Source organism: Salvelinus alpinus, chromosome 16 (genome assembly GCF_045679555.1).
Source record: "Salvelinus alpinus chromosome 16, SLU_Salpinus.1, whole genome shotgun sequence".
In the NCBI taxonomy this organism is placed as follows: domain Eukaryota; kingdom Metazoa; phylum Chordata; class Actinopteri; order Salmoniformes; family Salmonidae; genus Salvelinus; species Salvelinus alpinus.
Window position 1 is genome coordinate 258,831 of NC_092101.1, and position 72,089 is coordinate 330,919.

Genomic DNA, 72,089 nt, shown 5'->3' on the forward strand with positions numbered 1-72,089 from the left:
CACCCGCCTTCCCCTGGATGTCAGTAACCAATGAGAAGTGGAATGGAGTTTCTACGTAGTTCTCAAACCTTATAAAAGGCCAAGGAACGAAGGGAGCTCTCTTTTCGACATTCGTCATTACGCAAAGCAAGACCTCAGGATGGCATTTTGAAACGCTCAGTTATCAGCCTTAGATATATCCGTCTGTAATATAATTCGATATAGGTGTTAGAAACATCATAACGAAGTTATTTTAAACCGAGTTATATCAGTTTATGCGAGTATATTGCTATTTTCTGAATTTCCTTAGTACTGCGTTTTGAGGATTTGGGCATGTTGTGGCCACATAGCTATTGTTAGCTGCTAATTCCGAAGTTGAAGACGACGTTTTACAACCAAGCAACGATTCTTTTGGACAAAGGACACCTTGCCCAAGATTCTGATGGAAGCTCGTCCAAAAGTAAGAGCTATTTATGATGTTATTCCGTATTTATGTGGAAAAATGTAAACGCATTTGTCCGCCATTATTGCGGCACTAGTCTGGCTGTAACGCACACTGTATGTCTAGTAACGTTAATTTTAAAAATCTAACTCAGCGGTTGCATTAATAACTAATGCATCTTTCATTTGCTGTCCAACCTGTATTTTTTAGTCAAGTTTACGATTATTTATTGATTAGATTAGGTGCCTTTCCAAGATGGCGCAGGCCAGAATGCATGACCTGTTGCCACTGATCACATTGTATAACCACGATTTGTGCTCCTAAATATGCACATTTTCGAACAAAACCTATATACATTGTGTAATATGATGTTACAGGACTGTCATCTGATGAAGTATATCAAGGTTAGTCCAAAATTATATATCTTTTACTGTATTGTTACGATCGCTAACCTGTGCTGCTGGTAAATTGCTTGTGTTTCTGGATATTGTGCTAAGCTAATATAATGCTATATTGTGTTTTCGCTGTAAAACACTTAAATAATCTGACATATTGGCTGGATTCACAAGATGTTGGGCTTTCATTTGCTGGGGATAGAGATCTAAGACCAGGCTTAACAGGGAAGCAATGCATGAAGGTCTTTCAGATACACCCCAGGGAGAAGCTTCATGGCTTGGATCACGACGTGGAGATTCTAGTTTTCATCTATTGGCTTGCCTGTGAAACATTGTACAGGTTGGTGTCAGAGGTGTTCCCTATGCCACTTATGACAGTCTTTCAGTGTGTGCATACTGTGGCAGGGAAACTCATGCTGGTGCTGCAATGAGTAATTACCTTCCCACAGCAGGGGGCCCTTGAAGAAGTGGGAGAAGGTTTCCATCAGTTGGCAGACCATGTGGCATTCAGGTGAACTGTGGGAGCCATCAATGGATGCCTTGTCAGGATCAAGCCTCCGGGTGAGCCTGAGAGCCAGTCGTACATCAACAGAAAGCTGTTCCCCTCGATACAGCTGCAGGCCATCTGTGACTCCAAGGGAAGGTTCCTGGATCCAGGATCTTCCCACAACTCTTGCATCCTAAAGAACAGCTTGTACCCACCCAGAGGGTACTTCTTGGTGGGAGATGGTAGATACCCATGTATAGAAGAGTCCATCTACCTCATAACACCTTATCGGGAAACTGTGAAAGGGAGAGTACAGAAGAAGTTCAACAACTACCATAATGGGCCTCGCAACATCATTGAGTGTACCTTCGGGATGACGAAGACAAGGTGGAGGTGTGTCTTCTATTCATCCCTGGAGGTGCACACTTCATTTGCACCACAAGTGACAGAGACTGGCAGCCACGCTTTGCCTTGATGACAGCTTTACACACTCTGGCATTCTCTCAACCAGTTTCATGAGGTAGTCACCTGGAATGCTTTACCAAAAGACTATGCTGAGTACTCTTTGACTGCTTTTCCTTCACTCTGCGGACCAACTCATCCCAAACCATCTCAGTTGGTTTGAGGTTGGGTGATTGTGGAGACCAGGTCATCTGATGCAGCACTCCATCAATCATCTTCTTGGTCAAATAGTCCTTACACTGCCTGGAGGTGTGTTTTGGGTCATGATAGTCCCACTCAGCGCAAACCAGTTGGGATGACATATCGCTGCAAAATGCTGTGGCAGACATGCTGGTTGTATGCCTTGAATTCTAAATAAATCACAGACTGTGTCACCAGCACCCCTACACCATCGCACCTCCTCCTCCATGCTTCACAGTGGGAACCACACATGCGGAGATCGTTCATTCACCTACTCTGTGTCTCACAAACACACGGTGGTTGAAACCAAAAATCTAAAATTTGGACTCATCAGACCAAAGGAGACATTTCCACCAATCTAATGTCCATTGCTCGTGTTTCTTGGCCCAAGCAAGTCTCTTTTTCTTATGTGTCCTTTAGTAGTGGTTTCTTTGCAGCAATTTGACCATTAAGGCCTAATTCACCCAGTCTCCTCTGAACAGTTGACGTTGAGATGTTTCTGTTACTGTCAGCGATTAGGTGAATGGATAAGGCGGAGTCAGGCGCAGGACACAGGTATGAGTAATAATCAGAGAATTTACTCAAAAATTACTACTGGCGCAGTGGTCTAGGGCACTGCATCGCAGTGCTAGCTGCGCCACCAGAGTCTCTGGGTTCGCGCCCAGGCTGGGCTGGGTTCGCGCCCAGGCTCTGTCGCAGCCGGCCGCAACCGGGAGATCCGTGGGGCGACGCACAATTGGCATAGCGTCGTCCGGGTTAGGGAGGGTTTGGCCGGTAGGGATATCCTTGTCTCAGTATGTAAAAATGTAATAAAATGTATGCACTCTACTGTAAGTCGCTCTGGATAAGAGCGTCTGCTCTTGGCCGGTAGGGATATCCTTGTCTCAGTATGTAAAAATGTAATAAAATGTATGCACTTTACTGTAAGTCGCTCTGGATAAGAGCGTCTGCTAAATGACTAAAATGTAAATGTAAATGTAAAAATGTAAGGAAATAACACAAATATCCAGAGCACAAAATAACGAAACCACATGACAACGACAATCACGCACAAAACAGAGAGGGAAGCCAGAGGGTTAAATAAGGAACATTGATTATGAAATGGAAACCAGGTGTGTATAATGAAGACAAAACAAAACGAAAATGAATCATGGATCGGTGGTGACTAGAAAGCCGGTGACGTCGACCGCCGAATGCTGCACGAACAAGGAGAGGGACCAACTTCGGCGGAAGTCGTGACAGTTACTTGAACTCTGTGAAGCATTTATTTGGGCTGCTATCTGAGGTGCAGTTAATTTCCGATTTCTGAGGCTGGTAACTCTAATGAACTTATCATCCGCAGCAGAGTTAACTCTGGGTCTTCTCTGGGTCTAGCGCTTGATGGTTTTTGCAACTGCGCTTGAAGAAACTTTCAAAGTTCTTGAAATTTTCCACATTGACTGACCTTCATGTCTTAAGTAAAATGATGGACTGTCATTTCTCTTTGCTTATTTGAGCTGTTCTTGCCATAATATGGACTTGGTCTTTTACCAAATAGGGCTATCTTCTGTAAACCAACCCTACCTTGCCACAGCACAACTGATTGGCTCAAACGCTTCAAGAAGGACAGAAATTCCACAAATGAACTTTTAAGAAGCACACCTGTTAATTGAAATGCATTCTAGGTGACTAACTTATGAAGCTGGTTATGAGAATGCCAAGAGTTTGCAAAGCAAAGGGTGGCTACTTTTAAAATTCTCAAATATAATGTATTTTGATTTGTTTAACACTTTTTTGGTTACTATGTAATTCCATATGTGTCATTTCATAGTTTTGATGTCTTCACTATTATTCTACAATGTAGAAAATAGTAACACTAATGAAAAACCCTGGAATAAGTAACTGTGTCCAATCTTTTGACTGGTACTGTGTATTTAGGAAACAGGGTGCCATTTGGCTTGTTGATGAATTAGGGTCCCTTTGAAAATGGACATTATTTTCAGTCAGAATCTAAAGCATAACGTAAAATAGGCCTACAGCGTCTGTATAGGTAGCCTGCTGCTTTGTTCATCTAATGTGTAGTTCATTAGTTACATGGTTATGAACGTTGGCAAATCGTATTTGGCTGGCTTTCGTAGTTGGCTTTTTGTAGGCCTATGGGGAGAGCGAGGGTACAGATAATGATATTTTTTTGATTGTCCTCCCTCTCAAAGTGCATAATATCTGTTTAGTATTCATCATCATTGTGTCTGCTGCATCACAGGGCTTAGCAATCCCTGTTCATTTCCATCCTGATGGCCCAGTGTGATCTGCAGAATCATATTTATTATGCAGCATCAATAAATAAAATGTATTACTGCAATGGTGTTGGTGCAGGTTTCTTCTTCATCTTTCAATTTTTTTGCCAATTGGAGAAAGACTCCCTCCCTCTCATGCACTAGATAGGCTAGACAACTGAATGAACCACCATATCTGTGAAGCAAGTCCCTTGCTGGACTGCTTGATTCTCCTGCCCAACATCACATCATTGGTACTAAAACAAATTCCTATAACCCTTAATTACCAAAGTATGAATATATGCAATTTCTAACCGTATCATAACTTCACATATCTTAATACGGTGTACCTATGTTACTACAAGAAGGATACCAAACATATTTTCAAATAAATACATTTGTTTTTATCTGGTAGCTTTTCAATTATGGCAGAGAATACTGCCAGTAAGACTGGTTCCTTACAGCTGCAGCAGCCTCCCTAGCAGCTTCCCTCTCCTCTGCCAACTCGCTCAGTTCTGCCTTCTCCTCAGAAACACTTTCTCTCACTCTCTCTCGCTCACTCTCCTCTCTTCCTTCTTCCCTCTCTGCCTGATCCTTTAAAAACTTGAGGGTGTTACTGCTCTTCCTCTGACCCTGGCTTGTTGCCTGAGTTAGAGGACTTGAAGAGCACTGCTGAGCCATCCCCGGAGGAGGCAACCAGGACAGGATGCATCATATAATTCCTTTGCCCCAGAACCTCATCCATAAGTCCATACCACTGTCCTCTTCCCCTCTGTCATTGACCCCATTGGCGCTTCCTTCACTTCCTATCAACAGAGCACATGGGTAGAGCTAATGATAAGCAATTACCAATTATCTTAGGTTTGGTTGATAAATGATGTCCACCTACTACTCTAAGACAACTATATTTCGAGCCCCATTTGGCCACCAAAAATACAAAACATGTGAACTATTAACCATAAGGACAGTACCTTGTACTTAGTCTTGAGGTTCTCCCTTTTTTTGGGCCTGGGGGCCGGTGATATCCCCCCCAGCCACAAGTCCTTTCAGAACATCCTGTCAATGGATACACAGTAGGACAAGGAAATATAAATAATTTACACATGAATATGATCACAAACATAAAATGCACACACATTTATACTGACTCCGCACACACACACACACACACACACACACACACACACACACACACACACACACACACACACACACACACACACACACACACACACACACACACACACACACACACACACACACACTCACAATCTAAATTCACGCTGCTGCTACTCTGTTTATCTTACATCCTGATGCCTAGTCACGTAAGCTCTATATATATATCTACCTCTATCATTCTAGTATCACTGCACATTGTAAATATGGTATTGGAACCGACCTTGTATATAGATTCTTAGTGTAGAGATTAAGAGCGTTGGGCCAGTTACCAATAGGTTGCTGGTTCAAATCCCAGAGCTGGCATGTTAGAAAAATCTGCTGTTCTGCCCTTAAGCAAAGCAGTTAACCAACAACTTCTCCCTGGGCAGCCACCCGCACCTCTCTAATTCAGAAGGGTTGGGTTAAATGTGTAAGGCACATTTTGGTTGAATGCATTCAGTTGTACAACTGACTAGGTATCTACTTTCTCATGTGTTTTTGTTCTACCTTATGTCATTTTTAGTACTACATTATTAATGCATTGTTGGGTTTTTGAGCTCGCAAAGGCATTTCACTGTAATTGAAAGAGATTAACATGATGCTGATAAAACGTAAAACTAGCTATCTACATTGAAGCTTCACTGTAACGTTACTCACGACCAGGCAGACTTAGCTGCATTTCTCTTCCCAGTGAACAGCGTCTCATTCTGCCCTCTCCACCGAATGAGGCTTTTAATGTCCTGCTCGGTCCTTGAAACAAGCAATGTTGAAGTTAGTAAAGACACATTTCCCTTCCCATCTGTGTAGATACTGTAACCTTAGCTTCGATTTTAGCTGTCAGGAAGAAATGCCCAGTAAAAGTTGGATCTGCAGCCACTCGTTTTATTTACTGTTACCAAACAAAGACTTCTGTCCGATTCCCCAAGCTTGTTCAAAGCGAATCCTTCATCCCTATCCCTATAGATGGAAGGCTGGTGAAGAGTTGATTATCTCAGACAAATCCATATTCCACTCTTCACATCTTCACCCATTCCTCTCCTTTTTCGTTCCTCCTTAAAATTGGTCATCAGTCATCAAAGACAGTCTTTTTTCTCTCTTCCCCATTCCAGTCTAATGACATGAAAGCTAATTTTACACCCTCCAATCGTTCCATTTAATTACTGACTGTCCAAAGTCCTTTGCTTCAATCCATAACCACCATGTTGAAATGCTAGAGACGTTTCTGGAAAAAGGTTCTTCCATGTGCACCTAATAATGTGAAGAAGACGTCACAAATCAAGGACAGGCAACAAAACAAGAAAAAACAAGTGTATGTGAATAAATACATTGGACAAGACACTGGCGGTGAAAATTAGCCTCGGTATTAACATGTCTGTATATACATTAGCTGGATTTATACTGCTTCATTCTATATCCAGGGATGTAGTGGTACAAAATGTGGGTCAACACTGATCGTCTGTTGAGATGACAGGCGAAGAGTGACATTAAAGTTAATTTAGTGGAATAGGTGTGTAAACACTATGCACCACATGAAAAAGGTGCAAAACCGATGGAGGGTTCACCAATTAATATGGGAGGGTTAAAGGGATGTTATGTTAAGGACAAATGTGGAGGGCAGGAGTTGTAGTTAGGTACTTTAGAGTTTAGGGTGATAAGATTTAAAATGAGGGTCTGCAGCAAGAGGAGGGAGACAGGATTAAGGTGACAGTTATGGAGAAGATCAATGGAAGGTGGAAGGGCAGGAAACAGCTATGGAGAAAACCAATGGAAAGTGGAGGGGAGGGTGAGAATGTGTTATAGCAAGGACCAATGGAAGGTGGTTGGTGACGAGTGATGGTGTAGCTGAGCGGCTGTGGTAGCTGTAATGGTAAGTGAGAGGTAATAAGACATAAAAGTCTACTATGCAGCACTCCATGCGCTGAACATAGCCCAGCAACAACACCGCCACATTTATCTTCATCTATTTAGCAGGTGGCACAGAAGCAGGACCAACATAACACAACTTCTCTATCTCCCTTTTCCTCCCTGGCTCCCTCTCTCTTTCTTTCTTTGTCTGTCCTTCACTTTTTACTTTCTTTTGATCCCATCCCTGCCAAGATGGCAACTGAACATGTGTATCTTGTGCGCAAGTGTTTTTTGTTGTAATCTTATCGGAGAAAGCAAACAGATATCAATTGCTCCAGTGCCATTGCTGAAAGCTTCTCCACCATGCATCTGTTAGGTTGAAAGCCTCCTCTCCTACCCAGCCTCTTGACACAAGCCTCTCCCATATGGATGTGATACCTAGGCTACTACCGTGGTGTGCTGCACTGATTGGCTCCCACCTTTCGGTCTGCTCCCGACTACCCAGGCCTTCTCCCTCCCTATCTAGTACAGGTAGCCCCGCCACTTGACCCATTCTCCCCCGGGCTTTGCTCACCACTCCAGCACACACAGCCCACGCACACACCACAGTCTCTGATCCAAATTGTATCTTTAGCTTGTGTACTTTTACTCTGGAACTTGTATCCATTTAGATTTGTATTATTTGGACTTTATAGTTATTTTATTGTAATTTAGGCATATTTGTGATTAGTATGCAACTGCATAGGCTTAATATTTTTGATCAGAGTCTTAAAAAACTTATGCTCATTTCTCATGTTGATTTATAGGCTCAAAATGAACATGTTGCTGTGGTTGCTATTGTCTACCCTTGACTCTTACACTGATGATGATGCATTTAGGGACTGATGCCCTTTAACCTCTCTAGGGTACGTGAGACGTTAGCGTCCCACCTCTTCAACAGCCAGTGAAACTGCAGGGCGCCAAATTCAAATACAGAAATACTCAATATAAAAATTCAGAAAACAAAACATATTTTACATAGGTTTAAAGATTAACTTCTTGTGAATCCAACCACGGTGTGAGATTTTAACTTCTTTGGGCTGCAAGCCCGAAGCCGGGCACAATATGACAACAGCCACTTCAAGTGCAGGGCGCGAAACTCAAAATATATTTTTTAGAAATATTTAACTTTCGCACATTAACAGTCCAATACAGCAAATGAAAGATAAACATCTTGTGAATCCAGCCAACATGTCCGATTTTTTTAATGTTTTACAGCGAAAACACCACATATATTTATGTTAGCTCACCAACAAATACAAAAAAGGACAGACAGTTTTCACAGCACAGGTAGCATGCACAAAGCCAACCTAACTAACCAAGAACAAACCAAACTAACCAAGAAACAACTTCATCAGATGACAGTCTTATAACATGTTATACAATAAATCTTTGTTTTGTTCGAAACATTTGCATATTTGAGGTATAAATCAGGTTTACATTGCAGCTACCATCACAGCTACCGTCAGAAATAGCACCGAAGCAGCCAGAGTAATTACAGACACCAACGTGAAATACCTAAATACTCATCATACAACATTTCTGAAAAATACATGGTGTACAGCAAATGAAAGACAGGCATCTTGTGATTCCAGCCAATGTTTCCAATTTCTTAAGTGTTTTACAGCGAAAACACAATATAGCATTATATTAGCTTACCACAATAGCCAGAAACACAAGCCATTTACCAGCAGCAAAAGTTAGCGATCGTAACAAACCAGCAAAAGATATATAATTTTTGACTAACCTTGATAAGCTTCATCAGATGACAGTCCTATAATATCAGGTTATACATACACTTATGTTTTGTTCGAAAATGCGCATATTTAGAGCTGAAATCAGTGGTTATACATTGTGCTAACGTAGCCTCTTTTTCCCAGAATGTGCGGATATTTTTATGACACTCAACTATTCTGACCAAATAACTATTCATAAACATGACTAAAAAATACATGTGGTATAGGAAATTATAGATACACTAGTTCTTAATGCAATCGCCGTGTTAGAATTCTAAAAATAACTTCATTACGACATCCAGCTTAGTTAAAGCGAGAGAGTGCCCAAAATCTGGGCGCAAACTACTAGTTCACATGTTCGACAGATATATGAAATAGCATCATAAAATGGGTCCTACTTTTGATGATCTTCCATCAGAATGTTGTACAAGGGGTCCTTTGTCGGGAACAATCGTTGTTTGGTTTTAGAATGTCCTCTTCTCCAGTCAATTAGCACGGAAAGCTAGCAAAGTGGCGCGAAGCTCTCCTTCCTGAACAAACGCAGACAAAGCAACACGCCTAACGTCCCGGAAAAATTTCAATAATCTAATAAAACTATATTGAAAAAACATACTTTAGGCCTCCCGGGTGGCGCAGTGGTCTAGGGCACTGCATCGCAGTGCTAGCTGCGCCACCAGAGTCTCTGGGTTCGCGCCCAGGCTCTGTCGCAGCCGGCCGCGACCGGGAGGTCCGTGGGGCGATGCACAATTGGCATAGCGTCGTCCGGGTTAGGGAGGGTTTGGCCGGTAGGGATATCCTTGTCTCATCGCGCTCCAGCGACTCCTGTGGCGGGCCGGGCGCAGTGCGCGCTAACCGAGGGGGCCAGGTGCACGGTGTTTCCTCCGACACATTGGTGCGGCTGGCTTCCGGATTGGAGGCGCGCTGTGTTAAGAAGCAGTGCGGCTTGGTTGGGTTGTGCTTCGGAGGACGCATGGCTTTCGACCTTCGTCTCTCCCGAGCCCGTACGGGAGTTGTAGCGATGAGACAAGATAGTAATTACTAGCGATTGGATACCACGAAAATTGGGGAGAAAAAGGGGATAAAAAATAATAATAAATAAATAAATAGAAAAAACATACTTTACGATGATATTGTCACATTTATCAAATAAAATCAAAGCCGGAGATATTAGTCGTCTATAACGACAGCTTTACAGAAGGCAATACCAGGTCCCTTTTCGCGCGTTCCAGAAAACAGGAAATTGGGGTCACGTCATGCCAAGAGCTTTTATTCGACCTCAGATCATGTTATACACTCCATTTCTTCTCTCACTGCCTGTTGACATCTAGTGGAAGGCGTATGAAGTGCATGTATACTAATAAATATCAAGCACATTTATAGGCAGGCCCTAGAACAGAGCATCGATTTCAGATTTTCCACTTCCTGTCAGGAAGTTTGCTGCAAAATGAGTTCTGTTTTACTCACAGATATAATTCAAACGGTTTTAGAAACTAGAGAGAGTTTTCTATCCAATAGTAATGATAATATGCATATTGTACGAGCAAGAATTGAGTACGAGGCCGTTTGAAATGGGCACCTTTTATCCAGGCTACTCAATACTGCCCCTGCAGCCCAAACAGGTTAAAAATGCTTTACAGCGAAAGCATACCTTACGATTATTTGAGAACATAGCCCAGCAGACAAATCATTACGAACAGTAACCAGCCAAGTAGAAGAGTTACACAAGTCAGAAATAGAGATAAAATTAATCCCTTACTTTTGATGATCTTCATACGGGTGCACTCAGAAGACATTCATTTACTCAATAAATGTTCCTTTTGTTCGATAAATTCTCTTTATATCCAAAAAACTCAGTTTAGTTCGCGTGGTTTCTTCAGTAATCCACAGGCTCAAACGCAGTCAAAACAGGCAGACAAAAAATCCAAATTGTATCCGTAAAGTTCATAGAAACATGTCGAACGATGTTTATATTCCATCCTCAGGTTGTTATTAGCCTAAATTATCGATAATATTTCAACCGGACAATAACGTTGTCAATATAAAAGGTAAACGAGAAAGGGACTCTCTCTGGTCGCGAGCATGATAAATCTCTGTGAAACGGCAGGTCCACTCATTCAGACTACTCTTATTCCCAAATTTTTCAGAATACAAGCCTGAAATAATTTCTAAAGACTGTTGACATATAGTGGAAGGCATGGGAACTGCAATTTGAGTCCTAAGTCAATGGATACTGTAATGGCATTGAATAGAAAACTACAAAACCAACAAAAAAAACGACTTCCTGATTGGATTTTTCTCAGGTTTTCGCCTGCCAAATCAGTTCTGTTATACTCAAAGACACTACTTTAACAGTTTTGGAAACGTTAGAGAGTTTTCTATCCAAATCTACCATGGTTTCTGAAACCTGGCTCAAATAATCTATCACTGACAAAGATATTGGCATTGATGGTTACAATGTTATTTTTTTCAGTCAGATTGCAAAATGTAAGGGTGGTGGTGTTGCTATATACCTAAAAGACACATTTGTAGAGACCCTTCTGACTTCTGTTACCAAAACCTCATCTGGAATAGCTGGCTCTCTGGATTGTATTTTTTAATATGCATATCATAGTAGCAGGCAGTTTAATTTGGGCATGCTTTTCATCCAAAATTCCGAATGCTGCCCCCTACCCTAGAGAAGTTAAATGCAGAAAATGTTGAGTGTTTTTCCAATGTTGCATCCTGGGAGAAACACTCCGCTTGCTCCACTATTGCACTTGAGAACTCTGCACATTTTCCCATTCGGCATGGGAGAAACCTTGCGCTTGCGCTTACATGTCTGGGTTGTTCTTTCAGTACTTAACCATGTCTCTTGAATGTACGCACCTTTTGAAATATGTTGTGTTAAAGATTCTGGTTCCTCTGGACTACGGTTATAGTGCTGTCTGTCAATCCAAATGTTGTTAAATCTTGACATGCCATTATTTTGCTGCTTTTACTATCAGGAAATGTGCTATCTAATCCAGGTCCTCACATTTCTACCGCATTTGAATTAAAAAATCAGAATGGTCTTCTGAAACTTGATTTTGTCAATATTTTGATAAAAAACGCAGAACGAGATGTATTTATGGTTTCTGAAACCTGGCTCAAATAATCTATCACTGACAAAGATATTGGCATTGATGGTTACAATGTTATTTTTTTCAGTCAGATTGCAAAATGTAAGGGTGGTGGTGTTGCTATATACCTAAAAGACACATTTGTAGAGACCCTTCTGACTTCTGTTACCAAAACCTCATCTGGAATAGCTGGCTCTCTGGATTGTATTTTTTAATTATTAGCCTTTTCTTACTTCCATAAAGCATTCCAGGATTGTACGATAAAAACAAGCCCCTTTCAAACAATACAGAATTAAGGGTAGAGACAACCCTTGGTCCTCAGATGAACTAGCTGAGATCATAAGAAAACGGCATGCTTTGTGGGCTAAAGCAAGAAGGTCTGATACCACTGATGATTGGATGGCTTTTAAATGCCTTTGGAATTAAGCTGTCGCTTTGACTCGAAAGCTGAAACAGACATAAATCTACTACTGGTAATCGGAATAATCCTTTCAAATTTTGGCAAGAGGTGAAAGGTTTCAAGTGTAAAAAAAGATGCACAGCTCCCTAAACAACTGCTGGTTGACTCACAGTTGGAAACTGAAAGAACCTTCATTCTGAACCCTTTTAATCAATATTATATTGATGCAGGTGGATTTTTTAATTGGGTTAAAGGTCAACATGAGTCATCCGTAAAATTACTTGACACTCTCGAGCACTCCTTCTCCAGGTTCTCCTTCTCGCCATTCTCTATCTCTGAGCTGCGTAGAGCCCTGAAAACAATTGAGGTAAAAAAAAATCACCTGGCCTTGGTGATCTACATGCTACAATTATCTGAAGAGATCATTACTCCCCTTTAACCTGCATCTTTAACCTCACCCTATAATGCAATGAAATCCCCAAGTTGTGGAAATCAGTAATTGTCCTACCTCTTTTGAAAGGAGGTGATAACACTCCACTGAATAACTATCTAAATATCTAAATGGTATATTCTGGCAAAGGTATTGGAGTCCCTAGTTAATAAGCAGCTTAAAGGCCTACCTCCAGGAAACCAATATTTTGAGTGGTATGTAATCAGGTTTCAAGTCTAGCCACAGCACTGTCACAGCAACTTTGAAGGTTTTGAATGACATGCACTGTGGCCTGGATAAGAAGCTGCATTGTATCTGTATTCATAGATTTATCAAAGTCCTTTTACACTGTGTGTCCTGGTGCAGAGATTGAAGTGTATTGGAATTATAGGTCATGCTCTGGAGTGGTTTGTGAACTACCTGTCAAATTGAACCCAGTGTGTTAAGGCAGATGGTTGTAAGTCGGACACCGTAGAATTGGGTTCGGTGTGCCTCAAGGATAAATTAAGTCCACTGTTGTTTATTATCTATATAAAAACATATTGAGACAACTGATGTACATTTTTATGCCGGGATGCTGGCCTTCTAGGCAGAGTTGCAAAGAAAAAGGCATATCTCAGACAGGCCAATAAAAATAAAAGATTAAGACGGGCAAAAGAACACAGACACTGGACAGAGGAGCTCTGCCTAGAAGGCCAGCATCCTGGAGTCGCCTCTTCACTGTTGACGTTGAGACTGATGTTTTGCAGGTACTACTTAAAACCTCTCCCGGATCCGGGATCCTCCTCATCAAAAAAGCTGACTAGCATAGCCTAGCCTAACGCGACAGGGATATCATATAATGTAATTTCATGAAATCACAAGTCCAATACAGCAAATGAAAGATAAACATGTTGTGAATCCAGCCAATATTTCCGATTTTTAAAATGTTTTACAGCGAAAACACAATATATATATATATTAGCTCACCACAATAGCCAAACACACAACGCCATGTTTTCACCATGTTTCCACCGCAAAGGTAGCTTTCACAAAACCCACCAATAGAGATAAAATGAATCACTAACCTTTGAACAACTTCATCAGATGATGATTTTGTTCGAAAATGTGCATATTTAGAGGTACAAATCCTGGTTTTACATTGTGAATATGTAGCCATGATACACCAAATTGTCCGGAGATATTTTGGACAGTCATCTAACCAAAGAACTCATCATTAACTTTACTAAAAAATACATGTTGTACAGCAAATGAAAGATACACTGGTTCTTAACCTGTCTAGCTCCGGGGTTCCGCCCACATTCCACTGAAAAGGCAGCGCGCAAAATTCAAAAAATATTTTTTTGAAATATTTAACTTTCACACATTTACAAGTCCAATGCAGCAAATGAAAGATAAACATCTTGTGAATCCAGCCAACGTCTCCGATTTTTTAAATATTTTACAGCGAAAACACCACGTAAATATTTATGTTAACTCACCACTAAATACAAAAAAGCACAGACATTTTTTTCACAGCACAGGTAGCTTGCACAAAACCGACCAAATAGAGATAGAATTAGTCACTAACCAAGAACCAACTTCATCAGATGACAGTCTTATAACATGTTATACAATAAATCTATGTTTTGTTTGAAAAATGTGCATATTTCAGGTATAAATCATAGTTTTACATTGCAGCTACAATCACAAATAGCACCGAAGCAGCTAGAACAATTACAGAGACCAACGTGAAATACCTAAACACTCATCATAAAACATTTAGGAAAAATACATGGTGTACAGCAAATGAAAGACAAACATCTTGTGAATCCAGCCAATATTTCAGATTTGTAAGTGTTTTACAGCGAAAACACAATATAGCATTATATTAGCTTACTACAGTAGCCAGCCACACAACCGCATTCATTCAACGCAACGGTAGCGATAGCGAAAAAAACAGCAAAAGATATACATTTATTCACTAACCTTCACAATCTTCATCAGATGACAGTCCTATAACATCATATTACACAATACATATATGGTTTGTTCGAAAATGTGCATATTTAGAGCTGAAATCCGTGGTTATACATTGTCAAAACGTAGCAACTTTTTTTCCAGAATCTCCGGATATATTTCTGACACTCACCTAATCTGACCAAATAACTCATCAAAAACTTTACTAAAAAATACATGTTGGATAGCAAATGAAAGATACACTAGTTCTCAATGCAATCGCCGTGTTAGAATTCTAAAAATAACTTTAGTACGACATACAGCTTAAGTTATAGCGAGACAGCGCCCAAAATCAGGGTGGAAAATAATACTAAACATTTGACAGAAATACGAAATAACATCATAAATGGTTCCTACTTTTGCTGAGCTTCCATCAGAATCTTGTACAAGGGGTCCTTTGTCCAGAACAATCGTTGTTTGGTTTTAGAATGTCCTTTTTTCCTGTCGAATTAGCAACCAAAGCTAGCCAAGTGGCGCGAAGCTGTCCCTCTCCACCAAACGCAGAGAACGGAACACGCCAAAACTCCCGATAATCTTTCAATAATCTGATGAAACTATATTGAAAAAACATACTTTACGATGATGTTATCACATTTATCAAATAAAATCAAAGCCGGAGATATTAGCCGTCTATAACGAAAGCTTTTCAGAAGGCAATCCAGAGTTCCTTGCTGAACAAAGGAAATTGGGGTCATGTCATTCCAAGAGCTCTCTGACCTCAGATCAAGCTATACACCCCATTTTACCTCTCACTGCCTGTTGACATCTAGTGGAAGGCGTATGAAGTGCATGCATATCCATAGATTTGAAGCAAATGAATAGGAAGGCCCTGGAACAGAGCCTCGATTTCAGATTTTTCACTTAATGACTGGAAGTTTGCTGCAAAAGGAGTTCTGTTTTACTCACAGATATAATTCAAACGGTTTTAGAAACTTGAGAGTGTTTTCTATCCAATAGTAATAATAATATGCATATTGTACGAGCAAGAATTGAGTACGAGGCAGTTTAATTTGGGAACGATTTTTTACAAAGTGAAAACAGCGCCCCCCTATCCCAAAGAAGTTAACCTGTCTAGGACACACGTTCCGCTAGCGGAACCCCCCCCAACATTCTACTGAAAAGGCAGCGCGGGAAATTCAAAAATATTTTTTTGAAATATTTAACTAACTTTCATACATTAACAAGTCCAATAAAGCAAATGAAGGATAAACATCTTGTGAATCCAGCCAACATGTCCGATTTTTTTAATGGTTTACAGCGAAAACGTTTTTTTCGTTTTTGGTTTACAGCGAAAACATAATGTGCATATATATATAAAAAAAATCTCAGTTCGACAATAAATGACTGATTTGTTCCATAAAGCCCATCATTTAGCCACTTGTTGTTAGCATGTTCAGCCCACGAATCCATTTTCATGACGCACGAGCAATCCCTCCAGACAAAAACTCAAAAAGTTCCATTACAGGTCGTAGAAACAAGTCAAATGATGTATGCAATCCATATTTAGTATGTGTTTAACATTAATCATCAATAAGGATCCAACCGGAGAATTTCATTGTCTGAAGAAAGAGCATTGGAACGAGAGCACTCACTCTCGCTCACGCGCAAAATGAGACTGAGAATTTCTGAAGACCACTCAGTAAAATAGCTCCTATGAGCCTCTCCTTTATAGTAGAATCATATAACCAAAATCTAAAGACGGTGACATCTAGTGGAAGCCCTAGGAAGTGTTTGCTTATCCATAACTATAAACGGTATCATTTGGCACAAAATCGAGTTCTCACTTCCTGTTTGGAAGTCTTCTCAGGTTTTTGTCTGCCAAATGAGTTCTGTTCTACTTACAGACATAATTCAAACAGTTTTAGAAACTTCATAGTGTTTTCTATACAATAGTAATAATAATATGCATGTATTACCTTTTGGGACAGAGTAGGAGTAAATTCTGTTTGGGCACGCAATTTGTTCAAAGTGGAAATGCTGCCCCCTGTCCCTATGAAGTTTTAAAGGCAATGCTACCAAGTACTAATTGAGTGTATGTAAACTTCTGACCCACTGGGAATGTGATGAAATAAATAATAAAAGTGGTAATCCTAATTGACCTAAAACAGGGGGTTTTTACTAGGATTAATGTAAGGAATTGTGAAGAACTGAGTTTAAATGTATTTGGCTCAGGTGTATGTAAACTTCCGACTTCAACTGTAAAATGGCTAGCTAGCTAATGGTCATTAGCTAACAATTCTTAGCTAACACTCAAGCTAAATTTAGCTAGCTACCTAGTTATGGTAGGGCAACCTATTTAACCTGAATTAAATGGTCCCGTGTGGCTCAGTTGGTAGAGCATGGCGCTTGCAACGCCAGGGTTGTGGGTACATTCCCCACGGGGGGACCAGGATGAATATGTATGAACTTTCTGATTTGTAAGTCGCTCTGGATAAGAGCGTCTGCTAAATGTAAATGTTAAATTCATAAATCGTGAAGTTTGTTACTTACAGTTTTTAGTCTGCAAATACAGCCTAAGTCTGTCAAAATAATGTTAGTCGTTTTCCACTGAGTCAATAACTCAGTCGCACTAGAAGACTTGTAAATTGCCACATCTCGACACTTGCTCACGTTCGGCTTGACTTCACACGCTGGTGGCGGAAGAATTAACCCACTGGCTGGGTCAAACATCCATAACCCCAATTTAATAACCCATCAACAACAACCCAACCTTGCTTTCTTTACAGAAAACAACCCAACTGGCCACCCTAGTGATGCAGCGGTCTAATGCACTGCTTCGCTGTGCTGAAGCACCACTACAGCCTGGGGTTCAATCCCGGCCGTGACCGGGAGCCCGACAGGGCGGCGTACAATTGGCCCAGTGCCAATCGGGTTTTGGGGACGGTTTTGGCTAGGGGACTTTCTTTGGCTCATAGCGCTCTAGTAACTTGTGGCGGACTGGGTGCCTGCAAGCTAACTTCGGTCGTCAGTCGAACTGTGTTTCCTTGGACACATTGGTGCAGCTGGCTTCCGGGTTAAGCGAGCAGTGTGTTAGAAAGCAGCCCATCTTGGCAGGTCATGTTTCGGAGGACGCATGTACCGACCTTCGCCTTTCCTGAGCCTGTTGGGGAGTTGCAGCGATGAGACAAGATCATAACTATCAATTGGGGGGGAAATGTGGTCATTTTTATAGAAAAAAATATAAGGAAACAAGTCAACTATTGACCCAATACCTGCAACCCAGCAATTGGGTCATCCAATAAACCCAGGATTTTTTACAGTGTAATTTACATCTCAAATCCATGAATGCACACATATGTCTATGTCCATACTTTGTATATTTGTCTTGCTCTGATTGCTTCTAGAAAGAGATAAGGAACAACACATGATAAAGATGAGCTAGCTACTAGTTTAAAATAAATCCTCTTAAGGATCCACCCCTTTATTTCAATTTTCACCTGAAATGACATACTCAAATCTAACTGCCTGTAGCTCAGGCCCTGAAGCAAGGATATGCATATTCTTGGTAACATTTGAAAGGAAACACTTTAAATTTTGTGGAAATGTGAAAGGAATGTAGGATAATATAACACAGTAGATCTGGTAAAAGATAATACAAAGAAAAAACCAACCGTTCTTTTGTATTTTTTATTCATCATCTTTGAAATGCAAGAGAAAGGCCATAATGTATTTTTCCAGCCGAGGTGCAATATACATTTTGGCCACTAGATGGCAGCAGTGTATGTGCAACGTTTTAGACTGATCAAATGAACCATTGCATTTCGGTTCAACATGTTGTATCAAGACTGCCCAAATATGCTTAATTTGTTTATTAATTAACCTTTTCTCAATATAGGGGGTGCTGTTTCCACTTTGGAAAATATCGTCTCCAAATTAAACTGCCTCATACTCAATTCTTGCTCGTACAATATGCATTGGATAGAAAACTACTATTGGATAGAAAACAATCTTTAGTTTCTAAAACCGTTTGAATTATGTCTGTGGGTGAACCAGAACTCTTTCTGCAGCGAAATTCATGACAGGAACTGCGAAGGTCTGAAAACGAGGCTCTGTTCTCAGATCAGTTTAAAGCTCTGTATGTATCCTATGGGTCGACATGAACTGCACCCGCCTTCCCCTGGATGTCAGTAACCAATGAGAATTGGAATGGAGTTTCTACGTAGATCTCAGACCTTATAAAAAGCCAAGGAACGAAGGGAGGTCTCTTTTCGTCGTTCGTCATTACGCAAAGCAAGACCTCAGGATGGCATTTTGAAACGCTCAGTTATCGGCCTTAGATATATCCGTCTGTAATTTAATTCGATATAGGTGTTAGAAACATCATAACGAAGTTATTTTAACCTTTTGTCAATAGGGGGTGCTGTTAGCACTATAATTTTTTTGACATTGCCAAATTAAACTGCCTAGTAGTCAATTCTTGCTCGTACAATATGCATATTATTGTTATTATTGGATAGAAAACACTCTCTAGTTTCTATAACCGTTGGAATTATGTCTCTGAGTGGAACAGAACTCTATCTACAGCACTTTTCCTGACAGGGAGTGAGATTTCAGAAATCTTGGCCTCTGGTCCCAGGTCAGTTTTAATGTCCCTGTGAATGCTATGAGGATACAAACACTGCCTACACCTTCCTCTAGATGTCAGTAAGTGGTGACAATTTGAATGGAGTCGATTGCGCAATCAGGGCCCGTATAAAACAGAAAAGACCGGAAGTAGCTTTCTTTTGGATCCTGCGCTGGACGCATGAAGGGCGTCGGACCGAACCCTTTCCAAGCCTTGGTTTAGCCAGTAATATATCGCCGGTCATGTTTTTACTTGTTATAGGTGTTAAAAACATCATAAGGTAGTTAATTTAAACCGTTTTATAGCAATTTATATCCGTTTAGTGCGATTTTGAGGCATTTATTTGTGACGCTCTTCCATGAGCTGGGCACGTTTCCTGTACATACCGAACGTTATTGGCCATTTCGACGGGACAAGAGGACATCTTTCGACCAAAAGACGATTAGACCGGAGAAAGGATACATTGGCCAAGATTCTGATGGAAGAACAGCTCATAGTAAGAACTATTTATGATGATAAATCGCTGTTCTGTTGAAAAATTTTAAACGCATATATCGCCATTTTGTTATGTGTAGCTTCGCTTTGGCGGACCCGGTATTGCACAGTAAGGATAATTTTAGAAATGTAAGTCAGCGATTGCATTAAGAACTAATTTGTCTTTCGATTCCTGTCAACCCTGTATTTTTTAGTCAAGTTTATGATTAGCTATCGATTAGACTAGATCACTCTCAAAGATAGCGCCCGACATTTTCAGGCCAGTTTTGCTACTATTCTCATTGTATAACCACGTTTTTTTGTGGCTAAATATGCACATTTTCGAACAAACTCTATATGTATGTAGTAATATGATGTTACAGGAGTGTCATCGGAAGAATTCTGAGAAGGTTAGTGAAAAAATTCATATATTTTGGTGATCATAACGTTATCGCTCCCGTTGCCTTGGATTCATGCTGGGGTAACGTTTGCACATGTGGTATGCTAATATAACGATTTATTGTGTTTTCGCTGTAAAACGCTTAGAAAATCTGAAATATTGTCTGAATTCACAAGATCTGTGTCTTTCCATTGCTATGCTTTGTCTATTTTTATGAAATGTTTTATGATGAGTAAATTGGTAATACACGTTGCTCTCTGTATTTATTCTAGTCGAGTTGTGATGGTGGGTGCAATTGTAAACTATGATTTCTACCTGAAATATGCACATTTTTCTAACAAAAACTATCCTATACAATAAATATGTTATCAGACTGTCATCTGATGAGGTTTTTTCTTGGTTAGTGGCTATCAATATCTTTATTTGGCCGAATTGGTGATAGCTACTGGTGGAGAGAAAAAATGGTGGACAAAGAAAAATGGTGTCTTTTGCTAACGTGGTTAGCTAATAGATTTACATATTGTGTCTTCCCTGTAAAACATTTTAAAAATCAGAAATGATTGCTGGATTCACAAGAAGTGGATCTTTCATCTGGTATCTTGGACTTGTGATTGAATGATATTTAGATGCTACTATTTACTTGTGACGCTATGCTAGCTATGCTATTCAGCTTTTTTACTGGTGGGGGGTGGGGGGTGCTCCCGGATCCGGGTTTCTGACTCGGTAGAAGTTAAACCGAGTTATATCAGTTTATGCGAGTATATTGCTATTTTCGGAATTTCCTTAGTATTGCGTTTTGAACATTTGGGCATGTTGTGGCCACATAGCTATTGTTAGCTGCTAATTCCGAAGTTGAAGACGACGTTTTACAACCAAGCAACGATTCTTTTGGACAAAGGACAACTTGCCCAAGATTCTGATGGAAGCTCGTCCAAAAGTAAGAGCTATTTATGATGTTATTCCGTATTTATGTGGAAAAATGTAAACGGATTTGTCCGCCATTATTGCGGCACTAGTCTGGCTGTAACGCACACTGTATGTCTAGTAACGTTAATTTTAAAAATCTAACTCAGCGGTTGCATTAATAACTAATGCATCTTTCATTTGCTGTCCAACCTGTATTTTTTAGTCAAGTTTACGATTATTTATTGATTAGATTAGGTGCCTTTCCAAGATGGCGCCGGCCAGAATGCATGAACTGTTGCCACTGATCACATTGTATAACCACGATTTGTGCTGCTAAATATGCACATTTTCGAACAAAACCTATATGCATTATGTAATATGATGTTACAGGACTGTCATCTGATGAAGTATATCAAGGTTAGTCAAAAACTACATATCTTTTGCTGGATTGTTACGATCGTTAACCTGTGCTGCTGGTAAATTGCTTGTGTTTCTGGCTATTGTGCTAAGCTAATATAATGCTATATTGTGTTTTCGCTGTAAAACACTTAAAAAATCTGACATATTGGCTGGATTCACAAGATGTTGGGCTTTCATTTGCTGTACGCTGTGTATTTTTCAGAAATGTTTTAAGATGAGTAATTAGATATTTGACGTTGGTCTCTGTAATTATTCTGGCAGCTTCGGCACTATTTCAGATTGCAGCTGCAATGTAGAACTGTGATTTATACCTGAAATATGCACATTTTTCTAAAAAAACATATGCTATACAATAAATATGTTATCAGACTGTCATCTTGTGAAGTTGTTTCTTGGTTAGTGGCTATATATATCTTTATTTGGTCGAAATTGTGATAGCTACCCATGCAGGAAAGAAATGTTGGGGGTTAAAAAGTTGTGTCTTTTGCTATCGTGGTTAGCTAATAGATTTACATATTGTGTCTTCCCTGTAAAACATTTTAAAAATCAGAAATGATCGCTGGATTCACAAGATGTGTATCTTTCATCTGGTGTCTTGGACTTGTGATTTAATGATATTTAGATGCTAGTATTTACTTGTGACGCTATGCTAGGCTGTGCTAGTCAGCTTTTTTACTGTGGGGGGTGCTCCCGGATCCGGGATGCGTAGCAAGTAGAAGTTAATAACTTTTTAGGTTTAAAATTGTGCACTCTCCTCCAACAAGAGCATGGCATTCTTTCACTGTAATAGCTAATGTAAATTGGACAGTGCAGTTAGATTAACCTCTCTTGGGTACGTGAGACGTTAGCGTCCCACCTCTTCAACAGCCAGTGAAACTGCTGGGCGCCTAATTCAAATACAGAAATACTCATTATAAAAATTCAGAAAACAAAACATATTTAACATAGGTTTAAAGATGAACTTCTTGTGAATCCAACCACGGTGCCAGATTTAAAAAATGCTTTACGTTGAAAGCATACCTTACGATTATTTGAGAACATAGCCCAGCAGACAAATCATTACAAACAGTAACCAGCCAAGTAGAACAGTTACACAAGTCAGAAATAGAGATAAAATTAATCCCTTACCGTTGATGATCTTCATATGGTTGCACTCAGCAGACATTAATTTACTCAATAAATGTTCCTTTTGTTCGATAAAGTCTCTTTATATTCAAAAACCTCAGTTTTGTTTGCGCGTTTTCTTCAGTAATCCACAGGCTCAAACACAGTCAAAACAGGAAGACAAAAAAATCCAAATTGTATCCGTAAAGTTCATAGAAATATGTCAAACGATGTTTATATTCAATCCTCAGGTTGTTTTTAGCCTAAATAATCTATAATATTTAAACCGGACAATAACGTCGTCAATTTAAAAGGTAAAGAAGAAACATACTCTCTCCGTCTCGCGCATGAAAAAGCTATGTGACACTTTACGGTCCACTCATTCAGACTGCTCTTACTTCTTCATTTCTCAGAATACAAGCCTGAAACCATTTCTAAAGACTGTTGACATCTAGTGGAAGGCATAGAAACTGCAATTTAAAGTCCTAAGTCAATGGATACTGTAATGGCATTGAATAGAAAACTACAACCCCCGCCCCAAAAAACTACCTTGCTAGCCGAAGGTCAGGCAAAAGAGCGCCAAAGGAAAATAACAGGTGCTGCGTGCACACATTCGATGCACAACAGCACACCATACAATACAAGTAAAATGATACCGAACATAATTCGGACAAAATAAAATACATACCTGCACACGAAGTCCTAGCAGTCCTAGCTCTCAGGCACCTGCGCAAGCACATGGACACTCACTCAAACACTGTCCCAAGTACTCACAAGTTACAATAGATACCCTAGTTAGCGAGCTTTATGAAACTTGTTATTAACATAAATCTTTATATTATCCACATTGTAACAAACTTATGGTAGCATAACAGTACATTGTGTAACATTATGACGGTTTTATATGAAACAATTTAGGAGCCAAGGGCAACATACCTTGCTAGCCGAAGGTCAGGCAAAAGAGAACAATACGGGGTACGGAACAATACGGAACAATACGGGGTACGGAAATACAGATAACCTGCGATGGGCCATACCAAAATATACAAAACTTTTACAATCACATGTATGTACAATATTGATATGAAAAAGTGTTTGGACACCAAAGAAAAACATTAGCTATGCTGCTGTAATTAAATAAATAAAAACACTGAATTATTATTATTATTATCAAATTATTAACATCCCCTCTTGACCTGGCCTATTTGAATTGGTCCTTGTGTGCAACTTGGTGCATAATCTAGGGGAACAACATCACACTGCTACATAAGCTTTCTGCCAATATCAGATATGTCTATATCCTGGGAAATGTTCTTGTTACTTACAACCTCATGCTAATCGCATTAGCCTATGTTAGCTCAACCGTCCCGTGGAAGGGACACCGATCCCAAAGACTAAAATATCTAATTGTTACAAAGAATGAATGTATGGGCTACATTTATGAGAATAATACATGCATTAGCTTACCTTATCAATCTTGAAGAGGATACACTCATTTTCACTCAAAAACAGTGTTATGAGTCAGTGCATCACAAACATATTTACAGGGTGTTGATGCATCCTCCTCCCAACACAGCCTCTTCCAATACCACAGGTAGGGGAAGGGTATCCATCTGCAAAAGTGATGTTTTTCTTTGATGTCAAATCTACTTGTATTGTTGCTACCTTAGCTGTTGTCTTAGCTAACATTCTACTGAACCATCACATGTGCATATTGACATGCATGTTGGTATTAAAAAACAGCAACGTATTTGCCTAAAAATATACATGTTTAGGCAAATCATTAGTTATCTACCTTTCTAGCACATTAATTGTGCAAAGATATGATAGCTAACATTAGCTAGCTAAGTAGTAGACAGTCAGTGGCACTGACAGATTGAAACAGGTGTCAACAAAATGTCTTTCACTTCATCCAATAAAACATTACTTTGCTAACCTGGCATCATTTAGCTCAGGCCTGGGCAATTATTTTCCATGGAGGGCCACATTAGAATACATTTTTGCCATTGCGGGCCAGAATTATATTATAGGATTATACATCATATGTATGAATGTGTTGACAGATATATCGAATGTAAATCATGTCTAGATTATGCTTGGGCACTTCTTATTTTACCTTTTTAACATGCACAAAAATACACCACATCCGTGTTCTCCTAGGACACACTTACTCTTTCAAGGGTTTTTCTTTATTTTTACTATTTTCTACATTTTAGACGAATAGTGAAGACATCAAAACTATGAAAAAACAGATATGGAATCATGTAGTAACCAAAAACGTTTTCAGATTCTTCAAAGAAGCCACCCTTTGCCTTGATGACAGCTTTGTGCACTCTTGGCATTCTCTCAACCAGCTTCACCTGGAATGCTTTTCCAACAGTCCTGAAGGAGTTCCCTCATATGCTGAGCAATTGTTGGCTGCCTTTCCTTCACTCTGCGGTCCAACTCATCTCAAACCATCTCAGTTGGTTTGAGGTCGGGTGATTGTGGAGGCCAGGTCATCTGATGCATCACTCCATCACTCTCCTTCTTGTTAAAATACCATTACACATTCTGGAGGTGTGTTGGGTCATTGTTTTTTTGAAAAACAAATTATAGTCTCGCTAAACGCAAACTAGATGGGATGGCGTATTGCTGCAGAATGCTGTGGTAGCCATGCTGGTTGTTTGCCTTAGATTCTAAATAAATCACTGACAGTGTCACCAGCAAAGCACCATCACATCTTCTCCTCCATGCTTCACAGTGGGAACCACACATACGGAGATCATCCATTCACCTACTTTGCGTCTCACAAAGACACGGCGGTTGAAACCAAAAATCTCCATTTTGGATTCATCAGACCAAAGAACAACTTTCCACCGGCCTAATGTCCATTGCTCATGTTTCTTGGGCCAAGCAAGTCTCTTCTTCTTATTGGTGTCCTTTAGAAGTGGTTTCTTTGCAGCAATTCGATCATGAAGGCCTGATTCACGCAGTCTCCTCTGAACAGTTGATGTTGAGATGTGTCTGTTACTTGAACTCTGTGAAGCATTTATTTGGGCTACAATTTCTGAGGCTGGTAACTCTAATGAACTTATCCTCTGCAGCAGAGGTAACTCTAGGTCATTCTTCCCTGTGGCGGTCCTCATGAGAGCCAGTTTACCAAATAGGGCTATCTTATGTATACCACCCTTACCTTGTCACAACACAACTGATTCGCTCAAACTCATTAAAAAGTGTAACGATGTGCACTGAGAGTCAGGAAGCAAGTTCAGGGAGTGAGTGTTTTAATAAATAAATGAAACAATAACCACATACCACAAACAACGCACAGACATGACCCAGGAACAGAAACAATAACACCTGGAGAAGGAACCAAGGGGAGTGAAATATATAGGGAAGGTAATCAGGGAGGTGATGGAGTCCAGGTGAGTCTGATGATGCGCAGGTGCGCGTAACGATGGTGACAGGTGTGCGCCATAACGAGCAGCCTGGTGACCTAGAGGCCGGAGAGGGAGCACAGGTGACAAAAAGGAAAGAAATTCCACCAATTAACTTTAAACAAGGCCCACCTGATAATTGAAATGCATTCCAGGTGACTACTTCATGAAGTTGGTTGAGAGAATACCAAGAGTGTGCAAAGCTGTTCTAAAGTTTGAGGCCACTTAGAATTGTCATTTTCTTTTAAACCTTTCTAGGGCAGGGTTCCGCTAGCGGAACACCGACAGCGTTCCGCTGAAAAGGGAGCGTGCGAAATAAAAAAATATTTTTTAGAAATATGTAACTTTCACACATTAACAAGTCCAATACAGCAAATGAAAGATACACATCTTGTTAATCTACCCATGGTGTCCGATTTCAAAAATGATTTACAGCGAAAGCACAACATATGATTATGTTAGGTCAGAGCCAAGTCACAAACACACAGCCATTTTTTCAGCCAAGGATAGTAGTCAAAAAAGCAGAAATATAGATAAAATTAATCACTAACCTTTGATGATCTTCATCAAATGACACTCATAGGACATCATGTTACACAATACATGTATGTTTTGTTCGATAATGTGCATATTATGTGCAAAAATCTCAGTTTACATTGGCGCGTTACGTGCAGTAATGTTTTGATTCCAAAACATCCGGTGATTTTGCAGAAATACTCATAATAAACATTGATAAAAGATGCAAGTGTTATTCACAAAATTAAAGATACATTTATCCTCTATGCAACCGCTGTGTCAGATTTCAAAATAAACTTTACGTAAAAAGAATAATCTGAGAACGGCGCTCAGAGCACAATCCAGCCAAAGAAATAGTTGCCATTTTGGCGTCAACAGAAGCTACAAAAACACTATAAATATGCACTTACCTTTGATAATCTTCATCAGAAGGAACTCCCAGGAATCCCAGTTCGACAATAAATGACTGATTTGTTCCGTAAAGTTCCATAAAGCCCATAATTTAGCCACTTGTTGTTAGCATGTTCAGCCCAGTAATCCATCTTCATGAAGCACGAGAACTTCCTCAAGACAAAAACTCAAAATGTTCCGTTACAGGTCATAGAAACAAGTCAAATGATGTATGCAATCCATATTTAGGATGTTTTTAACATTAATCATCAATAAGGTTCCAACCGGAGAATTTCATTGTCTGAAGAAAAGCATTGGAACGAGAGCATACTCTCTCGTGACCGCGCATCATGAGCTCGAGGCTCTCTGCGAGACCAATCCTAAAACCAGTATCTAAAGACTGTGACATCTATCCAATACTACTAATAATATGCATATATTAGCATCTGGGACAGAGTAGGAGGCAGTCCAGTTTGGGCACGCAATTCATCCAAAAGTGAAAATGCTGCCCCCAATCCCTAAAAAGTTAAGAAAAGCAAATGTTTTTTTGACCATTAAAATAACATCAAATTGATCAGAAATGCAGTGGAGACATTGTTAACTTCTTATGGCTGCAGGGCGGTGCCGGTACACTTATGACAACAGCCAGCTCAAGTGCAGGGCTCGAAATTCAAAATATATTTTTTAGAAATATTTAACTTTCACACATTAACAAGTCCAATACAGCATTTGAAAGATAAACATCTTGTGAATCCAGCCAACATGTCCAATTTTTTAAATGTTTTACAGCGAAAACACCACGTATATTTATGTTAGCTCACCACCAAATACAAAAAAGGACAGACATTTTTCACAGCACAGGTTGCATGCACAAAACCAACATAACTAACCAAGATACAACTTCATCAGATGACAGTCCTATAACATGTTACACAATAAATCTATGTTTTGTTCGAAAAATGTGCATATTTGAGGTATAAATCAGTTTTACATTGCAGCTACCATCACAGCTACCGTCAGAAATAGCACCGAAGCAGCCAGAGTAATTACAGACACCAACGTCAAATACCTAAATACTCATCATAAAACATTTCTGAAAAATACATGGTGTACAGCAAATGAAAGACAGGCATCTTGTGATTCCAGCTAATATTTCCGATTTCTTAAGTGTTTTACAGCGAAAACACAATATAGCATTATATTAGCTTACCACAATAGCCAGAAACACCAGCCATTTCCCAGCAGCAAAGGTTAGCGATCGTAACAAACCAGCAAAAGATATATAATTTTTGACTAACCTTGATAAGCTTCATCAGATGACAGTCCTATAACATCAGGATATACATACACTTATGTTTTGTTCGAAAATGTGCATATTTAGAGCTGAAATCAGTGGTTATACATTGTGCTAACGTAGCATCTTTTTCCCACAACGTCCGGATATTTATCTGACACTCACATATTCTGACCAAATAACTATTTATAAACATGACTAAAAAATACATGTTGTATAGGAAATGATAGATACACTAGTTCTTAATGCAATCGCAGTGTTAGAATTCTAAAAATAACTTCATTACGACATAAGGCTTACGTTATGGCGAGAGAGTGCCCAAAACCTGGGCGCAAAACTAATAGTACACAGTTCGACAGATATATGAAATAGCATCATAAAATGGGTCCTACTTTTGATGAGCTTCCATCAGAATGTTGTACAAGAGGTCCTTTGTCGGGAACAATCGTTGTTTGGTTTTAGAACGTCCTTTTTCCCTCTTGAATTAGCAAGCACACTCGCCAAGTGGCGCGACGCTCTCCTTCCTGAACAAAGGCACACAACGCAACACGCCTAACGTCCCGAATAAATTTCAATAATCTAATAAAACTATATTGAAAAAACATACTTTACGATGATATTGTCACATGTATCAAATAAAATCAAAGCCGTAGATAGTAGTCGCCTATAACGACAGCTTTTCAGAAGGCAATTCCAGGTCCATCCTCGCACTTTCAAGAAAACAGGAAATGGGTGACACGTTATTCCAAGAGCATTTATTCCACCTCAGACCACGATAAACACTCCATTTCTTAGCTCACTGCCTCTTGACATCTAGTGGAAGGTGTATGACGTGCATGTATACTAATACGTATCATGCCCATTTATAGGCAGGCCCTAGAACAGAGCATCGTTTTCAGACTTTCCACTTCCTGGTCAGGAAGTTTGCTGCCAAATGAGTTCTGTTTTACTCACAGATATAATTCAAACTGTTTTAGAAACTAGAGAGTGTTTTCTATCCAATAGTAATAATAATATGCATATTGTACGAGCAAGAATTGAGTACGAGGCCGTTTGAAATGGGCACCTTTTATCAGAGCTACTCAATACTGCCCCTGCAGCCCAAACAGGTTTTAATGTTGTAAATGACTATTGTAGCTGGAAACGGCAGATTTTTTATGGAATATCTACATAGGCGAACAGAGGCCCATTATCATCAACCATCACTCCTGTGTTCCAATGGCATGTTGTGTTAGCTAATCCAAGTTGATCATTTTAAAAGGCTAATTGATCCTTTAGAAAACCCTTTTGCAATTATGTTGGCACAGCTGAAAACTGTTGTTCTGATTTAACCTGTCTAGGATGAGAGTGGCGCTAGCGGCACTCCCCCCCCACCCCCACTGAAAAACCAGTGCTGCGAAATTCAAAAAAAATATTTTTTTTAAATATTTAACTTTCACACATTAAAGTCCAATACAGCTAATGAAAGACACAGATCTTGTGAATCCAGTCAACATGTCCGATTTTTAAAATGTTTTACAGGGAAGACACAATATGTAAAGATGTACATCTATTACCTAAAAACACATTAGCATAATCCACCATCTTTTATTTGTCCACCAACACCAGTAGCTATCACCAATTCGGCTAAACTAAGATATTTATAGCCCCTAACCAAGAAAAAAACTCATCAGATGACAGTCTGATAACATATTTATGGTATGGGATAGGTTTTGTTAGAAAAAAGTGCATATTTCAGGTAGATGGCATAGGTTACAATTGCACCCACCGTCACAAATGGAATAGAAAAACTACTTAGAGCAACGTGTTTACCTACTTACTAATCATCAAACATTTCGTAAAAATACACAGCATACACGAATCGAAAGACACAGATCCTGTGAATACAGACAATATTTCAGATTTTCTAAGTGTCTTACAGCGAAAACACAATAAATCGTTATATTAGCATAGCACATAGCACATAGCAGCCCAGCATTGATTCTAGCCAAAGTGAGCGATAAAAGTAAACATCGCCAAAATATATTAATTTTTTCACTAACCTTCTCAGAATTCTTCAGATGACACTCCTGTAACATCATATTACACAATCCATATAGAGTTTGATCGAAAATGTTTATATTTAGCCACCAAAATCATGGTTAGACAATGTGAAATGTAGCTCAGCTGGTCAGAAAAAGTCTGTGCGCCACTTAGACAGTGATCTACTCTTATACATAAATACTCATAAACGTGACTAAAAAATATAGGGTGGACAGGGATTGATAGACAATTTAATTCTTAATACAATCGCGGAATTACATTTTTTAAATTATCCTTACTTTTCAATACAGCTTGCGCCAAGCGAAGCTACGTCAAAAAACATGGCGTCCGAAGCCACTAACATTTTTCGACAGAAACACGATTTATCATAATAAAAATGTCCTACTTTGAGCTGTTCTTCCATCAGTATCTTGGGCAAAGGATCCTTTCTTGGGTCCAATCGTCTTTTGGTGGAAAGCTGTCAGAGAGATTAAAGTAGATGTGACGTGTCAAAATTTGATTGATGACCCTATGTGAACTCTATGTGAACTCTATGTGAACCCTATGTAGTGATGACGTGTGCATGTCTTCTGGTCAGGCAAGCCTGGTTAGGTGGGGGCTATGGGGTGAGTAAGGGTCCATTTGACAGGCCGTTAATGATTGATGACCCAAGCCTGATTTATGACCCTATGTAATGATTTATGACCCTATGTCATGTAGAAGGGTGCATGCCCAGGGGGTTGGTGGGGTTGAGTAAGTGACCATGTGTCAGGTCAACCTGTTACTGTTTCTCACGGTTTGGGTTGGTTAATGTCCCTTATAAAGCCGCTGAACAATTCCTGTTTAAGAGTGCACAAGATAACCCCCTGAATATTAAACAAAAATGACACCTATGCCAATTTTAGGGATGTTATGCTCGGCTTGTCATGAACCCAGTGACCAAAGCCTTGAAAAAGTTCTGTGTGAAGCTCCAGAATGTTTTAAAGGATTTTTGGGTACGAGTGAGGGCCCTATGTCTTACATATTCCACCCTGAGGATTCTACGGTAAAGATATTCACAGACAGTGGATCCAAACCCATTTATCAGGCAAAACCTGGGATTTTTTCTCCTGCTCTGGGGATGAGAGAATGGCTAAAGATCAGGCTGGCTCTCTGTAAAATTGAACAGGCTCTGAGTGGTACAAATGTGCCAGGATATGCGTTGGAAGAACAGGTCTGCGGACGCAGTGATCTGAAAGCTCTAAGAATCGCTTCAATGGACTATAGCCCTGACAACAAAGTGACAATTTTAGCCTGTGACCTTTATGATAAGTCTAATGCTACAAAGTCTGTCAATTCTCCTGTAGCTTCCAGAGCACGCAAACATGTAAACTTTTTTATTCCTGTGTTTAGTTTTAAATGGGTGGATTATCCAATTTTCATAACCCTTATGAATAAGCTGGACATTCTCTTCCAAAATGGTGAACAGTTACAGCGCTGGGCGAGGCTTTCCTTGAGACAGAGTCAAGACCAAAAGGCCCGACGTCGGATCTACCCCTGGAGTGAAAACTTACCAAGTGTTGATGTACCTAGCAAGAGAGCCTTGCCTTTTGAGGGCGAACTCGACACGGACAATGGCGGGTGGTTGCATCAGATCCCTGGATCTGTAAGAAAGGCATCGTAAAAGACCTTAATAATGTAAGGCTATAAAATGTATGTACTAAATATTTTGAATGAAATAAATGGTTTTAAAACCAGAATCTCACCACGTTATGAACTCTCGCGTTTGTTCACTCTTAGCGCAGTCTGTCCCTGAGAAAAAACTTGCGGAAAAAGCCATGTGCGCGCGTATGTGCGTGAGGGAGTTTTCTTTAGTGGCTGTGTGTGTTTCAAAAACAGAAAAAGTGGGGGGCTGGGGTGTGTGTGTTAAAAAAATACCCTTGCATCTGCGCTCAAGGCTCTCTCTCTCTCTCTCTCTCGCTCTATGCCAGGGGGGTCGTTTGAAACCAAGGTTTACACTAGCCTGCAAAACAGATGCCTACCCCCCAACAATAATATTGTGTCTTACGACTCCTAATCTTAAAGGCCTTTCATAAAACTATTTTTTAGGTGGGCTAAAAAGTCATTCATCCCAGCGATGTCGAGACCACCCCACCCCTGCATCTAGGTGCTAGCACCCCGGAGATTTTAGAAGATCCAAAAGGATCCTAATGTTTAGACACACCCAATACCATGTGTTTGAAATGTGTCAAATATACCATGGGCGGGGGTATAGCCCGAAAAAACGACAAACCCCAAATGCTATGTAAAAATCATTCAGGGGTTTTTCTCTAGGTCGTAGGGTACAAAAGCGCTAGAAACCAGGGGCAATGTTAGCAGCGTTTTAGTTCCGATGCAAACAGCACCTCCAGAAACTCCAAGAATCGTTATCGGACTGAAGCGTTAAAAAGATAATCGGGGAAAACAGTCTAATGGATCTATCGCAAGGTGAGTTCTTGAAATAAATCTTTATATTAGATTTGGTTGTTGTGGGGAATTGTTTGAAAAGCGGGGTATGTTATAGAAATATTAAACAATCATTAGGACCAGTATGCTTACCGTATAACAAGGCAATATTAGCTAAAGTGATTATAGCTTTAATATTGTCGAATGTTTTATAGATTCTGAAGCATTCACGCAGATACTCCGAGGTATAACTGAGCTCGAACCATCCAATGGGGCTCCGGAACAAAGTGCAGACAAACAAACGCCTACCCTGAATTGTAAACGTAAGTAAGCTCCAAGAATTCCATACATAAAAATATTTATACCTTAAAAACAAAAAGTGTGGGCATCTTATATTAAAAGTTATTTTATATGTTTACAGAGGACCTAAAGCCTAGAAGGTTAAACGAGGCCCTATGGAGCCTGAACGGTTTCTGCCAAGCATATGACTACGAGACAATTATCCCCTATGACCCGGATGTTTTTACACACAAGCCACGAACACAGGATTTAAACGGCAGGTCAACTCCCCTGGGACAGGACAACGTTGTCCCCCATATTTCTAAACACCAAAGGATAATTAGTGCTCAGATCCACAGTTCCGCTTCACCCGAACAATTCTACTTGGCCGATATTCACGAGACCTCGTTCCAAGGACAAGGTATGAATCAATTATATATTATTATTTATAGCGTTATTTTATTATTTTTTTATTTATATATTTTTTTTATGCCGGAATATGTTAAAACCAGGCCTTATATTGTATTTTTTTTTTTTTCAGGCTCAACATCTACCGAACCTGCAGATGCTGTAATACTGGCTGAACAAAGACATCAGCCCCTGGTTTCAGAACTTCTTCAGAACAGCCCTCGTCAAAAAAGCCGAGGTATTTAATTAATGTATTGTTAATATATAGGCTTATATCTGAAATGTATTTGGCATTTTTAACATATTTTAGGGTTAATAACCTATTTATGTATGTATTATTTTTATTTCAGACTCCTCACCGGCTTATAAAGACAACACACAAACATCGGAGGATGCCCAGACAAGCATCCCCGAGGAGGCTCCAAAGACACCAGTCAAGAAAACAGCGAAACCTGATGATTTCAAAGATTTAAATGACATTTCTGAGGTAGACGATTTGATGTTCTGTGAAGCTGCCAACCTTCTTGAATCGGCCAATTCTGTGGGGGGAACAGCAGATTCTGAAATAGACCAAGACCGTTTTTTCAAAGCGTTTACCCTGGGTTTAAAATCACGAAAGGCTCTACTCCAGAGGCGCATGTGTATTCTACTCGAGCATCAATACAATCAGGATGTGTCATTCTGGCGTAGCGAGCTACCCCGTATGTTAAAAAACATTAGGGCTAAAACAAGCAAATACCGCCGTTAAAAAACACACATGTAAACACACACACACACATCCTTAATTAGACAAATGGCGCCCCCTATAGACCTAAGTGAGACAATTGAAACCCTCTTAACCATGATCCCTACAGAGCTCCAAGATATAGTTAACCATATGAATGATTCGGGGGTAATTGACATAATGACAATAGATGAAAATCTATTATCACAGATTCCCTCCGAACTCATAGACATTATTACACGTATGAATGAGTCAGGGCCTTCCGAGGAAAACATGTTATCACAGATTCCCGAAACCATCATATCTCTAATTACCCAGCTTAACGCGAGCCCTAGGTTTAATTCGGCCCCACATACACCTCTAAGACAGCCTTTAACAACATTGTCCGAAGAGTCTGAAAGTCAATATGATGTTTTTGAACAGTTGGACAAATGTCTAGCAAATCTGGAGGGGGGCGGTCTTGAGATCAGTGTACAGAACGAGAGCCCTAGGTTTAATTCGGCACCCCAGACACCTATAAATCAGCCTTTAACACCAATGTCCGAAGAGTCTGAAACCCAATACGATGTTTTTGAACAGTTGGACAATTGCCTAGCAAATCTGGAGGGGGGAGGTCTTGATCGAAGTGTACATGTTTTGCGTCGAAATAAATTCAGCAATATTGAGGTTCGACAGTTTTTCAATTTCGCATGGGGGGGTCAGATTCGGGAATATGCTGTGTTTTACGTAATGCTTATGGACACTTTGAATGAACTGTTAGCTAGGATTAGAGATTATAGCGAACCTAGGGATCTCTTACAGTTGGAAATTTGTGGAGACAGTCTACAGAGCAAGGTATCGCTTATTTTACAGAATGGTGAAGCAGAGCTTGAACAATTTGTTAAACTGCTAGAACGCCTTGTTCAGTCAAATTTAAACGTGCTAGCAGATAGGACCCTCGAACTTGTAGTACAATTAGTACGACAACCACAAGGGGGCGGGGGTCAGAGACGAAAGCTCGAGAGTTTAATGCAGTCCGAAATCATAAGCAATAAAAGGGCCTATCTCATAAACGTTCCCAATCCAGGTAATAAGCTATGTTTTGCCATAGGTTTGGCCCACTTACTCAGCCCAGGATGTACTGATCAAGCCGCGTTACAAAAAGCTCGAGAGCTACAAACTGCGGTGGGTCTCGGTATACAGGATGCTGTGGCTTTCTCAGACATAGTCAAATTTGAAAACTTTCTGAACATCAAGATTGTGGTTTTGTACCACAGTAGGGCTAATGACGCTCTCCTCAAGTTCCAAAATATACCCGAACCACATCCTAAGACTATGTACTTTTATGTGCAAAATGAGCATTACTATGCCGTAACTAACATCACAGCCTTTTTAGGCGCTCCATATGTCTGTCCAGCCTGTCATACCGGCTACACACGCATGGGGGGGCACTCGTGCCGTTACAACTGTTCAGTATGTCTGGATAATCATTGCCCTATGCAGCCGCTAAACTTGACCCCCTGTGCGGATTGTCACCGCACATGTCGTTCGGCCTACTGTTACGAAAAACACAAAACTGAAACATGGCATCCCAAGGCATGTAAATCTGTAAGCAGTTGTGACATTAACAAGAAATGTCCAAAATGTCATTGCAATTACAACCTTAAAATAGATAGCCCTAAACCTCATGTTTGTGGAATTATACACTGCCCAATCTGTAAAGGTCCTTTGAAAAGCAGAGACGCGGAAGCGGTTCAAGAAGTAACACATGAGTGTTACATTCAGCCCTTGGCTGAAGATGAACATACAGAGAAATATGTGTTTTATGATTTTGAGACAAATCAGCAATCAGGGGTTCATTTGCCTATTTTTGTGTCAACCATGACTTTCAAGGGTGAAAAATGGTCGGCCGAGGGACCCAATTGTGCCCGGCTCTTTCTAAAACATTTTAGAAAAGCCCAGTACAGAAACTTCACGTTTATAGCTCACAATGCTAGGGCCTATGACGCCTATCTGCTTCTGAACCCTTTGATACAGCAAGGCGTGGCCCCCAGTGTCATAGCTCAAGGGAGTAAAATATTATGCTTTGTTGACCCCGCCTTCAAACAGAGATACATTGACAGCTTAAGCTTCTTACCCATGAGATTGGCTCAAATGCCAGAGGCCTTGGGTTTTGAAAACTCTGTCAAAGGCTATTTCCCTCATTTCTTCACATCTGAGGAGAATCTACATTATATAGGATCTTATCCAGCCCCCGAAATGTACGGGTGTGATCAAATGTCTCCCAAAGAGCGGGAGAGATTCTTGACATGGTACGAGACCGTAAGACATGGCACTTTTGATTTCCATAAAGAGATGGAATCATACTGTGACAATGACGTTGTTATACTTCGTGAAGGATGCCTCAGATTCAGAGAAGAGGTAATCAAAGATGCGGGCATTGACCCCTGGAGCTGTACAACTATTGCATCCGCGTGCATGAAAACCTATCGTACACACTATCTAACTCCTGAATCTATAGCTATCCCATCGCCAGACAACTACCGACGCCAATTCAAGGCCTACTCTAGTGGTTCCATTCAATGGTTGGAGTACTTGGCCCAGGATAAAGATATTTTTATCCAACATGCTTTGAATCGGGGGGAGAAGGCTTTTGGGCCTTACCATGTAGATGGATACACACAGATTGACGGGGTTGAGACAGTGTATGAGTACAACGGTTGTTTCTTCCACGGTTGTAAATTATGCTTTGTCCCCCAGGCCTTGTGTGTCCTAACCCAAAAGACTTTTGGGGAAATGTATCAAGAGTTTCAAGACAAACTGAATTCTTTAAAGGCTACTTACGGGTTAAAAGTTGTGGTTTTGTGGGAGCACGAATGGACAGCCCTCAAAAAGGCGGATCCTAGTGTTAAGGCCTTCCTTACCCATTATGACCCTCCAGAGCCCCTGGAACCGCGACAGGCCTTGTTTGGAGGCCGGACCAATGCTTTGACATTGCGTTATGTAGCTCAACCCGACGAGACAATAGGCTATGTAGATTTTACATCCCTATATCCTCATGTAATGAGTTCCTCATTCTATCCTATAGGGCATCCTGAAATTATTCACAGCGACTTTGACGAACCCCAAAATTATTTTGGTTTAATCAAAGCGACTGTCTACCCTCCTAGGGGGCTGTTTATACCTGTGTTGCCTTACAAGGGTCCTAAAGGAAAACTTTTCTTTCCCCTTTGTCGCACATGTTGTGAAAACAACAACAAGGAAAACCCCTGTGATCACTCAGATCAACAAAGAGCCCTGACAGGTGTATGGGTCACTGTAGAATTCTCTAAGGCTTTAGAGAAGGGGTATCGTGTGGCCAAAATCTTTGAAGTGTGGAACTTTTCCAGGAAATCAGACACACTTTTTAAAGAGTACATCAAAACCTTCTTGAGATGCAAGCAGATGGCTTCAGGCTATCCTGCATCGGTCACAGATCAAGAAAGTAAAGATCAGTACATTCAAGACTACCATGACAGAGAAGGCATACTTCTTGACCCTGACAGAATAGTGGTCAACAAAACCAAAAGAAATGTGTCGAAATTGTACTTGAACTCCCTTTGGGGGAAATTAGCGCAGAGATGCAATATGCTAACAACTTCGATCATTAAAGACCCCGAAGAATTTTTGGAATTTGTTTTTTCGGACCAATACGAAATTTCACATTTTTCCTTCTTGAGTCAAGACATTGCCTTGGTGCAATGGAGGCGCCACCAAAAGTGGGTTCTACCCCCGGGTAATGTAAATGTGTTTCTTGCAGCATTTACCACAGCCTATGGCCGACTTGAACTGTACACCCTCATGGAACAGCTTCAGAGGCGGGTTCTTTACCACGACACAGACTCTGTGGTCTATGTAAGCAAACCGGGGGATTGGAACCCCCCACTTAGCAACTATCTTGGGGGTTTAACCTTTACCGAACCTCAACCCCGTATCCGGGATCACCCCCCACCCCCCACACACTGATTAGCATAGATAGCATAGCTTCAGAAGTAGATAGTAGCATCTAAATATCATTAAATCACAAGTCCAAGACACCAGATGAAAGATACAGATCTTGTGAATAAAGCCACCATTTCAGATTTTTAAAATGTTTTACAGGGAAGACAAAATATGTAAATCTATTAGCTAAACACGTTAGCAAAATACACCACTATTCTAACTCCATCAGTTTCTTACTCCTTCAGGTGCTATCACCAATTCGGCTCAACTAAGATATTGATATCCACTAACCAAGAAAAAACCTCTTCAGATGACAGTCTGATAACATATTCATGGTATAGGATAGTTTTTGTTAGAAAAAAGTGCATATTTCAGGTAGAAATCACAGTTTACAATTGCACCGACCATCGCAAATCGACTAGAATTACTAGATAGAGCAACGTGTATGACCAATTTACTCATCATAAAACATTTCATAAGAATAGACAAAGCATAGCAATGGAAAGACCCAGATCTTGTGATTCCAGACAATATTTCAGATTTTCTAAGCGTTTTACAGCGAAAACACAATAAATCGATAAGTTAGCATACTACATGTGAAAACGTTACCAGAGCATCGATTCCAGCCAAAGAGCGCTATAACGTAATCACCGCCAAAAGATATTAATTTTTTCACTAACCTTCTCAGAATTCTTCCGATGACACTCCTGTAACATCATTTTACAACATACATATACAGTTTGTTCGAAAAGGTGCATATTTAGCCATACAAAACCGTGGTTACACAATAAAAATACTAGGAAATCAAGCCTCAATATGTCTGACGTCATCTATCAGAGTGATCTAGTTTAATTAAAAGCTAATCATATACTTGACTAAAAAATACAGGGTTGACAGGAATCGAAAGACAAATTAGTTCTTAATGCAACCGCTGATTTACATTTTTAAAATTATCCTTACTTTTCAATACAGGGTTGGCCAAGTGAAGCTATACCAAACAAAATGGCGATGTATGCGTTTAAAATATTTCGACAGAAACACGGTTTATCATATTAAATATTGCTTACTTTGAGCTGATCTTCCATCATATTCTTGGGCAATGTATCCTTTCTATGTTATAAACGTCTTTTGGTCGATAGATGTCCTCTGTCCTTCGAAATGTCCACTAACAACGACCGAGACCGCGAAACGTTCCCAAAGCTAGAAAGTGCACGACAAATAAATTCCTCAGAATCGCACTAAACGGATATAAATTGCTATAAAACGGTTAAAATTAACTACATTATGATGTTTTTAACAACTATAACGACTGAAAACATGACCGGAGAAATATAGCTGGTTAGAAAACGATTTGGAACGAGGCAGGTCCGATGGCCTTCACGCTTGAGGCGCACGTTGAGAAAGGGCGGTCTCTGTACATTTTGGTCATTTATAATGGCTGTGAACGTCCCATCGATTTCATTGAAAACGTGATGACGTACAGACACCCAGAGGAAGACGTAGGCAGTGTCGGTTTCTTCATAGCATTCACTGTGGCCTTATAAACAGACCCCAGATCAGAGGTAAACATTTCTGAAATCTGAACCCTGTCATGAAAAGTGCTGTAAAAATTGTTCTGTACCACTCAGAGACAAAATTTCAACTCCTATAGAAACTATAGACTGTTTTCTATCCAATAATAACAATAATATGCATATTGTACGATCAAGAATTTAGCACGAGGCAGTTTAATTTGGAGACCCAAATATGCTAATGCGGAACAGCACCCCCTATAGTTGCAAGAAGTTAACGAGTGAACTCGAAGAGGGTGACCATATTACAGAATGGTCCTCATGTGGTCCAAAAAGCTATGCTTTTAGGACTAAAGCCAATCACGTGGTGTTGAAAGCCAAAGGCGTGACTCAAAACTATGAAAATGCCCCGCGTGTAAACTTGGAATCAATCACGCGCTTGGTCGAGGGGTTCGTAAAGGACAAGAATAGTGACTTGGAGATTTTGAGCTCCTACAACAAAATAGTGAGGGATAAAAAGGGGTTCCATCTAAGAAACGCACCACTCACTAAAAGATTCAGGGTAGTCTATGACAAGAGACAGCTATTGCCTGACGGTACCACATTGCCCTTTGGCTACTGACTTATGCTACAAGCCCCAGTGTGTCTTAAAGCTTAAGATATTATGACTGCTGTCGAGGGTTTTGACCCCCGTCTACAATTGCCTTTTTCAGCATTAATTGCAGGCCCTTCAAACAGTGGTAAAACTTTTTTTGTAAAAAGTATTTTAGAGAATTCTGAACATGTGTTATCTCAAAAGCCTGACAATATTGTATGGTGTTATTCATGTTACCAACCTCTGTATGATGAATTATTGAAGACAATAAAAATCAAGTTTGTTGAAGGAATACCCGATTCTCTGTCTGATGATGAACTTCTCCCCCCACATGTAAATAATCTGCTGGTTTTGGACGATATGCTATTTGCTGGTAGCGAACACCCCGAAATTGCACGAGCTTTTACCCAATATACTCATCATAGAAACCTGTCCGTGCTTTACTTGGTCCAGAATGTGTTTCACCAAGGTAAAAATAGTCGGACCATTAGCTTGAATGCCAACTACATGGTATTGTTTAAAAATCCTAGAGACAAACTGCAAATTAGCACTCTAGCTCAGCAGATGTACCCTGGACGGAAATCATACTTTATGGAGAGCTATGAGGACGCTACCAAAGAGCCATTTTCTTATTTAATCGTGGATTTAAAAGCAAATACTCCAGAACACCTTAGGCTACGTACAGGGCTGTTTCCGGGGGAGAGGCCTGCTGCATACCTTCCTAAAAAGTAAACGTTATGTCTCTGCGTTTAAAAAGAAACCTCCCCCTCTTGAGAAGGCTAGTTGGGTCTACAGCTAAAGAACGGAAGGCCATCTTGGGTCGCTGTTCTTCAGATCTCATATTAGCCCTATGTGAGATTGCTTTGAATCTTCTCAAAGGACGCATTCCACTCACCCTGAACCAATTGAAAAAATTAAAGAGACAAAAGACCGCGATCAAACTCTTTGCCAATAAAAGGGCCAGTCTTCAAAAGAAAAGACATAGTATACAACAGTCTGGGGGTTTTCTTCTGCCTTTACTAAGTATAGCCGTGCCCTTCATCACCAGCCTTATTGCGGCCAGACGTGGGGGTTGAACACGCTGTGTGATGGCCACTAAAATGTACTTGGTGCCTCAACAAGAGTTGGATAGACTTAAAAAACAAATGCAGGGTCCTGAAAATATCAGACAAACAGCTGAAAATGATTTGGATACGGCCATGAAGGATGTCTTGAACCGAAAAGGATTGAACCCCTATGATAAGATTCAAAAATACACAAACCTAATGCAAAGGTATTTGACTCGGGTAAAACAAGGGGAGAGAGAGACTAGCCATTTAACCCTTTCCCTACCGGACCCTTTAACAGATGTCGAACCTAACGAGAGCCCGGCCCCTGTAAGGCCTGTACCGGCGATCTTACCTAGTGGAGATAATATGTCTGGTGAAGCTCAAATGCCAATTGAAGATAAAGTTATGCATGACCTACTGACACATGTGCCGTTACGTAACAGGAAGAATGTTAAATACATTATGAACAAGATAAAAGACTCAAAGGGGGTAGCTGCTTGGAACGACTCTGGAGAGTTTATCCTTCAGGGCTCTGTGGTTAGGGGGTCCCATATGCAGGACTTGCTTAAAAGTACCACGGCTGCCCACAAGGTTGCTGAGGACCGAAGGCCTCCAGGATGGCGTCAGTTTCTTAAGGCCCTGGCAATCCTCAACATTCCCCTCTCGGGTGTACCCAACCATAAGCTTCGTCAACAGATTCAAGCTTTAAAACAAAAGCCTTCAACGAGATACAGCACCCCTAAAGATGTCCCAACAACACCTCCACCCTATGAAAACGATGATGATAACTCATTTACTCCCCTGAACGTCTCAGGACCTTTTCCTAATCCCGATCTCTCGGGGTGGTTAGCCTTTTGAAAATGACTTTTGAATGACTATGATTAAATTCAATTAAAAAAAATTATTTGAAAAAATAAGCATTTTAACATTTGTGACATTCTTGAAACATATGACGTGAGCATACGCCTTGATTACGCGTTCTTAAAGGACACACATTTGAACACTTTTGATATTTTCTAACAAAACAAGCTACAAGGTTATCATTACTTCTTAAATCATCCTTATAAAGAGACATTACATCTTCAAAAGAAACTCCCCGGGCTCTTTGGCACAGGTAAAATACACAGTGGTGACCGCATGTAGTGGAAAGGTTATCTTGCACTTGTTTGATGTTGTAGTAGATCTTTGAACCGTTTAGGGTCAAAAAATCTTTAATAGATTTAGGGAAATGGGAAAAACCGGGGGGAAAGCCATAGGAATCAAAAAAAGTTGAGATTTTTCTTCCACCTTCCTGTTCTAATGTCATAGCTAGCCAATGTTCACCCGGCATGTGTTTAGGATGGGTATTGACAATAAACATTGCAGGCCTCTCAGGCCATATCTCAATAGGTAATTCATCACAAGCCAACACTCCACAAAATTGTTTTCCAATCAAGCGGCTCATGAGCCCGTCCAACTCTTGGGTATTCATGTCTTTGTTCAAAGGTCCTTAATAATAATCCACTAAGACCTGTCTTCGGGCATTCACTTCCAAGATTGAATCAGAGCATGCGTAAACAATCATGCTAACTGTACAGGCTAAAGGTGTACGGAAACGCATTTCCAGCCTGAGGTTCCCTTGGGACACCACAGACAGATTTCCTGAGGTGTCATCATCAGGGGATAAATTGAAAGCATACAACGTGTAACCCTCTGCAAAATCATTTCTGTCAATAGGTAAAGAGAGATCTTTTAGATGTCGCCCTGCAGCCAGGAATAGATTGTAAAATTCTCGCACAGATATGTTGTTATTAAATTGTGGTTGGAAAGCCTTCGCCGGAACCTGACGTCCGTCCTGACAGAGCGCTACATACTCTGCATTGAAGTGCTGAAAATTAAAGGGGTTTTTATCTAAACTGCCCGTATTAGAGGCGTGATCAACCAGACCTATAACCACATATCTAGGTAAAGGGCCTAGAAATAGGTTTTCTTGACTGCAGATTCTACTGCCCACAGGTATGCTAAAGGTTTTCATGGTAATTCTTTGGAGAGGGTAAAGGGCATTTCCTTTCATCAAAGCATGTGAGTGACCCAGGCGCACGGCCGGAGATACAGATACTTTTTTAATAAAAAGGGTTGCCCCCAACACTTTCAAACTAAAATCCCCGTCTTGGGGAGACATCAGGCAAAAATCATCCTTGGCCCTGGTTAATTTTAATCTTAAATCAACCGAATTTAAGAGTAACCGTTCTTGAAAGAAAATGTCAGAGTGTATAGGGCCTAGCAAATGAAACTCTCGAGATTCGGCGCAGTAGCGAGCTCGTGCCGCTAGTCCTTTGTTTGCACCGGTGGAAGGGTCTGTCGATTCCATAGAGGCTCCTGCAGTATCCTTGCTAAACAGCCCGGCGCTAAATTGGGTTTTGAGAGTGTCTTCGGAGTAGTTTAGTAAACACTCCATGATGGCTCTATAAGGGTATGTAGCGCTGCTTTGACTGATTAGGCGTTCACCCAAAGTCACATCAACTTGGGAGAAAATGGTGGCCAAGGGGTAATTAATGAGACTCACTTTGGCATCGCCTGCAATATTAGACCCATCTCTTTTGGTCACTTTTAGACGTAAATGCACCAGGGTGTTGTTGAGGTCCAGATAGTTGTCACCATGGCCTGGTATGAAAAATTCGATAGGCCCGTTATCGGTAATAGCAGAGAGAGGGGCTATCTCCACATAACTGGATCTATCTATTGAATGCTGCGTTAACGGTGCCGTGAAAAGATCGAGTTCTGTCTTTATAGCTTCAGAGGACATTCGATGTAAAAGAGCCATGTCACTTATTCTTTTAGAAAATACTTCCTAGTATTCTTTTAGCCTGTTTTGGTACAGACCTCCTCACTTTACCCCGTCTTTGACTTACTGAGGTTCTTTTAACAGTTAACCGCCGCTTTTTAGGTGCCGGCCTACGCCTTAAACCAGGGGGTCTCTTTTTTGGCCTTCGAGACAATATCATAAGCCCCGAGCCTTCTTGATGCTCCACCTCTGGTGACGCCCTTCGGGTCATAGCATTGGCTACAACCTCACTTACTATATTTTTAGCCGCTGATTTTAAATGTGGTTTGGCTATGCTGAAGCCTCTCTTCATAAACGGTAAAACCATCCTGAAGAGGTTACGGAATATACCTCCTATCCCCGAACTATACATTGTCGGCGCTCCATGATATCCTGGTAGTCCATTACCCACTTGATCCACATAGTATGAAACATAACGGTTAGGGTCGAGCTGATGGTGCTCCATAACTCTTTTATTTGTATTATGTTTATAAATATAATACAGCTATTATATATGTAGAGAGGTTTTGGTGGGTCTAAAGTGGAGTTTTACAATCGTTTTACCATAAGTAAATTCAATGTTTTCGTTCTGATCCGTTTTAAGCTCAACCAGAATGTTTTCAATATAGTTCTTGCTGACATGTACGTAGTGCGGCTTGTCATAATTGACAGTGACGATGTCCCCATCCTTGCCGTCTATATGAACTGTTCGCAGGAGGGGCACACAGCTGTCTCCGACCCTTTGATAGGTTATGATGTCGGTATAGACAAATATGTTGTAAAAGCCTGCATGTATATCCGCAGGGAATGGGAATAATTTATCGTTCACATACGTCCATTTATTGGGACCCATCCCCAACATGTAGGATGAATTACCGCTGGTCTTTATACCTCCGTTAGCAGGCCCTGAGATTTGTATCCTTTTATGGATTGGATTGTAGAATAGGAATATTTCCATCTTGTTCAGGGTTAGGTGTTCATTCAACTCTGAGACGATCCTGTCGACGGTTCTATAGAAACCTTTTTTAAGCTTAATAAGTTTCGCAGGTTCCGATAACCTTTTGCAATAAAAATCACGGTCCTTAGCTTTGATATTATACCAACTATGGGGGTATGTAATCTCGCTGAGACCTACTTCCCAAGCCTCTGATAACTCTATAGGCTTTGGAAAATTGGTTGTATACTTCGAACTCTGATTATTACGATATATCTGTGCCGACGCATTACTGGGGAGAGTCAGGTAGAAGCCGCTGTGTTCCATGATGCCCAACTGTGTACACGCGAATGATGCGCTAGTTATCATGACTAGGGGTTTAAATTAATCCCCGTTGCCTCCACCACATCCTGCTCCAATACCCAACTGTTGAACTTTTGAGGCCAGTTTTTCCAGCGGACCAGCAACCATTTTTTACCCTTTTCTCTCTTCTGATCTAGAATCTCCTCCACGTGAAAGACTTTGTCTTTACCCAACTGGACCTTCTGTAATTCCTTCTCATAAAAAGATCCCTCTATAAGATCCCCGTCATAATCTTTTAATTTGTAGACCGGCGGAATGCGTGGCAGACATTCGGTAACGGTAAACAACTCCGAGCTAAAGCCTTGTTCGTATTTTTTGTCGAAAACACCCCTCAACTTTGATATACGCACCAAGTCACCCACTAGGAATTTAAAAGTCATTTTTTTCTTACGGCGAAGTGGGAACAAACCATACATATTTTTAAAGACTTGAAAAGAGTTTTCCGAAGAGACCTCAGAGGGCTTCATACGTATAGTCTTATGGTAGCTGTGGTTGTACCCGTTTACTAAATCCTGAACTATGTCTGTATATCTGTTGGTGTTGTGAGCTGTAAAATATCGCCACATCCGCTCTTTCAAAGTCCTATTAAAGCGTTCCACAACCGAAGCTTTCAAATCAGAGCCTGTAGCAAAATGTACTATATTATACTTATTCATTAGCTTCTGAAATGTTTTATTAAAAAATTATTTTCCGCCATCCGTCTGCACTTTCTTGGGTGCGCCTCCTGCCTTCAAGATCGATTCAAAGGCCCTGGTCACCTCTGCCCCGCTCTTATTTTTTAACACCCTTACATAGGCTAATTTAGAGAAAATATCTATAACCGTTAGCATGTAGCGATTTCCATCATTTTTATCGGCAAGGGACTGCATGTCACATAGATCCGCCTGAAATTGGGATAATGGATGCGTAGAAAAAACTCTATTTCTTGGAAATTGTTTTCTTACAGGTTTATGTAGAGTGTAGGCATCTTGCTCTGATAACCATTCATTCACTTTAGCATCGCTTAACAGACTACCTGTTTCTTCGACTATAGCTCTCTGTAAACGCTCTTTACCCCCATAAGACCCGGGGTTAGCGGGATTATAATATATGTTTTTCAACAGCTGCTCAGCCATCCTTCTTGCCTCTCTGAGGTACAATAACTGTAATGAGCCACTTTCATATAACGACAACATTTCAGTTTGTGAATTTTTATTTTAAGAATGCAACAATTATTACGTATACAGACAATTATTACGTATACAGACAATTCAGGATTTGTTGCAAGATACAAGTCCCCGTTTTCTCAACAATCACAGCATGCAACACCCTGTATATATTGTTTAGATTTACAGGTTTGTTTCGCTGAATTTTTAAAACACACACGTCTGATATATAAGTATATAAACAACAAATATGATACACATTCACATTAAAGGGTGGTTCAAACAAATAATGTAAAATCTTAGCCAAAGTTATTTCTAGTTCTTCAGAATCCTCAACAAGCCTTGATACCATATGTGACCATTGTAAACTCTCGCCCGTATGTCGGACATGTTTCATGATTTGCTCCATTTTTAACACACGCTCTACAATAACCCCTGTATTGTGGGTCGTGTAGAACTTTACATTGTTCACTTTATTTTCAATAATCTGATGCATAACATTTGTAAGGTCTCTCAAAAGAAAAAAGGTATTTATTCGCTCAAACATCGTAGACACATAGTTACCCATAGCTCTAAATAAACAAAATGTCACTCGGTCTCTTGGGATTTATTGAGCCAGAAAAGCATCACATCAGCCACCACAGCTTCCCTGTATTTGTTGTCGTCCACCAGGGTGTGTCGGATTTCTTTGAGTTTCTCATGGATGAAGATGGCCTCCTTCAGTTCATGTAGGAAGGCTTCAGTTACCCCGTAAACTCTAGGGATAGACGGCACAAGACCCATAGACTCCAGGGCGATGACCAGCGCTGGTATAAAACGGCAGGACCACAGTCTTTTCACCAGCTCCTCAAAATGATTGAAAAAGTAGTATCTAGGAGGGTCGTAGAGGCAAGGATGACGACGCTGGCTGGGATGATTGATCTCACAGCCGATGCATTTTTCTCGTATATATTCGCCAATCACCACGTTTAAAAGTGTAGCTACAGAGGCCTTGATTGTATCCACAAAAATAGTACTGGCCACCCCATCAAACACATCCTCAGGCTGGGTAAATGTCGGGGGTGTCACGGGTCTTGCCAGGGGTGCGTAGAGTGTAGGGCTTCGTGGCATAGAGTCTTTAGTGTCGGGCCCCCATGACGTAGTGGCTTCCTCGTAGATGGTCTGGAGATCCATGGTGTATGCTGAAATGAAGAACTGGCTGCTTTTTTCTTTTTATTGTAGAACAAGGCCATTGGGTATCTGGGGGGGCGGGGTTAAAGCATCCGCTTACTTAGTTTTCTTCTGACGCTGTATCTTCTTGAGGCTCTTTTGCATCGTAATCTTTACGATTCGTATATATTATGCACTTCTTCAAATGAACAAGGCTCTGACGCTGTTGGCTCTGTACAAAGAGAGCATCCAACGGTTGCAACATTTTCAATTCCATTACATCCCAACTCTTGAAAGGAATAACCAGACGCAGTCGGGTATCCCCAGTCAGGCCACCACCCCTAAGGTTGTGGTTTCGGATTGCCTCGGTGCCGATATAGAACTCGACAGCGCCGCACGGTCGGCCATTCTGTCTTTGTATTTTCACCCTGTGAAATATTTGTCCTGAGGAGTCAGGGGTACCTTCCCAACGGGTCTCGTGGCCCGTGAACACACTATACCCCTTGGTGATAAGGCTCAGTTCAGGACACACAACCTTGCGAAAAACCGACCAGTCTTCAACACCATATTCCAAGCCTACAGTCTGGTCTGTATATTCTTCTCCTTCATCTACCGTATAGAGGGTCACTCTACAGGCCAGGTAATCAAACCGATACCCCCACTGCTGGCCATTAGACATCAACACTTGATCTGTCAGAGCATTTGCTGGCGGTATTTGGGTTCTATACACATTTAAAAAACGTTTTTTTGGCGCATCATATATTGCTGGTTGATACTTTGCCCTTGCTCTATGGGCAACCCGAGGGCCTGCTTCAGTTGTTACCGTCATCACTTCTTTGGTACCGATCCCAAATTCCATGGTTATTCTTAAGATCTTGTGCACTCTTAAACAGGAATTGTTCAGCGGCTTTATAAGGGGCATTAACCAACCCAAACCGTGAGAAACAGTAACAGGTTGACCTGACACATGGTCACTTACTCAACCCCACCAACCCCCTGGGCATGCACCCTTCTACATGACATAGGGTCATAAATCATTACATAGGGTCATAAATCAGGCTTGGGTCATCAATCATTAACGGCCTGTCAAATGGACCCTTACTCACCCCATAGCCCCCACCTAACCAGGCTTGCCTGACCAGAAGACATGCACACGTCATCACTACATAGGGTTCACATAGAGTTCACATAGAGTTCACATAGGGTCATCAATCAAATTTTGACACGTCACATCTACTTTAATCTCTCTGCTGTCCTCTTGCCATGTGGAAATGCCAACTGCGTTCGGGATGAACTGGAAGCGTGCCCAGCAATTCACAGCGTTTCAGAAATAAATGTCCCAAAATCGCACTAAACGGATATAAATTGCTATAAAACGCTTTAAATTAACTACCTTATGATGTTTTTAACTCCCATAACGAGTAGAAACATGACCAGAGTAATATTACTCCCTCCACTAATGCTTGGAACAGGTGCGGGTCGGTGTCCTCTAGGCGCATGACGCAGCTCCAAAAGAGTGACTAGCCTCAGGGTTTTTTAATTTATAGTGCCTGTGAACGCGCAATCGACCCCATTCAAATCGCCATCACGTAAAGACATCCAGGGGAAGACGTAAGCAGTGTCCGTATAGTCATAGCAATAACAGTGCCCTTTTAACTGACTCCAGAACAGTGGCCAAAATTTCTGAAATCTGACTCCATGTCAGGGAAATTGCTGTAGAATGGGCTCTGTTCCACTTAGAGACAAAATTTCAACTCCTATAGAAACTATAGACTGTTTTCTATCCAATAATAATAATAATATGCATATTGTACGATCAAGAACTTTGTGGGAAGCCGTTTCAAAAAATTACACGATTAGCATAAATAGCCACAACAGCGCCCCCATCCTCAACAGGTTAAAGAAGCAATACATCTGGCCTTCTTCAGACTGGTTGAGTATCTGGAGCATCAGCATTCGATTACAGGCTCAAAATTGCCAGGACACAAACAAAGAACTTTCTTTGGAAACTCATCAGTCTATTTTTTTTTCTGAGAAATGAAGGCTATTCCATGTGAGAAATTGCCAAGAAACTGACTATATCATACGACACTGTGTACTACGCCCTTCACAGAACAGTGCAAACTGGCTCTAAGTAGAATAAAAAGTGGGAGGAGTGGGAGGCCCCGGTGCACAACTGAGCAAGATAACAAGTACATTTGAGTGTCTAGTTTTAGAAACAGACGCCTCACAAGTCCTGAACTGGCAGCTTCATTAACTTCTTCTTAATAGGGGGCGCTATTTTCACTTTGGGAAAAAATCGTGCCCAAATTAAACCGCCTCGTACTCTGTTCTAGATCATACAATATGCATATTATGATTACTATTGGATAGAAAACACTCTGAAGTCATTTGGCAGCAAACTTCCAAACAGGAAGTGAAAATTCAGAAAATGGGGCTCTGTGTCAGGGCCTGCCTATTCATCTGGCTTATATTTATGGATCTGTATGCACTTCATACGCCTTCCACTAGATGTCAACAGGCAGTAGAATGTTGAATGGGGTGTCTAGCTTGATGTGAGACCGAATGAGAGCTTTTGGAGTGACAGGTCCGCTCTTTTGTCAGTATTCAACTGCGCACCAGGGAACCTCACATTGTCTTCTGAAAAGCGTTAGGTATACACGACGAAATGCTCCGGCTCTGATTTTATTGGATACATATGAGAAAAACATCATAAAGTAGGATTTTCAACCGAGTTTGACCAGTTTATTCAACGTTTATTGAAGCTTTATTGGGACAAAGATTTATTGGACATGTGCCCTCCACATGGCTAGCCAAAGTTGCTAATTCGACAGAAGAAATGGACATTCTAAAACAAAACAACGATTTATTCTGGAACTAGGACTCCTTGCACAACATTCTGATGGAAGATCATCAAAAGTAAGAGAATATTTATGATGTTATTTCGTATTTTTGTGGTTTGTGTTGGCTCCAACAAGGCGGAGAATTGGTGAGCGCTGTCTCACAATATTGCATGCTGTATGTTGTACTAAAGTTATTTTTTTTAAATCTAACACAGCGGTTGCATTAAATTGTTTAACTTGGGTCAAACAATTCGGGTAGCCTTCCACAAGTATCCCACAATAATTTGGGTGAATTTTGGCCCATTCATCCTGACAGAGCTGGTGTAACTGAGTCAGGTTTGTAGGCCTCCTTGCTCGGACACGTTTTTTCAGTTCTGCCCACAAATTTTCTATACGATTGAGGTCAGGGCTTTGTGATGGCCACTCCAATACATTGACTTTGTTGTCCTTAAGCCATTTTGCCACAACTTTGGAAGTATGCTTGGGGTCATTGTCCGTTTGGAATACCCATTTGCGACCAAGCTTTAACTTCCAGACTGATGTCTTGAGATGTTTCTTCAATATATCCACATAATTGTCCTGCCTCATGATGCCATTTACTTTGTGAAGTGCATCAGTCCAGTTCATCAGACCAGAAGACATTTCTCCAAAAAGTACTATCTTTGTCCCTATGTGCAGTTGCAAACCGTAGTCTGGCTTTTTTATGGCGGTTGTGGAGCAGAGACTTCTTCCTTGCTGAGCAGCCTTTCATGTCAACATAGGACTTGTTTTACTGTGGATATAGATACTTTTGTACCTGTTTCCTCCAGCATCTTCACAAGGTTCTTTCCTGTTGTTCTGGGATTGATTTGCACTTTTCGCACCAAAGTACGTTCATCTCTAGGAGACAGAACGCGTCTCCTTCCTGAGCGGTATGAGGTCTACAATCTTTTTCTGAAGTCTTGGCTGATTTCTTTAGATTTTCCCATGATGTCAAGCAAAGAGGCACTGAGTTTGAAGTTAGTCCTTGAAATACATTCACAGGTACACCTCCAATTGACTCAAATTATGTCAATTAGCCTATCAGAAGATTCTAAAGCCATGACATCATTTTATGGAATATTCCAAGCTATTTAAAGACACAGTCAACTTTGTGTATGTAAACTTCTGATTCACTGGAATTGTGATACAGTCAATTATAAGTGAAATAATTTGTAGCTAAACAATTGTTGGAAAAATTACTTGTGTCATGCACGAAAGTAGATGTCCTAACCGACTTGCCAAAACTATAGTCTGTTACCAAGAAACTTGTGGGGTGGTTGAAAAACTAGTTTTAATGACTCCAACCTAAGTGTATGTTAACTTCCGACTTCCGCGGAATATAGCTAAATGTATGTTTTTTGTTAACCTTTCGCTAGCTAGCTGCCTAACTTAGTCAATGTCAAATGTTTAAGTTATCTAGCTAAGGTAGCTAGCTATCTAAGTCTGACACTTCTTCTGGACTTTGTCAGACACTGTTTCAATCGTTAGCTAAGACTAGCTATGTTACCATATCTACTGTATTTTTTTACTTATGAGGTAACTAGCGGTACTGTACAGGTTTTCAATGGTTTCTGACAGTGGCAGATTTAGTTGGAGGATGGATGCAAATTCTGTTAGCTTACATTAGCTTACATTTACATTCAATTTGATGTAGCCAAGTTAGTATAGCTAACTAGCTATGTTTCTAACATTTATTTATTTCTGTACTTAAATGCAGACGTCAAGGCCAATGGACATCTTTGTAAAGGATAGGCGGAATGAGAGGAACCTGAGCTCTTTGATTCTGAAGATTCACATGAGGATTTCCTTTTTCCCCCCATTTTCGTGGTATCCAATGGGTAGTTAGTCTTGTCTCATCACTGCAACTCCCGTACGGACTTGGGAGAGGCGAAGCTCGAGAGCCGAGCGTCCTCCGAAACACAACCCAACCAAGGGCTTCGTGACACAATGCCCACTTAACCTGTAAGCCAGCCGCACCAATGTGTCAGAGAAAACACCGTACACCTGGCAACCGTGTGCGTAGCCCCATGGGTCTCCTGGTCGTGGCCGGCTGCGACAGAGCCTGGACTTGAACCCAGAATCACTAGTAGCACAACTAGTAGTGCAATGCAGTGCCTTAGATCACTGCGCCACTTTTTGAGAGTGAGTGGACAGAGCTTTGGGGGACAAATACACTGATTTTTGTTGACCCTGTGTAAAACAGCATCTACGACTTCTGTATTGTCATTGACAGCCTTAATGGAAACTTGAAAGAATTAACATCACCAGAGCCTCTTAGAACCATGCAGCCACTTTTGAACTAGATACATTACATACACAGCTGCCATAGATAGTCTGGCCTTCATTTTACCATACTTGCTTTATTGGTCATTTGCACAGATATTCTGTCACAGTGACCAACCTGACACACATATCAAAGTGCCTTGCTCAAGGGCACAATAGCGTTAGGTAGTATAACCTCAAAGCTACTGCCCAGGGCCGGCTCTAGCCTTTTTGGGTCTCTAAGCGAGATATGTTTGGCCCCACCTCACAAGCAAAACATTTTTTTTTATATTTTTTTATTTTAATTTAATTTTTAAAAATTATTTTTTTTTCTTCTTTTTTTTTCTTTTTATTGGGGGGTGGATCAGCTTAATATTGCGGAAAGAATGTTGTTTCCAATGTAATTGTCTGCATCATTTCCAATCCCCCATATTTTTTGGGGTAAATATACAGTGGGGAGAACAAGTATTTGATACACTGCCGATTTTGCAGGTTTTCCTACTTACAAAGCATGTAGAGGTCTGTAATTTTTATCATAGGTACACTTCAACTGTGAGAGAAGGAATCTAAAACAAAAATCCAGAAAATCACATTGTATGATTTTTAAGTAATTAATTTGCATTTTATTGCATGACATAAGTATTTGATACATCAGAAAAGCAGAACTGAATATTTGGTACAGAAACCTTAGTTTGCAATTACAGAGATCATACGTTTCCTGTAGTTCTTGACCAGGTTTGCACACACTGCAGCAGGGATTTTGGCCCACTCCTCCATACAGACCTTCTCCAGATCCTTCAGGTTTCGGGGCTGTCGCTGGGCAATACGGACTTTCGGCTCCCTCCAAAGATTTTCTATTGGGTTCAGGTCTGGAGACTGGCTAGGCCACTCCAGGACCTTGAGATGCTTCTTACGGAGCCACTCCTTAGTTGCCCTGGCTGTGTGTTTCGGGTCGTTGTCATGCTGGAAGACCCAGCCACGACCCATCTTCAATGCTCTTACTGAGGGAAGGAGGTTGTTGGTCAAGATCTCGCGATACATGGCCCCATCCATCCTCCCCTCAATACGGTGCAGTCGTCCTGTCCCCTTTGCAGAAAAGCATCCCCAAAGAATGATGTTTCCACCTCCATGCTTCACGGTTGGGATGGTGTTCTTGGGGTTGTACTCATCCTTCTACTTCCTCCAAACACGGCGAGTGGAGTTTAGACCAAAAAGCTCTATTTTTGTCTCATCAGACCACATGACCTTCTCCCATTCCTCCTCTGGATCATCCAGATGGTCATTGGCAAACTTCAGACGGGCCTGGACATGCGCTGGCTTGAGCAGGGGGACCTTGCGTGCGCTGCAGGATTTTAATCCATGACGGCGTAGTGTGTTACTAATGGTTTTCTTTGAGACTGTGGTCCCAGCTCTCTTCAGGTCATTGACCAGGTCCTGCCGTGTAGTTCTGGGCTGATCCCTCACATTCCTCATGATCATTGATGCCCCACGAGGTGAGATCTTGCATGGAGCCCCAGACCGAGGGTGATTGACCGTCATCTTGAACTTCTTCCATTTTCTAATAATTGTGCCAACAGTTGTTGCCTTCTCACCAAGCTGCTTGGCTATTGTCCTGTAGCCCATCCCAGCCTTGTACAGGTCTACAATTGTATCCCTGATGTCCTTACACAGCTCTCTGGTCTTGGCCATTGTGGAGATGTTGGAGTCTGTTTGATTGAGTGTGTGGACAGGTGTCTTTTATACAGGTAACGAGTTCAAACAGGTGCAGTTAATACAGGTAATGAGTGGAGAACAGGAGGGCTTCTTAAAGAAAAACTAACAGGTCTGTGAGAGCCGGAATTCTTACTGGTTGGTAGGTGATCAAATACTTATGTCATGCAATAAAATGCAAATTAATTACTTAAAAATCATACAATGTGATTTTCTGGATTTTTGTTTTAGATTCCGTCTCTCACAGTTGAAGTGTACCTATGATAAAAATGACAGACCTCTACATGCTTTGTAAGTAGGAAAACCTGCAAAATCGGCAGTGTATCAAATACTTGTTCTCCCCACTGTATATATCCATTCACGTATGCATACATATACACATATATACATACACATACCTACATAGACATACATACTTTTTTTAAAGAGTATACCTTTATTATTATTCCCTGCAAACCCTACCACCGATCCCCCAATTGGAGTAAACTGATAAACATTTCTGTTTTTACCTTCAATTTATACATCTTATACACATTTACAGACACAGTCTACTTTATAATAGTTCTCTCTTGTTTGTTCTTAGTCCTTCCTCTATTTCTGTTGTCCATCCAGTTTGATTCCCACTTGTAACTGTGCTATTTCACAATAGCTCCGCACCTATACACATTTCACAGATCCCGTATGCCCTACATTGTTTATCTTGTTATTAGTCCCACCCTTCAGCTCCACTCAACCTTTCCCATCTATCTTCCAACATCATCCATTTCGGATTTTTATTTGCCATATATTTTTCAGCTGTGCTGTGATGCTTCACAAAAGATTTGAATCTTCCTATTCTCATAGCTTCCACGGATTGTAAATTAAAAATAAAATTTTTTGCTAAAATAATTATTATATTATTGATTGATTGACTATGGCTTTTCAAATCCCCCAGTATTGCTATCTGTAGCGTTAGTTCTACGCAAATGTTGCAATTCTTCAACCATTCCTGGACCTGTGACCAAAAACGAGCTACATGCGGACAATACCAAAATAAATGGTCTAATGACTCTGCCTCCTCACAGCAGAATCTACAGAGCTGAGAAGATTGTATCCCCCATATATATAACATTCTATTAGTTGCAAGAATTTTGTACAATAATTTAAATTGAAAAATTCGAAGTTTTGAATCCGGCGTTGTTTTGCGTATCAATTCATAAACCATGTGCCATGGAATGGGTACATCGAAAATCTATTCCCAACTATTTTGGAATTTATATTGCACAGCTGTAAGTTTTTTGGTCCTTAAATGAAATTGGTATATGTTTTTATTTATCACACTTTTCTTTAACCATTTATGTTCTTTAATATAAGGCCGACATACAAGTTCCTTACTTTTATCCCCTTCCACCTGCCTCTTCCATTTTTGTGGTAATGCTGCAATTAATTGGTTGTAATTTTGGGTAGAGCAGACATTTCCATATGTCTGTGTTAGCTGCATGTGTGACATTACTCCACCAGTCCTATTTATGATATCATTCACAAAAATTATACCTTTTTTAAACATTTCTTCGATAAATACAGTTTTTTTATCAATTACTATATTTGAATTTAACCACAAGATTTGTTGTACTATTTGTTCCGTCCTTTCAGGTGGATTAAACTGAAATTGCAACCAACTTTCTAAGGCTTGTTTAAAAAATAAAGATATTTTGGAGATTATTTCCTTTTCAAGCAACCGAAAGGGAGCAGGTGTAATCTGAATAAAGGCCCTTCTTGAACATAGGATGAGACATTCGTACCAATCTACTAGAGAACCAGTTTGGATTTAAGTATAACTTTTGTATGACTGATGCCTTTAGTGAGAGGTCTAATGCTTTAATATTTAATAATTTCTGCCCTCCGAATTCATATTCGTTATATAAATAGGCCCTTTTAATTTTATCTGGCTTGCCGTTCCAAATAAAATTGAATATTTTTTGTTCATATATTTTAAAAAGCAGGTCACTAGGTGTAGGCAAAACCATAAGCAAATAGGTAAACTGTGATATGATTAAAGAGTTAATCAGGGTGATTTTCCCACAAATAGACAGGTATTTTCCTTTCCATGGTAGCAAGATCTTATCTATTTTTGCTAACTTTCTAAAAAAAATTATTGGAGTCAGATCATTTCTTTCTTTTGGGATTTGTATACCGAGTATGTCCACATCACCGTCAGACCATTTAATTGGTCAACTACATGGCAATGTAAAATGTGTATTTTTTAGTGATCCAATACGTAATATGGTACATTTATCATAATTTGGTTTTAATCCAGAGAGGATAGCAAATGTATCTAGATCCTCTAAGAGGCCTTGGAGAGATTCTAGTTGTGGTTTTAAAAGAAAACATGAATCATCAGCGTACAATGACACCTTAGTTTTTAGGCCCTGGATTTCTAATCCCTTAATATTAATGTTTGATCTAATTTTAACAGCTAACATTTCGATGGCAATAATAAATAGATATGCCGATAGTGGACAACCTTGTTTTACTCCTCTAGATAGTTTAAAACTTTCTGAGATGTAGCCATTATTTACTATTTTACACCTAGGGTTACTATACATAATTTTTACCCATTTTATAAGAGATTCCCCAAAATTGAAATATTCTAGGCATTTATATATAAACTCCAGTCGTACTTTATCAAAAGCCTTTTCAAAATCAGCTATGAAAACCAGGCCTGGTGTCCCCGATATTTCATAGTGTTCTATTGTTTCCAGTACTTGCCTTATATTATCTCCAATGTATCGTCCATGTAAAAAACCTGTCTGATTAGGATGAATAATATCTGACAAAACTTTTTTTATTCTATGCGCCAAGCATTTTGCTAGGATTTTTGCATCACAACACTGAAGTGTAAGAGGTCTCCAATTTTTTAAATGGACTGGATCTTTATATATACCACTTGGGTCCTGTTTCAGTAATAATGATATCACACCTTCTTGTTGCGTGTCTGATAATCTATCATTTATATAGGAGTGGTTAAAACAAGCTAATAGTGGTCCTTTGAGTATATAAAAAAAATGTTTGTATACTTCCACTGGTATGCCATCCAGTCCTGGAGTTTTCCCATCCTTAAAGGCCCCAATTGCATCAAGTAGTTCCTCCTCTGTAATTAGGCCTTCACATGAGTCTTTCTGTACAGATGTTAATTTTACATTATTATTAGGGAAAAAATCCATACAATTAGTTTCAGTTAGTGGAGATGGAGGAGCCTGAAACGAAAATATATTCTTAAAGTACTTTACTTCCTCTTTCAAAATATCATTTGGTGAATCATGCGTGACTCCATCATTTGTAACAAGTTTTAATAATTTTTTTTTGGTAGCATTTCTATATTGAAGATTGAAAAAGAATTTGGTGCATTTTTACCCATATTCCATCCAGTTAGCTTTATTTTTGTAATATATTACACTGGATCTTTCTTGAATAAGTTCCTCCATTTCTTTTTGTTTTTCCTCTAACTTATTCTGTGCCTCTATGGTACCGTTTTTATTGTTATCTAACTGTACTGTTAGTCCTTCAATTTCCTTTGTTAATATGGACTCTTTTGATCGAAATTGCTTTTGTTTTATAGATGAGTACTGAATTGCATGGCCTCTAAAGGCACACTTAAAAGTGTCCCATACAATATGGGGATCTGCTGTACCTATGTTATGTCTAAAAAAGTCAGTTATAAATTCTTCTGTCCTAGTTCTAAACAATTTATCATCTAGTAGGCTTTGATTAAATTTCCAATATCCTCGCCCACGTGGAAATTCTGTAAGAGTAATATATATGCCAATTATGTGATGGTCCGACCGCATTCTGTCCCCTATCAAACACTTTTTAACTTTTGGTGCCAGAGAGAATGATATAAGAAAGTAGTCAAGGCGACTAGCTTGATTAAGCCTCCGCCATGTATATCTCACTAGGTCAGGGTATTTAAGTCTCCATATATCCACTAATTCCAATATATCCATGACATTCCTGATTTCCTTAAGTGCCTGAGGGTGATAGTTTGTAGTGTGATTTCCTTTCCGGTCCATAGAGGTATTTAAGACCGTATTAAAATCTCCCACTATAATAATAGAGTCTAGTGTTGCTTGTAGAGTTGATACATTCTTATATATATTGTCAAAGAAGCTTGGATCATCATTATTCGGACCGTATAGGTTAATAAGCCATATATGTTTATTGTCCAATAACATATTTAAAATAATCCATCTACCTTGAGGATCTGTTTGGACAAGTTGCACATTTGGATCAAAGTTATTATTAATTAAAACCATCACCCCTTTTGGATTTCTTTGCCCATGGGAGAAATATATTTCGCCCCCCCAGTTCTTTTTCCACAAAACTTTTTCCACAAAACATCTAAAACTGTTGAATGGGTTTCCTGTAAACAGTAGATATTATAATCCTTCTCTTTTAGCCAGGTAAATACTGATCGTCTTTTCTTATTATCTGCTAAGCCATTACAATTGTAACTGGCTATACTTATTTCACCACTTACCATAATGAGACACACCTTTCAATTATTTTTATCAAAATATATGTTTGTAAACGTCCTATTAAAAAGTAACATAATGATTGAGTGTCTATATAGTTGTACCATGACATTTGCATCTCCACTAAGCAAACCTCCAATTGGTCCCCACTATTCCACCCGCCAAAAGCCCCCATCTCGAGTTGGGTTGTCATCCCAATGCCCGGCAGACCACCCCCGACCCCCCGCATCGCACAGCCCCGGACCGACTGGGATCCATCCTTCGAAAAGTGCACACAGCACCATCCACCGAACCGAAGCAGATCCATTGCCAAATGCATTTCCATCGCCCTCACCTCGATTTTTATTACATATTGCTGTGAATCATCCTCTATAGTCCCTAACATCTTTTACTTCTTCCTTCGCAACAGTTGTGGGATACACACATACACCCACACACATTCAGCCCTTACCCCCACACAACCATAAGCTCACCCTCTCAACAATTGCACCATCCCAGAGCCCAACTCAAGATGGGTCATGATTTACAAATGTACTTGCAGTTGCAGCTGCATGAGAAGGCCTGCAAGACCGCGCAAAAAATGAGCATAAATGTAGAGATTTATTTACCATTGTCACATCCTAGATGATGGAGGTCAAATGTACACCTTCTTCCTGAAACACCCACAATACGGTCATCCATTTTGACCATGTTCCCAAGCCTCTCCATGCAGTCCGATTGGTTTCGTGCCACCAGGGCCACAATAATATACCCCCTCTCTGAATGTCCGAGTGTGACCCCCTCCCCATGGGTTACTGCAGCTAGTGTTGCCAGCACTGCCACTGCCTGGGTGGGGGCACCCCACCGGAATCCCCACCGGCTAGGTACAAGGTCATCAAGGTTCTCATTAGCAGCTTTGAGAATTTCCTTGTTTATTATGCTCTCCCTTTAGGGGGCTTTGGCTTTGCAGGACCAACCCTGCCAAGCAGGCTCAGAATCTTGAGGGGGCAGTGCTGCTCTTGGTCCCTGCCTCATTTTGGCAAAACATTTTAGTTGCCCCCCTTCTTGACAGCAAGAAGAACATTTCCTGCAATTCTACACATTCTGCCTTGGGGTGGGGAAACATTTATGTATGTAAGTTAGACATGTGTGTGAAACTATCCCTTAAATTTTCCCCCTAGCAGTTAAGCCTAGCTGTTAGGGCATCGGACCAGTAACTGAAAGGTCACTGGTTCGAATCCCCGAGCCCGCAAGCTGGAAAAATCGTCTGTTTTGTTGAGTGTGCCAGAAAGCTATTTTTCCACCTAATATATATAGCGCTCCTCAACGGCTACATTGACCACCGGCAGGTCACAGGACAGGTGATCTCGTACCACCAGTACAGGATAAACCTGATGTGGCAGCTCCTTGAGGACTCCGTCTGCTGAGGGCCGGCTTGCCTCTGACAATCTACGCCTCACTGGACGCCACTTTCCAAATGAGGTCCCTCAGACCACCATGCAAGGAAAAAGCACAAGGAGGCATTGCAAGGTCTGTCTACAATCTACCTGATGACCGGAACAAAGGAAGTTGACCAAGTACATGTGTGTACCATGTGGCACAGCCTTGTGTGCAGTTCCTTGCTTTGGTAAGTACCACACCCTGAAGCTACTAAGTGGAAAGTAGGCTTATAGTGGCTGATACAATTGTTGCTTTATGCTGATATTTAAAAAATATATAAATGTAAAATGTATTGAAATGTATGACTTGAGGTGTTTGATGGGGGAAGATCGGGGAAATGTTCCCCCAAAAATAGGATGAAATGAAATACTTTGTTTGACTCCTGGGTTCTATTTCTGAAATAAAACTGTACAAGAAAAGTATGTAATCAAAATTGTAAAATGTATTGAAAAATGTATGACTTGATGTGTAGTGGGTGAGGCGGAATTCGAGAAATGTTCTTCAAAAAACACAAAAAAAAAGATAGAAATGTAACGTATGTTTGTTTACTTTCTTTGACTCCTGGGCTCCAATTCTGAAAAGTATATAATCAACTTTTGTAATTTCTTGATTTTTAATGCAAATTTATTTGATCATTTTCCCTCACGAATGACCTTTAGCTTAATCTGTAGACTACTTTACTCAAGAGAGCACAATTTGAGTAGTTACATTACATGGACTTTTCCTAGGAATATACTGTATAGTTAGAAATACTTGACGTTTATACAAATGTAACCACGTTTTGGAAGGAGAGCGATAATGTAACGGTAGTCAAATTCCTCCTCCTCGGACGAGGAGAAGCGAGAAGGATCGGACCAATACGCGGAGTGGTTAGTGCTCATGATGATTTAATAAAACGAAACTGAACACTGAAAATACAAAAACAAATAAACGAAGAGCAGAAAACCGATACAGTACCGTGTGGTGAAAAACACAAACACGGAAACAAACACCCACAAAACACACGTGAAACCCAGGCTGCCTAAGTATGATTCTCAATCAGGGACAACGATTGACAGCTGCCTCTGATTGAGAATCATACCAGGCCGAACACAAAAATCCCAACATAGAAAATCACACATAGACAAACCCACCCAACTCACGCCATGACCAACTAAATAAATACAAGACAAAAGAAAACAGGTCAGGAACGTGACAGATAACTGGTCCACCCACGTAACATTCCGCCCGTAGATGGCACCAAAGCATATGTAACAGTATAACTTTATGGCGTCCCCTCGCCCCGACCCGGGCGCGAACCAGGGACCCTCTGCACACATCAACAACGCTCGCCCACGAAGCATCGTTACCCATCGCTCCACAAAGGCCGCGGCCCTTGCAGAGCAAGGGGCAACACTACTTCTAGGTTTCAGAGCAAGTGACGTAACTGATTGAAATGCTACTAGCGCGTACCCGCTAACTAGCCATTTCACATCCGTTACACATAAACCTAGATAATCCTGTCAAGCTGCATTGTTTATGATAACCCATTATATCTACAACCTCACTTCACTCATGCAACGGTCTCTGCATTGATATAGCTGATTACACGCACGCACCATTCAATCTGATTGCCCGCACAAACTACCTCACTTTCTTGCTTACATTACCTTTAAACGTTGCTAGTTTACGCTGCGGGATTTAGAGGTAATGTGTGGTTTAGTACGGTACCCTGTGTCACCATTTCAATACTCCAGACCAGCACAAGGGGGAGTTAGAGCACTAATTATGCTTTTGGGTCCTACTGTGTCTCTAACTGACAATGAATGGGCGACATAAACCTAAATAGAAACTGATAATTGTGCACGACTTCAGAATTACCTACTAAAACTGTTGTTACACTTATGTGTTTATTATTTTATTTAGTTAGGATTATTTTGCACTTACTGTAGTACTGTGTGCCACTCCCGACCGGTCACGTTGTACAGTGTTTGTGTATCGCAACGGTCTAAGACACTGCATAGCTGTGCAAGCTGTGTTGCTACAAATGCTAGTACCCGTGGCGGCCTCAACTGGAAGAACCATGAGATGACTGTAGGTTGTTGGGTTTTCTCCCTCTAAAAACAGAAATAAATAATTCTAAATAACAATCTGGCTTTATTTAGAAAATAGTAACAATGTCTCACCCCATGTTCCAGAATGGCCTTTTTTCTCGCTTATTTTACGTTATTTGAAAATGAAATGATCTCCAAAATATTGTTATTTTTTAAACAAAGCGATTATTATTATTATTATTAAAGCCCGTTGGATATTCTCACAGATATATTATTAACCCTGTTATTAGAAGGACAATATATATTGACATTGGCTAGCAAGTGGGATTGCCTTGCAGTTCTCCAGCTGTATCCACTGAAACGCGCAAGGTTCAAGGCACGAGGGCCGGGGGCACAACTATTTTAGCACCGTTTTGTGCTGCTCTGAGACAAGCATGGGGACTGGTCTTGATAAATCAATGAGATTTTTATTTTCACTGATTTTCCATTTGGGTATTAGTTATACTAGAATTTGAAAATTAGGGTGTAGCAATGGTATGCTCTTACTGTAAACTTTATTTAACTTCTACCGCGTCAGAAACCCGGATCCGGGAGCACCCCCCACCCCCCCACCAGTAAAAAAGCTGAATAGCATAGCTAGCATAGCGTCACAAGTAAATAGTAGCATCTAAATATCATTCAATCACAAGTCCAAGATACCAGATGAAAGATCCACTTCTTGTGAATCCAGCAATCATTTCTGATTTTTAAAATGTTTTACAGGGAAGACACAATATGTAAATCTATTAGCTAACCACGTTAGCAAAAGACACAATTTTTCTTTGTCCACCATTTTTTCTCTCCACCAGTAGCTATCACCAATTCGGCCAAATAAAGATATTGATAGCCACTAACCAAGAAAAAACCTCATCAGATGACAGTCTGATAACATATTTATTGTATAGGATAGTTTTTGTTAGAAAAATTTGCATATTTCAGGTAGAAATCATAGTTTACAATTGCACCCACCATCACAACTCGACTAGAATAAATACAGAGAGCAACGTGTATTACCAATTTACTCATCATAAAACATTTCATAAAAATAGACAAAGCATAGCAATGGAAAGACACAGATCTTGTGAATTCAGACAATATTTCAGATTTTCTAAGCGTTTTACAGCGAAAACACAATAAATCGTTATATTAGCATACCACATGTGCAAACGTTACCCCAGCATGAATTCAAGGCAACGGGAGCGATAACGTTATGATCACCAAAATATATGAATTTTTTCACTAACCTTCTCAGAATTCTTCCGATGACACTCCTGTCAATAATAAAAATAATAACCTTTTGTCAATAGGGGGTGCTGTTAGCACTTTTATTTTTTTGACATTGCCAAATTAAACTGCCTAGTATTCAATTATTGCTCGTACAATATGCATATTATTGTTATTATTGGATAGAAAACACTCTCTAGTTTCTATAACCGTTGGAATTATGTCTCTGAGTGGAACAGAACTCTATCTACAGCACTTTTCCTGACAGGGAGTGAGATTTCAGAAATCTTGGCCTCTGGTCCCAGGTCAGTTTTAATGTCCCTGTGAATGCTATGAGGATACAAACACTGCCTACACCTTCCTCTAGATGTCAGTAAGTGGTGACAATTTGAATGGAGTCGATTGCGCAATCAGGGCCTGTATAAAACACCAAAGGCCGGAAGTAGCTTTCCTTTGGACCCTGCGCTGGACGCAAGAAGGACGTTGGAACGACCTCTTTCCAAGCCTTGGTTTAGCCAGTAATATATCGCCGGTCATGTTTTTACTTGTTATAGGTGTTAAAAACATCATAAGGTAGTTAATTTAAACCGTTTTATAGCAATTTATATCCGTTTAGTGCGATTTTGAGGCATTTATTTGTGACGCCCTTCCATGAGCTGGGCACGTTTCCTGTACATACCGAACGTTATTGGCCATTTCGACGGGACAAGAGGACATCTTTCGACCAAAAGACGATTAGACCGGAGAAAGGATACATTGCCCAAGATTCTGATGGAAGAACAGCTCATAGTAAGAACTATTTATGATGATAAATCGCTGTTCTGTTGAAAAATTTTAAACGCATATATCGCCATTTTGTTATGTGTAGCTTCGCTTTGGCGGACCCGGTATTGCACAGTAAGGATAATTTTAGAAATGTAAGTCAGCGATTGCATTAAGAACTAATTTGTCTTTCGATTCCTGTCAACCCTGTATTTTTTAGTCAAGTTTATGATTAGCTATCGATTAGACTAGATCACTCTCAAAGATAGCGCCCGACATTTTCAGGCCAGTTTTGCTACTATTCTCATTGTATAACCACGTTTTTTTGTGGCTAAATATGCACATTTTCGAACAAACTCTATATGTATGTTGTAATATGATGTTACAGGAGTGTCATCGGAAGAATTCTGAGAAGGTTAGTGAAAAAATTCATATATTTTGGTGATCATAACGTTATCGCTCCCGTTGCCTTGAATTCATGCTGGGGTAACGTTTGCACATGTGGTATGCTAATATAACGATTTATTGTGTTTTCGCTGTAAAACGCTTAGAAAATCTGAAATATTGTCTGAATTCACAAGATCTGTGTCTTTCCATTGCTATGCTTTGTTTATTTTTATGAAATGTTTTATGATGAGTAAATTGGTAATACACGTTGCTCTCTGTAGTAATTCTAGTCGCTTTGGGGAGATTTGTGATGGTGGGTGCAATGGCAAACTATGATTTATACCTGAAATATGCACATTTTTCTAACAAAACCTATGCTATACAATAAATATGTTATCAGACTGTCATCTGATGAGGTTTTTTCTTGGTTAGTGGCTATTTATTTCTTTATTTGGTCGAATTGGTGATAGCTACTGGTGGAGAGAAAAAATGGTGGACTAAGAAAAATGGGGTCTTTTGCTAACGTGGTTAGCTAATAGATTTACATATTGTGTCTTCCCTGTAAAACATTTTAAAAATCAGAAATGGTGGCTAGATTCACAAGAAGTGTATCTTTCATCTGGTGTCTTGGACTTGTGATTGAATGATATTTAGATGCTACAATTTACTTGTGACGCTATGCTAGGCTATGCTAGTCAGCTTTTTTACTGTGGGGGGTGCTCCCGGATCCGGGATGAGTACCAACTAAAAGTTAACTAACTCTCGAGCCATGGAAGCCTGACGAGCCAGCTGAGGCACCCCCGGTTCCTTCGGCAGTGGCACTTAGACCCGACGTCACCAATTCCAACAAAAAAATTAAAAACTCTGATGCTTCCATTATAGGTGTCTGTATTCTGTGAGGACAGACCCTGGGAGATGAGAAGTAAGTACAGGGAGTGAATATTAAAAAATAACGGATATGAAACAAAACAAGGCCAGGGCTGGACAAGGGGAACAAAACGACATTAATGCAGACACGAGAAAGACACTGATGAAGTGACAGATATAGGGGAGGCAATCAACAAGGTAATAGAGTCTAGGTGAGTCCCATCAAGCGCTGATGCACGTAACGATGGTGACATGTGTGCATAAAGATGGGCCGCCTGACACCCTCGAGCGCCAGAGGGGGAGCGGGAGCAGGCGTGACACTATAGATACTCACTGCTACTACTATAGGAAGAAAGGTTTATAAAGCCTCATTAATAGGGATACCACTAGCAGGACAACTTCCAGTGAAACTTGAGGGAGCGCAATTCAAATAAATAATAATACAAATTATGGATTTTAAACATTTAGGTACATGCAAGTGTCTTAAATTGTCTGAAAGCTTAAATTATTGTTAATCTAACAGCACAGTCCGATTTACAGTAGCTGTTACAGCAAAAACATGCCATGCGATTGTTTGAGGATGGCACCCCAAATCAAAATATTTTTTCCACCAGCACAGGTTTCATACATACACAAATAAAGATTACTTACTTTTTGAAAATCTTCCTCTAATCATGTCATCCAAAGGGTCCCACCTACAACATGCATAGTCGTTTTGTTAGATAAAATCCTTCTTTATATCCCAAAAAGTCTGTTAAGTTGGCACCATCGATTTGAGTAATCCACTCGTTCAACATGCAGGGAAAGGAATCTGAAAATCTACCCCTAGACTTTGTTTCAACAATTCAAAATATGTTTCTATTTACTCCTCAGATACCCTAAAATGTAATCAAACTATAATATTTCCTACGGAAAGAAGTATGTTCAAAAGGAAATCAATTTTAGCAATCACATGGCATGCTTTCGCTGTAAAGCCTATTGTAAATCGGACAACGCAGTTAGATTAATTGACAAGATTTTTTGTTTTTAACCGATATAAGATATGTACCTAGATGTTTAATATCCATAATTATAATGATTTTTATTTGAATTGCGCACCCTCCAATTTCACCAGAAGTTGTCGACAGGTGTCCCTATCCCAGAGAGTTAACCTCTTTGGGCTGCAGGGGCAGTATTGAGTAGCCCGGATAAAAGGTGCCCATTTCAAACGGCCTCGTACTCAATTCTTGCTCGTACAATATGCATATTATTATTACTATTGGATAGAAAACACTCTCTAGTTTCTAAAACCGTTTGAATTATATCTGTGAGTAAAACAGAACTCATTTTGCAGCAAACTTCCTGACAGGAAGTGGAAAATCTGAAATCGATGCTCTGTTCTAGGGCCTGCCTATAAATGTGCTTGATATTTATTAGTATACATGCACTTCATACGCCTTCCACTAGATGTCAACAGGCAGTGAGAGAAGAAATGGAGTGTATAACATGATCTGAGGTCGAATAAAAGCTCTTGGCATGACGTGACACCAAATTCCTGTTTTCTGGAACGCGCGAGAAGGGACCTGGTATTGCCTTCTGTAAAGCTGTCGTTATAGACGACTAATATCTCCGGCTTTGATTTTATTTGATACATGTGACAATATCATCGTAAAGTATGTTTTTTCAATATAGTTTTATTAGATTATTGAAATTTTTTCGGGACGTTAGGCGTGTTGCTTTGTCTGCGTTTGTTCACGAAGGAGAGCTTCGCGCCACTTTGCTAGCTTTCCGTGCTAATTGACTGGAGAAGAGGACATTCTAAAACCAAACAACGATTGTTCCCGACAAAGGACTCCTTGTACAACATTCTGATGGAAGATCATCAAAAGTAGGACCCATTTTATGATGCTATTTCATATATCTGTCGAACATGTGAACCAGTAGTTTGCGCCCAGATTTTCGGCACGCTCTCGCCATAACGTAAACTGCATGTCGTAATGAAGTTATTTTTAGAATTCTAACACGGCGATTGCATTAAGAACTAGTGTATCTATCATTTCCTATACAACATGTATTTTTTAGTCATGTTTATGAATAGTTATTTGGTCAGAATAGTTGAGTGTCATAAAAATATCCGCACATTCTGGGAAAAAGAGGCTACGTTAGCACAATGTATAACCACTGATTTCAGCTCTAAATATTCACATTGTCGAACAAAACATAAGTGTATGTATAACCTGATGTTATAGGACTGTCATCTGATGAAGCTTATCAAGGTTAGTCAAATATTATATATCTTTTGCTGGTTTGTTACGATCGCTAACTTTTGCTGCTGGTAATGGCTTGTGTTTCTGGCTATTGTGGTAAGCTAATATAATGTTATATTGTGTTTTCGCTGTAAAACACTTAAGAAATCGGAAATATTGGCTGGATTCACAAGATGCTTGTCTTTCATTTGCTGTACATCATGTATTTTTCAGAAATGTTTTATGATGAGTATTTAGGTATTTCACGTTGGTGTCTGTAATTACTCTGGCTGCTTCGGTGCTATTTGTGACGGTAGCTGTGATGGTAGTTGCAATGTAAAACTGATTTATACTTCAAATATGCACATTTTTCGAACAAAACATAGATTTATTGTGTAACATGTTATAAGACTGTCATCTGATGAAGTTGTTTCTTGGTTAGTTTGGTTGGTTCTTTGTTAGTTAGGTTGGTTTTGTGCATGCTACCTGTGCTGTGAAAAATGTCTGTCCTTTTTTGTATTTGGTGGTGAGCTAACATAAATATACATGGTGTTTTCGCTGTAAAACATTTTAAAAATCGGACATGTTGGCTGGATTCACAAGATGTTTATCTTTCATTTGCAGTATTGGACTTGTTAATGTGTGAAAGTTAAATATTTATAAAAAATATATTTTGAATTTCGCGCCTTGCACTTGAGCTGGCTGTTGTCATAAGTATACCGACATCGGGCTTGCAGCCCAAAGTTAAGGGAAATTCAGCGAAACATTCAGAACACTCATTGTTAACTTCTCTAGGATAGATGGCAGCATTTTCACGTTTGGATGAAAAGCATACCCAAATTCAACTGCCAGCTACTCATCCCCAGAAGATAAGATATGCATATTGTTAGTAGAGTTGAATTTGATTTGGATAGAAACACTCTGAAGTTTCTAAAACTGTTAAAATCATGTCTGTGAGTACTTATTTAGCAGACAAAACCCCGAGGACAAACCATTCAGATTTTTCTTTTTTGAGGTCACTCTCTTTTCAATGGATTTCATTGGGAATACAGATGTCTAAATTACTTTCTTGCAGTTCCTACCGCTTCCACTGGATGTCAACAGTCTTTAGAAATTAGTTGAGGGTTTTTCCTTTGTGTAATGAAGAAGTACGGCCATTTTGAATCAGGGTCACTTGAAGTGTCCCGTTAGATAGAGGCGCGTGACCAGAAAGCATGCTTCAGATTGTTTTAATCCTGTATTGAACACAGATCATCCCGTCTTCAATTTTATCGATTATTAACGTTAAAAAATACCTATAGCTGTATTACAAAAGTAGTTTGAAATGTTTTGGCAAAGTTTACAGGTAACTTTTGAGATATTTTGTAGTCATGTTTCACGAGTTGGAACCGGTGTTTTTCTGAATCAAACTCGCCAAATAAATGGACATTTTGGATATACACTGCTCAAAAAAAATAAAGGGAACACTAAAATAACACATCCTAGATCTGAATGAATGAATAATTCTTATTAAATACTTTTTTCTTTACATAGTTGAATGTGCTGACAACAAAATCACACAAAAATGATCAATGGAAATCAAATTTATCAACCCATGGAGGTCTGGATTTGGAGTCACACTCAAAATTAAAGTGGAAAACCACACTACAGGCTGATCCAACTTTGATGTAATGTCCTTAAAACAAGTCAAAATGAGGCTCAGTAGTGTGTGTGGCCTCCACGTGCCTGTATGACCTCCCTACAACGCCTGGGCATGCTCCTGACGAGGTGTTGGATGGTCTCCTGAGGGATCTCCTCCCAGACCTGGACTAAAGCATCCGCCAACTCCTGGACAGTCTGTGGTGCAACGTGGCGTTGGTGGATGGAGCGAGACATGATGACCCAGATGTGCTCAATTGGATTCAGGTCTGGGGAACGGGCGGGCCAGTCCATAGCATCAATGCCTTCCTCTTGCAGGAACTGCTGACACACTCCAGCCACATGAGGTCTAGCATTGTGTTGCATTAGGAGGAACCCAGGGCCAACCGCACCAGCATATGGTCTCACAAGGGGTCTGAGGATCTCATCTCGGTACCTAATGGCAGTCAGGCTACCTCTGCTGGGTTGTTGCCCTCCTACGGCCTCCTCCACGTCTCCTGATGTACTGGCCTGTCTCCTGGTAGCGCCTCCATGCTCTGGACACTACGCTGACAGACACAGCAAACCTTCTTGCCACAGCTCGCATTGATGTGCCATCCTGGATGAGCTGCACTACCTGAGCCACTTGTGTGGGTTGTAGACTCCGTCTCATGCTACCACTAGAGTGAGAGCACCGCCAGCATTCAAAAGTGACCAAAACATCAGCCAGGAAGCATAGGAACTGAGAAGTGGTCTGTGGTCACCACCTGCAGAATCACTCCTTTATTGGGGGTGTCTTGCTATTTGCCTATAATTTCCACCTTTTGTCTATTCCATTTGCACAACAGCATGTGAAATGTATTGTCAATCAGTGTTGCTTCCTAAGTGGACAGTTTGATTTCACAGAAGTGTGATTGACTTGGAGTTACATTGTGTTGTTTAAGTGTTCCCTTTATTTTTTTGAGCAGTGTATATTGACCGAATTAATCAAACAAAAGGACCATTTGTGATGTTTATGGGACATGTTGGAGTGCCAACAACAGAAGCTCGTCAAAGGTAGGGCATGAATTATATTTTTATTTCTACGTTTTGTGTCGCGCCTGCAGGGTTGAACTATGCCTATCTCTCTTTGTTTACAATGGTGCTAACTCAGATAATAGCATCGTTTGCTATCGCCGAAAAGCCTATTTGAATTCTGACATGTTGGCTGGATTCACAACCAGTTTAGCTTTAATTTGGTATCTTTCATGTGTGATTTAATGAAAGTTAGATATTTATAGTAAATTATTTGAATTTGACACGCTGCATTTTCTCTGGCTTTTGGCCAAGTGAGACAGTAGCGTCCCGCCTAAACTCCGATTTTTGGATATAAATATGACCTTTACTGAACAAAACATACATGTATTGTGTAACATGAAGTCCTATGAGTGCCATCTGATGAAGATCATCAAAGGTTAATGATTCATTTTAACTCTATTTCTGCTTTTTGTTACTCCTCTCTTTGGCTGGAAAAATGGCTGTGTTTTTCTGTGGCTATGTACTGACCTAACATAATCGCAAGGTGTGCTTTCACCATAAATCCTTTTTGAAATCAGACATGTTGGCTGGATTCACAACCAGTGTCGCTTTAATTTGGTGTCTTTCATGTGTGATTTCATGAAAGTTTGATTTTTATAGTATTTTATTTGAATTTGGCGCTCTGCATTTTTATTGGCTTTTGGCCAAGTGGGACGTTAGCGTCCCACATATCCCAGAGAAGTTAAAGTTACAATGTTTCCGTTTTAGCGTCTTTAATGATATCACCAAACAACAATTGGTCTGACATGATTATTGTTTGGATTCCCACCAACCATTTCCCACATTATTTACTTCAGAAATATTGTTTCAATGTCCAACCTTTTGATGTTACAGTACTGCAAAATCTTTCTCTGTTGTAGCAAAGGGATTTTTAACTTCCATTTCTGCAGAGTGGGAGAGAGAGTTCCTGCAAGGTATTTACGAACGTCATAAAACTGTCCAACTTCCCCCACCTCCCCCCCCTCCTCTCTGGTGGGAGAGAGGGGGGGTTTCTCTGGTCCTCATCCAGGAGGGAAAGTCATGACACCTGCTAGGTTTACGTCCAATAACATTAACCTCTCTGGGATATGTGGGATGGTAACGTCCCACCTGTCCAACATCCAGTGAAAATGCAGAACACCAATTTCAAATAAATAACTATAAAAATTAAACTTTCAAGAAATGACACATTCAATATACCAAATTAAAGCTACACTTGTTGTGAATCCAGCCAAAGTGTCAGATTTCAAAAATGCTTTATGCCGAAAGAAAACAATGCTATTATCTGAGGATAGCACGCCAGCTAACAATCACAGACCATCATATTTCAACCCTCCCGGCACGACACAAAATGCA

The 72,089-nt window shown here is 40.2% G+C and overlaps 1 protein-coding gene and 1 long non-coding RNA gene across 2 annotated transcripts; one reads left to right on the forward strand and one right to left on the reverse strand.

Annotated features, from left to right (window-relative positions):
* Nucleotides 1–31,965: 31,965 nt before the first annotated feature.
* Nucleotides 31,966–32,394, reverse strand: LOC139540647 (uncharacterized). Its single transcript, XR_011668245.1, has 2 exons — nt 32,159–32,394; nt 31,966–32,056 (listed from the first exon to the last, which is right to left on the reverse strand). It is a non-coding gene; the product is annotated as an uncharacterized lncRNA (long non-coding RNA).
* Nucleotides 32,395–32,742: 348 nt separating this feature from the next.
* Nucleotides 32,743–34,917, forward strand: LOC139540646 (uncharacterized). The gene is made up of 5 exons (XM_071344456.1): nt 32,743–32,879; nt 33,053–33,160; nt 33,259–33,537; nt 33,658–33,762; nt 33,875–34,917. The coding sequence occupies exons 1-5, from the start codon at nt 32,864–32,866 to the stop codon at nt 34,270–34,272; spliced, it is 906 nt and encodes a 301-aa protein (XP_071200557.1). The 5' UTR covers nt 32,743–32,863; the 3' UTR covers nt 34,273–34,917.
* Nucleotides 34,918–72,089: the final 37,172 nt, after the last annotated feature.

Excerpts from the sequence above, each read along its gene's own strand:
- LOC139540646 (XM_071344456.1), top strand. Across the intron at positions 33,538-33,657 it reads GACCTCGTTCCAAGGACAAG|GCTCAACATCTACCGAACCT; the intron begins GTATGAATCAAT and ends TTTTTTTTTCAG. Across the intron at positions 33,763-33,874 it reads CCCTCGTCAAAAAAGCCGAG|ACTCCTCACCGGCTTATAAA; the intron begins GTATTTAATTAA and ends TTTTTATTTCAG.